The sequence below is a fragment of the Perissodus microlepis genome, chromosome 10 (assembly GCF_051167445.1).
Source record: "Perissodus microlepis isolate ML-2025 ecotype Zambia chromosome 10, ASM5116744v1, whole genome shotgun sequence".
Taxonomy (NCBI): domain Eukaryota; kingdom Metazoa; phylum Chordata; class Actinopteri; order Cichliformes; family Cichlidae; genus Perissodus; species Perissodus microlepis.
In genome coordinates this window covers 32,536,437-32,607,326 of record NC_140470.1, presented here as the reverse complement: position 1 = coordinate 32,607,326, position 70,890 = coordinate 32,536,437, and the positions used below count along the sequence as shown (strand labels likewise).

The following is a 70,890-nucleotide window of genomic DNA, read 5'->3' as shown; positions in this document are numbered from 1 at the left end:
CGAAGATTGCTGACTTTTGCCTGACCGGGTGAAGGGACACACTCGAAGCTTATGTCTTTATGTTGTGAGATGTGCTGATTCATGTGCAGAGGTGTTTTTTTCTGTTCTCAAACTGATCTCCCTGTTGGAGCTCAGTCTGGGAGGAGTTCTTTTGTTCTCCTCGTCTTTCCTCACGTTGTGCATTTTCCATGGTTTCGGTTCGGGTGGCTGCTCGTGGGGTCGACCGGCCAGTGCGACCTGTCTCCCCAATGTGATGTTTGTGCATTGCATGTACGGTCGGCAGGGTATCTATCTTAATTGCCCCTTGGGGATAAATAAAGTCTCTCTGACTCTGACTGACTTGGCTGAGCTGCCTGTTGAGCTTTCATTCAAACTTCTTTGGTGTCCAGAAGCCTCTGAAACCTCTGATTTTACCAACTGACTGAAACACGAAGGTTTCCCGGAGGTGTCTGAACACACCCCGAGGTACGCTTTGTGGGGATTCAGCACAAAATGAGAACAAACAATGCTGGTGTGTCTAACCAGCCGCACAAACATTCCTGAAGCTCACACCGATGCGGCTCAGTTTGAAGTGTCACGATCTGCTGTGAACTCGCAAAACTGTCCACACCTTCAGTGTGCAGCAGACAGAAAGGAGAGGACTGAGCTCTGCAACTTTCTGATGGTCAGGAAAGAGCAGCGCAGTCCTTCCGCTGATCCAATCTAGCACCAGCGAACCTCGATTTACTAAACTGACACAGATTAATGCTAATCATGACTGAGTGTTTACAGATGTTACTGAGGCTTAAACACAAGAATGAAACTGATGAAGTCATCAGCAGTTCACTGCATTCATTCAATCTCCTCAGAAAAACAAATTTCTATCATATCAGGAACTTTTCATTAAAATACTTGCTTGTTGTAAAAGCTTTGTTTTTTTTTATGAAGGCATAAATGTTTGTTTTACCTTTAAAGTTCTCGATGCCTGGTATGAGTGGGATGTGAGGGTCTGAGTAGTGCCTTTAAAACAGACAAAATAAGAGTCAAAATAATAAGAGCCGCTGAAGCAGGTGAACTCAGAGCTTTGGCACCATCAAGTGGCAGCAGGGGGCAGAGGCTTTTATTCTGAAGTAAAGCTGAGAAACATGCAGCTAGAGTTTGTTGCTTTATACAGCCTACAGAGTCATTTCAAAATAAAATGCTCACCTTCAAATTAAGAGCTTTAATACACATTTTGTAACTTTCTGCTTTTGAATAAAATCATTTTCTTTCTCTAAAACACAAAATCTTAGACTTCACAAGATTCACACTTTTATTTGTAAATGTCAACATTTAAAGACTTTTTAAAAAAGACATCGTATTAAAGTTCCTCTCTGGAATAATTAGTGAATGCAAATATGTTGAATCGCAGCCACACACTGACCAGGTGTTACGGATCATTAGCCAATGAGATGCTGTAGTTTAACCTTTGATTTAATAAAACTTTAAACTACGTCTGAGACCGTCAACTCATCGGCGAAGTGTTGGTCACAGAACCAGATTCATAGGTTTCTGCACTATTACTTTTATTTGCCATCGCCCCCTGCTGGTCATTAGACAGAACGCAGTGTGTGATCTCACCCCGAGCAGACGAAGACAGAGTCAAACGTCTCAGTTTTCTGATGACCTGAAGAATCAGATGATGTCACTTCCCACGCCGTCCTCTCCTCCACCTCGCCCTCTGTCGTCACATTGACGGGCTTCACGCTTTCCACAACAATGTTGAACTGACAAAAAGAGTCACAGTGAGGAGTGAAAGTGGCGCCGCGGGAGGTTTACTTTTGTATTGCATCATATTTGAGACAAATCAGATCTCTTAGAAAATTCAAGGCGAGCAGATTTTTATTGACGGGGCTGAAATCGTCTCCAAATCTCTGATGATCCTGGGGTCTACACCTGTGGCAGGTACTCAGGTATTGGCTTTATACAAGAGAGCAGTTTAGTCATATTAGAAACTCCATCAGTGACGAAGCATCAGGCTGTTCCTGGATGCAGCGATGTTTCCTTATGTTTAACACCCTGTTACAGCCAATCAGATCACTGTCACGGCTTCATAAACCAGAACTAAAAAAACTCAGGACAACAAACCACAATCACACTTATTTCTTTCAGGGATTCTGAAAAATAACCCAGCCATGTAACATTAACCAGGTCAGGACTAGTATTGGATGGATGGGCTTTGTGTTTAGTGCTGTGACGTAGTGTTTGTGTAACTGCTGTATCTTTATTTGGGTTTTATGGTTTATTTAATACAGCGTGTGCCTGCAGAGGGAAGATAAATGAGATGATGAATAAAGAAAAAGGAAATGAAAACTTTTCTTTGAGTTTCAGTTCGGTGTGTCACACCATGCTTTATGAACAGGTTTCATTAAGCCTGAGGAAGCAACACCGCTGGTACATTTTCATGTACAAAGCATGCTGGGTAATCGCCTTGATTATCTGTATTGCCTATGAACAGCTGTTAGGATTGTTGCTCGTGTTTCTGGTACCAGGAGTTAAAAAAGAAAGTTCAAACGAACGAAAGCTGCTTTTATCCAGCTGGGAAACTTGAAACCTCAGTTCTTCTACTGCAGAGTGCATCTGTGATCCTGATCAGGTCTCTGTTGAACCAGATTTTACCCTCTTGGTTAAATACAAGAAGCAGTCGAGCTGGTTGGAGCCTCGCTTCAGACTGTGGCTCGGAGTTAACATCTCGATGGTCACCGCTGTGGTCTTTCCCACAAACTCCACACTCTTACTTTTTACAGATGCAGACATTTTTCAATTTTCAATTCAATCAATGTTATTTAAAACAACAGCTGCCTCCAGGCGCTTTATACTGTAAAGACTCTACAATAAAACAAAGAAAGGAATAAAACATGTGGGCGACCGTGGCTCAGAGGGGTCTCTGTAACCGGAAGGTCACCGGTTCGATCCCCGGGCTCTGTCCTGGTCGTTGTGTCCTTGGGCAAGACACTTCACCTACCGCCTACTGGTGATGGCCAGAGGGGCCGATGGCGCGATATGGCAGCCTCGCTTCTGTCAGTCTGCCCCAGGCAGCTGTGGCTACAACTGTAGCTGCCTCCACCAGTGTGTGAATGCGAGAGTGAATGAATAGTGGCATTGTAAAGCGCTATATAAATCCAATCCATTATTATTATTATTATTAACATTACTGAGTCGATATTTTCCTTTCTGCACTCGAAGGGCATGAAATAAAAAATGTTGCCATCAATAAAGATTTTAACTGAATCGTAAAGTCTACATGTATCACAAAGCAGCCACCTGGACCCTTCACTACATGACATCACAGACTGTGTTATGAGAGCCAGCAGGTTAAATCTGACTCAGAAGAATCCCGGGCGACTCACCCGGATGTGAGGCCGGATGCCGTGGCTCTGGCAGTACCTCTCCAGGTACCTCTGGACCTCCTGATGGGGCAGGAAGCTGCTAAGCTGGGGTTCAAAGGGGAAGTCCGGGAACATCATCACCTCCTTGGGCAGGTTGGTCCTGTCGGAATATCAGAAAACATTAACTGTGAGGACAGAAAGGAAACTTCACTGCAGCTCAGCCTTTCTCTCATGTTCATGTCAATGTAGGAGACTGCAGAGAGAACGAGCCCACAGGAAAGGACCAGAAACAACTGTGACTTTAGGCTTTAGTTGAGTCAGGATTGAAGCGTTAAGGATGACTTTACAACATAAATTATGCAAAGCTGCTCTAGTGAAACGTGGAGCCGGCCCTCGCAGCGAGCCCATCGATGGTGTGCAGACAGGTGAGCCTACCTGAGGTCTCTGTACATGCTGCTGTGCACCGGCAGCCCGTTATCAAGCTTTCCAACACGTTCGTCGTAACACCAGGTGCCGCCTACGTTTTCAGAGAGCTCGAACACCACCGGAGGAGCGAAGCGGCCTGAACAGGACAGGATGTGCCTGGCCGCGCAGAGTCCGGCTGCTCCAGCACCGACCACCGCCACCCGCTGCAACATCAGGTCTGTGCTGGTGACTCCACCTGAACTGAGCACGGAGACACAAACGCTTGAGATGAGGTCTGGTTATCACAGTGAGTAAACGGCTAATAATGAGCATGCATGCTGTATGAATACAGTACGTGCTGATCTGCTCCACCTCATTTCCTGTTGTAAATCTATGTTCCAGTGCTACGTGCTCACATCAAACACAGCCACAGCACACAGATGGATAACTAGGTGATAACTGATTAATGTGAAATATTTCCGAGCATCAAAATTATCATTTTGCTGGTTTTGGCTTTGCTCACCAGAAGAAGCCCCACCCACCTGCTGATTAAATGTTCTGTTTATGAGGGGCAGCCAATCAGAAGAAAACTGGCATAAAGAGGCAGGAGTTAAAACTAGCGGAACTGAAGCTCTGTACAGTCTGATTATTTTGAACCCTGTTAGAGTCAAAGAATAAAAGGTATGTGAGTTTAAAGGTCACAGGTGACGCTGTGACTCTAACAGCGTTCAGTTTACAGTTTAACCCAGCCTGGACTCGGATCTGCAGGCTGCCACTTTACAGTCTGAGCCATTAGCTCCGCTCCTCCACACTTCACAGATGAGCAAATATGAACAACTCCCTTATCAGAATGCTAACAAGCTAACTCAGCCACAGTTTCATAAATCACGTTTATTCAACCCCATATTGCAAACTGCGCATGCCCACACCAGGCAGCCACAAACTTTTTAAGTCTACCTGTCAGTGCAGATCGCCCCGTTGCTACATTAAAGTCGGCACTTTTAAACAAAACACCCCGATTAATCAGTGATGATGAAGAAACAAGGAGTTACCGTCGTCCCGCTCAACCGTTTCCTGTCCCGGTGTCCGCGGAAATCAGCGAAAACATCGCTTAAACGTTAGCTAACTGAACCGCTGGGCGTCCATCCAGGTACCGAGGCACGACTCACGTCTCAACACCGCTCGGTTACCGCGCAATGGCCCTGGTGTTACGGAGAAAACGGTCCCGTGTCTTCCGCTAACGTAATCAAAAAAACTTCCGGAGTCCTTCACAATAAAAGCAGATAAGGACGTTTAGCGCCAGAAAACGGCAAAAATAATATTTTATTTGATTCTATTTTCAATACATTTTAGCTTCATTTAGTTTCCTGAGTGGATTTACTTTACTCAATGTATTATTATGATTTTGTTTCCTCTGTTACATTTTATTGCTGGTATTATTTTATTTATCTATCGAACTATTTGTGTATTTATTTTAGCTGTACAGTCCTCCGATCAACGCTTCCTGTTTTTAAATAAACGGACGGATTATTTTGAAAAAATAGTTCGATGATAGTTTAGGTTTTAGTGTATTAACCATCCTATTACGCTGCTTGTCGTGTCAGTATTTAACAAAAATGACTTAAACTACATGTCCGGGTTTCTTTTGAAGTTAATTTTATAATAAAATGTTTGTTAGCTGTATCAGTCAGCTGACCTCTGAGAATGGTGTTTGCACTCCTCACTGCACGTTCAGTCCTCGGTCCTTCATCTGTTTTGGTTCCCGCTGCTTTAGATGTCCTGTCATAAACGCAGTTCTTACACTCTTACAGGTGAGAGCAGCAGGTAACAACGCACCCTCAGTCAATAAACAGAGGGTCCAGGAGGGCTCTCTCTCGCTGTCTGTTGTGCCATTGTCTGTGTTTGTGCTCAAGGCTCTGCAGCCAGGGATGCTTTGTCTTGTTGCTCTGCTCTTTTCCACCGGATCTGTTTTCGATAGGATCTAAATCTAACGGGATCTAAAAATAGAAAAGAAATATTGAGTTTCCTCTTTAAATGCACATCATGAGCCACCCTCACTGAATCACTGTTTAATGCTCTGCTGTAGAAGTGACGATGGAGGGAAACTTTGCTCTGACAGAAAAGAGAAAAGCTCTTTGTGATGAAGTGAGATCTTGTTCATGTGTGACCTGCATCAGAGCACCTCCTCTACGAGTCTCCTCCCACCTTTCCCTCACGTCAGGATATTTCAGGTCAAGGAAAAGTGGTTAGGAAAAGGAGGTAAGTCATTGTTGTTATTGAGCCGACTAACACAAAGAAAGCCTGCATAACTTTATTGGTTTAATCAACACGCAAACAGAAACAAACTCTTCACATTTCAAACATTTTATTAGAACAAAGGATGAAAACAGGCCGAGCCACTTCCCTCTCCCTCACCCGGAACACTTCAGTCACACTCAGGTGATCGCCGCAGATAAAAGCACGCCCCCATCAGGCAGGAGCTCGCTCTGCAGCTGAGCAGCGGGACTTTAAATGAAAACCTCTGCTGCCTTTTCGTTTTCAGTCTGTTCCTGCTGAGACCATAGGACTGACAAGTTCCAGGAAATAGTCACATCCATAAATCCAGGAGAAATTTTAGCTTGAAAATCCCAACAGGAAGTTCAAAGCTGATGCTTCCCATCAGCTGATCAGCTCCCACCTCAGTTCCTCCCCCGCGGTCTTTAATGTTCACGTGAATGGAGAAATAACCTCGGTATCCCAGCAGCGCGCCAACTCCGTCGTCATTTTGCGGCGGCATTGCCGTGCGGCGGGGCCGTCTGTGGCTGCGCCTGCGTTTGCTCAGCGAGCGCCTGCTGCAGCCGCATGCGTTTTCGTGAGTAGTGCTGCCAGTGCAGCAGCTGCTGCTCGTCGATGAACTTGGCGCACTGAGCGTTCACCAGCTCCTTCCTGAAGTGCTCGTACTGCAGCAGCTCCAGCATGTGCAGGCAGTGGGGGTACCTGCAGGGGGCGGAGTCACAGAGCAGAGGTCAGCTGACAGAAGGGTTTACAAACATCACAACTTTATCCTCAAAGAGAAAATCATCTAAACCGAGAATCAAACATGTCGCCGTACTTGAGGAACTTGGCATACTCAGGCTCCTTCCAGTACAGCAGGTACTTCAGGTAGTTGATGAAGGATCTGTCCCTCAGGATGCCTCTCTGAGCCAGAACTGGAAACAAACACACAAAACCTACGTTAAACTCTGGCAAATGTGAAGCTGCGAGTTTCTGATCACAGAGTCACTCACAGTTCAGGTAGTTGGGATTCGCCAAACACTGGACGAACTCGAGCTCCAACTGGAAACGGTTCCTGGCCTGCTCGTCTGCACCGGGAAGCACACGAGTTAATCAGTAACACGACATTCAAACCCACAACACAGATTATCCTGAGATCATCAGGAGCACATGCTTTTAACTTCTATTATTTAATTACAGTAAATCTAAACCTCAATAATGTCTCGAAGGATTCAATCCACACTACACACACGCCAACGTAACACACCCACGAGAACGCATGTTTTTATACCAGACTCCATTAGAAAAAAAGCAATTTAGAGGCACATTGTTTTAATTCAACCTGAAAACTTTAAACAGGCAGCTCGGAAATTAAATTTAATATAAGGATGAATTATTGAGAGCCGAATTAAAGAGCGAGTCTCGGAGTACAGTCTTCAGAGTCCATGCCAGGTCATCTTCAAACACACTCACTTTAGCTGATAAATCAGGTTTGTTGTTAATCTGAATAATTTCTTGGGACGTTGTGATCAGGACAGAAAAGGCCGACACTCTGCAGCCTGACTTAAAGCTAATCATGAGTGTACCAACGTCTTTAACAACACATTCAATTACATTTAAAAACAACCAGAACCTTTACTTCCTTTAACTCCCTTAAATAAAACTCGTAATCCCAGCGCCGCCAGACTCCATTCAATTTAACGCCGCTTTGTCTGTTTGCGAAATGCTTCGTTGTCAAAGTAGAAAAACAAGACGGAGCACATGTAAATACCATCAGCTGCTCACAGACACGCTTCTAAAGCCAACAAAGTAAAACTTACGGATTTATTTATGGCGTTTTGTCTTACAGGAAATATTAGCCTAGCAGATTAGCATTGACCAAACAATCTGCTACAAACCTGTTTCCATGGCTACAGCCTGAAGGCAGCAGTATGTAGATGAAGGACTTAAATGTCAGATAAACTGTATAAAAACTTAAAAAGCACAAATAAGAACAGAAAGCCGGGTTTTGCCCTTTTCAGGTTTAATCGCCGCCATCAAACGTGTGCAGACTAAAACGTTAAACTTCCGCCGCCTTCGCGACATCCACGTCGCTTTACGCTGCCTGCTGTTCGTTGTTTGGCCTCAAGAGGGAGGCAACAGCAGGCAAAAGATAAGCGCCTTCAGACTCCCACAGATATGGAACGCCAGGACTGACATAATGAATTAATAAATACACCATTAAATAATTAATTAAATGTGGCAATAATTAAATAAATATTTACAACACATTTAATTAATTTATTATTGGCACATTTAATAATTATTGACATATTTAATTAATAACACATTTAAATAATTATTGATAATTTTAATTAATTATTTAATGATGTATTTATTTAATTCATTTTGGCACTATTGTCCCCTTCATGTCTCACCTTGAAATCATTTTATCTGTCAGCCTCACCCATCAAACTAAGTGGGCGGGGTTAACCCTGCCACTGCAGCTTCTCTAATGTTTGATTGATTGCCGTGCAGCTTAACTGTTGCATTCGCAGATTCTCGTTTTCACTGAACGATCGTCTCTTTCCGCCTGGTCTTGTGTCTCTGTGCTTCTGTAACATAAAGAACCAGCTGACATTTTTCTCACGACACCAGCGATCAGCTCAACAGGCCCTCAGTTTACCTGCATGCATCCTCCTACTCACCTGTCAGCTGTTTAACACCTGCTGCTAATTCAAGAAACACGCCCACGTGACCTGGTGACAGTCACAGTTTAACTGGGCAGCCGGTGCTCGATATAGCGCAATGTCTGCGCATTTTTCTGCACAAGATAAGTAAATATAGTTTGTTTCCTGAGCGCAGAGCTGCTGGAGCTCGTTTCCCTACAGAGCACTTTATAGGCGAACCAGCTTTATCACAGCTTTGAAACCTCACCTGAGTTTTAGCTCTCAGTGGTTAAACGCTGGACTTAATTCACTCAGGTTTTGTCTGTCGGGTCATGTTTACTTCGCTGTTTTATTTACAACTGAGAGAATCGGTTTGGCTGAGGTTAAAGTTATGTTTCAGAACTGCACAGTTTTACAGACGTTTAATGGTTCGCTGGCACATGGGGCGATCGTGGCTCAAGAGTTGGCAGTTCCTCTTGTAATCGGAAGGTTGCCGGTTCGAGCCCCGGCTCCGACAGTCTCGGTTGTTGTGTCCTTGGGCAAGACACTTCACCCGTTGCCTACTGGTGGTGGTCAGAGGGCCCGGTGGCGCCAGTGTCCGGCAGCCTCGCCTCTGTCAGTGCGGCTGTGGCTACAATGTAGCTGCCATCACCAGTGTGTGAATGGGTGGATGTGTAAAGCGCTTTGGGGTCCTTAGAGACTAGTAAAGCGCTATAGAAAAACAGACCATTTACATGTGTTAGACTGAACCGTTCGCTTTTCTTTATCTGGTGTGTTTTGGATTTTTTTTACAGTGAATTTTGAGATTAAGCTGACTTTTAAAATGTTTTTATACAAAGAGGAAAGAGAAGGCGCATTTCCACCGAGAGGAGCAGAGTTTGCATGTTCATCATGAAGACTGCAACCTGCACAGAAATATTATATCATCTGGTTTTTAATAGTTATTCAACTGTATTCTAAGCACCAGCTGTCTGTTAGAATTTTTAGAGTTTACTTAACTAAATAAATGAGGTTAACATATGATTTGTGTGATTTTTTTTTGTTTTTTTTTTTCTTTTGGGGGGGGGGGAATGTTTCGGTCATGTTATGTTTAACTGTCAAAGGCTTGTTAGAAACTATGAAACACATGGTGCAGACTTCTGGATGGCAAATGTGTGGTAAAGACACAGATAATGAAATTTAATTATTATTACAATATACATCATGAGAAACGAAAGCTGAAATTGATTCAGTTTAGTACTTTTCTCTGTTTGCTCTGTGATTATAAAGGCCTTAAATTCTGTGATATATACTGTAAATGATTTTCACAGAGGTCTTAAAGTACTTAAATCACTGCTGATGGTTGTTTATATTTTCACGTTTTTGTGTCTGTAGGGCTGTTTGATGACGGTTTGGACTCTGGGAGATGAGGACACACCCACATCTGTTCCATACTGCAGCCATTGATGGTGTTACAGCTCTGAGGCAGCTTTGGGGCATCAGACACACACACTGGAAAACCAGCACCTGGACTTCATGCAGGAGAGACGGCCTCAGTGATTTAGGTTCATAAGGGAGTTCAAACATTTCTGGCCTCTTATCACTTAGATTTTGAATGCATTTAAAGCAGGAACTGCACACCTAGCCGTCAGAAGTTTGGCAGCATGAGTACTGTAAAGTTTTGTAGGGTCCTTGTTAAAAATTCCACAAGCACCACGTTTGTCATATAAAGTTCAATTTTTTTACAGTACATTGAAATGATAAACTATATATTCTAGTTATCCACTTGTCAGTAATTTTTGAAAAAAATCAGTGGTGATTCACCTGCAAATGATTTTAACAAACTTTGTTTTTTGTGGAATTCATCAGCAGCTGTGGAGAGATGCATTTGAATATCTTCTGGTTCCACCTTTCCTTACCTGGAAGCTGAGGATGGCTGATTCCTGACAAAGACACACCTCAGCGCTTGTCATGGGTGTTACATCCTCCGTGCAGCAATTCCAAAGAAAATGAGAGCAACGGTCACTCATTAAGACCAGCCAGAAATCTGTCCCTTTCTGGCAGCTGTGGAAACTTCCAATAAGAAAGTTTGCATTCTTAGAACAATGCTGGTCATGTGTGATGTGTCATCATATGAGGATATTGCATTTTGACTTAATTCTGCTCAATTAAGTGTTTTGATCGTTGATCCAGTATTTCAGCTTTGTGTTGTGCTGCAAGTTTAAAACCCATTGTCCTCATGAGCACAGCATCTAACAACTCTGCTTAAAAAAGTCGATTGACTTTAACTGGACACAATGGTTTCCAGTGGGAGATACATTCATCACTCATCCGTGACACTGGAGAAGTCACCTGGATGAGTGATAAAACAATTTTCCATGGAAAATCCAGAGGAACTAAACTTTGTTGTTTCTTTGGGCTCAATTTCAGCTCTAGCAGCATCTCTCAGAAGAAAACGGTTTTCCCAATAATCAGATGAAAAGATTGTTGAACCAGGTGGTATTCTCTGGAGTTGAAATGCAGTTTATTAAATTGGAATTCAAAAATGAATTTACAAATGCAGATTTTATTCTACAATTCATTAATTAAGCACAATTTTTTATTTCGATGTGCGTGGCTCTTGTGGTCCTCTATACAGCCTGGCATCAGTTAAACTTCAGCTGATATCACTTCAATATAAAACATAGATGTTTTGGACATCAAGTCCAAGCTTCTGTTTGTTTCTGTTCTAACTTTAGTTCATTTTGGAAGATTTTTGTTTAAAAAAAACAGCAGAATTTGCAAAAGCTGCCTTTAAAGATCAATCTTTATTAATATGAAATAAAACTGTTAACAAGATGGTACAAAACTCTGAAACGTCATGTATGTACAGAACACACTCATCAGCTCGCATAAAAATGGTGTTATTATGTTTAAATATGAACCATAAAAATGCGAAACATATTTAGTAATTATGCTAAAATAATTCCAGTTCACAGGGAAAATAGTTTCTTCATTGGGAATTTTCCCAGTCAGTAAAGTTCTGCTGCAGCTGTTCTAGAGTCAGTCCTACAAATAAAAACCATAGAACAGTGAAATAATCACAAAGAAAATAAAAGGCCAGCAATCTGGAAGAAAGTTATAATACAGCATCATCTGCAGAAAAATCAATCTCATTAACATAAACTGCAGACCTGGAACAGAGCCTGGTGGCACGCCTGCTAACAAGCAGTTTCACACATTTATGATGAGCAAATAAATATCAGGACTTCAAACAAAAAAGAACAATTTTAAATGACATGGTTCTTACAGACAACACTTTAAGTGTTTTATAATCATCTTGTTTAGGTCCTGTTTTCACCCTCTGTTAAACTTTCTCCATGTTTCCGTGGTTTACTCGCATTCCTCACACTGTGCTTTCATCCTCTCATTCTTCACAGCTTCTTCTATTTCACTGCCTTTAAACAAAATAATATTACACCACTGACAGTCAGCTTTCTGAAGATGTTTCAAATTAAAAGCCTGTGATTTTTTTTTTTTGAAATTCAGGTTTCTTTCAGCTGTTAAATTTTCATCAATATGGTAAAATGGTAAAAATGGCCTGTATTTGTATAGCACTTTACTAGTCCCCATGGACCCCAAAGCGTTTTACACATCCAGTCATCCACCCATTCACACACTGGTGATGGCAGCTACATTGTAGCCACAGCCGCCCTGGGCGCACTGACAGATCACTGAAGAGTTCTTTTTTTTTAAATTAAAGGGTCAACAGGAATGTGAATGTTTGTAGTTAGAGTCCACAGTCCAGCTCAGAAAACATTTTGAGAATCTATTTAAAACTTGGGGACTTATTGTCACTGTTGTCTGGCCCTAAGATTGCTTTAAAGACACTAAGAACAAATACTGTAACCTCAGTTTGTGTGTATTTCTTTTACACCATCTGTACAAACATATAAAGGTAGATCTAGTTTTTCAATCCACCAAAGGTAACGTCGACTACATTGCTTGTGTGTGGAAGTCCATTAATTGCCATTATTACTACTCTGTAGACAGTTTACTAGAACGTGTACACGCACAATGACACAAACAACAAAATCGAGATGATGTTTCTTGTGGGTCAGAAAGCATTGTAACACGAATATAAAAAACAAACTCCTGGCTGGGAAATGCCAGATGCTGGAGCTGAAAGATCAAACCTGAAAAGGTTTTTATGTGCATAAATAAAGATGTGGGAGGATGTTGCTCCTATACGGGTGCAGTGACGTTGGCCCACGAGGGGAAAGTGTCCAGAGAAAACATGACCCGACCCCAGCTGTTGATGGCCAGACTAATGCAGCCGATGCCGATGATATTCATCACCACACCTGTTTTTGCCTGTAGGGGGCACAGTGGGGGGGAGGCTATGATGACATAATGAATCAGAATGATTATTTCTTTCCAACTGGAAGAAATGAAGAACTCACCATGTCGGACACTTTGAGGAAACCGGAGGAAAACACAATGGCATTGGGTGGAGTGGCCACTGGCAGCATGAAGGCAAAGGAGGCGCTGAGGGTGCAGGGGATCATCACGTACAGAGGGTTCAAGCTGATGGACTGGGACTGGGTTGGGAAAACAACAGAGTCATCAACTTTACCCATAAACTGGCTTCAATGGCTTTTTTTCCTGTTACATTTCAACACTTCCTGTTTAGATGTATCATAATAAAAGTCTGTCAGTGGTTCAAGGGTGAAGCTCCTTCTGTTCTCTGTCACCTTATGATATGAAACACCTGTAGGAACATCTGCAAATAAACAAATACAGTCTGTGCTGGCTGTGTTTTTGGTACCATGGAAGCCAGGATGGGCAGGAAGAGAGTTGCTGTTGCAACGTTGCTTGCACATTCAGTGAAGGTGGCAACGAGCAGGCAGAGGATGATGGCGATGGCCCATGGAGGGATTGAGTGGAGCGGCGTCATCTGATCACCGAGCCAACGCGACAAACCCGACTCCTGAAAAACCAACAAGAAAAAGCCGGACTTCAGTCTGAGTCTGAAAGCAAAGGTTTCTCTGTGGTCTTTACTTTTAATGAAAACTCGATGGTGTCTTCACTTTTCCAAAATATATATAAGATTTACTTAATCTCATCAAACCATCTGCACTGTGCCCATACAGAAGCGTCATTTCATTTTCATTTACTCACAAAGTCTTAGTTGTGTTATTCTCTTGGCTATTCAAAATGTATTTTTAGTTTATTCCTTCTAAAAATATAAAAACTAAGGCTGCATAAAAGAATTTAACAGAAGGCCGCCACAGATCGAATCTGTAAATGTCTTTGAACTGTCAGCAACTATAAATCAAGGCTGATGTAGTAAAAAAACCTTGTGGTGCACTTGGTATGGAGCGATTTGTCAGCTTGGTCCTTGTTTACTCTTCAAAGGTTTTACCTCACTGCCTTTGGCCAAAGCAAAGCCGCCTCCCAGCAGCAGGACAATATTCCAGGGCATCTTCTTCTGAGTCACCTGCCAGGTGAGCAGAGAAGGGGCGGGGCCTCGAGAGACCTGAGACTCTGATTGGATCAAACAAACAATTTAAATCACGAACATAAATTGCCTTTGTGTCCCATCCACGTGTTGTGTATTTGTGGTACCTGTGTCGGAGCGCCTCCAGAAGCAGAGGTATCGCGGCGGCTCGGAGGGAAGAACAAACAACAAAACAGCAACAAACAAAGCAACGGTTGCATCTGTGACGAACCTGCAGACACAGAGAGAGAGCTCAATGCAGGATCTACTTTCATCCACTCAGCATCAAACAACAAACTAGATACTGTCACTTCCAAAGACCACAGGTGGTTCGGGAAGATTAAAGCCTTAAAGAGTTATGTTGAGTCGAACATCTGGGACTCTAATGGCTGTGTTGTAATCTGGCAAGATCACCATGGTAGCTTTTGCAAAATGGTTATGCTTATTCACTGACTCATTACCCGATGTCACGGTCAAAGTGCAAATAAGATTCTCTGTAACAGGAATAACAAAACTCGGAGCCTCCGGGGAACCTGCTGCTTCCTGCGACTGAAGCAACAGGTTCTAGCACCTTCTAAACACTACAGTCGGTCACGGGGCTTTGAAAGATGAACACTGTTCAGCTCCTGTTTAAAATCTGCCGAGGTCGGAGAAGATGTGACAGCATGGCAGGTGAATGCCTGATCCCTCTGTTTAGTTTCACTCCTTAAAGACTTACCAGGGTTGTATTCATTAAACATCCCAGCTGTGTGTTCAGGGTCCAGGTCATTTAATGACTTATAAACAATAACCAATACTTTGAACTCAGGTCTGGGTCAGACACAGGAGCCAGATCACCTGACCTGGTGTTGAAGGGGGAGGGGTCTAGTTTTGGTTACCTTGGACCTTTGGTTTGTGCAAACAGACGATTTTGAAATGTTTCCTGATTACACAGGTTTACAGTTGACGTGCAGTCGCCCTCAGCTGATGTCACACCCTGACAATAACATGAGCAGCAACTATTTTCAGTAACTATAACTATAACTATAGGATTTCAGTCAGATTGATGCATCACTTCCAGCTGACTGGCCAGAGTTAAACACATCTGGAAAATATCTACAGTGAACTACAACAACAAGACATTCAGATCTCAGAGTCTGCCTGCAGCTGACTGCTTCCACACAGATGTTACCAGGCACAGGGCACGGCCTGCTTCCTGTCTCCAAATCAGTATTTCAAATAACTGAAACCCCTAAAAGGTCAAAAAGTACAAAGCTCACAGGAGGTGGATGTAGAAACATAAACCCAGTGGTTGCATGGTCACTGAGTGTGTGCAAATACCAAACCTCCGGCTGTGGTGAAATTCCTTCTCACGAACTCAGCGGTCGATATTAGACTGTGTGACGGGAGGTGAACAGAGTCAATGACAGCTGAAGGGGTTTCACTTAAGAAGGAAGAGGGAGTTAAAAAGTCCTCATTTCTAAGAAATAATGACAATAATAAAAATAATTATGAGCTTTTCCTGCAGCCTTCATCGGTGGACACAGACCTGCTGACTTGCAGGTTTTTTGGGGAGCATATTGATATTTTTCATCTTTGCTGAAAAGTTGAAGGCTAATGCTCCTTCGCTGCATCAACAACCTGCAAACTGATGCTCAGTAACATCCAGAACTGCGACCGCTCGGAGAAAAATCGGAAAAAGTCTGAAAAAGCTTTCCAACAAAACCCTAAAGATTCAGTCCACAGAGAGCAAACATCTGACATCCAGCTGTTTCTTCATTTTAACGTGTTTTATGATGAAAGCTCTGAACACAAGTTCACTGAATGTTTGATGCAGTTTTCACTGTTTCTGGAAGCTTCTTCAAGACTTTGTCTCCACCCATATGGAAAAGATATATATAAATCTTATAAAGTTTGTATCTGTCTTGTATGAAAAGCATACAAGAGTGAAAACACATATAAGATCCCTTGAAAAATTATATAAATGAAACGTGTATGTTTTGGATACTTACTAACAAAATATATGAAAGTAATGAGAAAGTGGCCACTTTCATGAGTAAATCATAGAAGTTTTTACTATTTCTTTTCCATATGGGCACATTCATGCTCCAAAGAGAAAAACGCACTGATGGGACTAAAATGTGAATTCAGTGACGAGAAAAAACCCCCAAACCTGTTGCATTTCTCAGTTAAACTGATTATTGATGTTTTTGAATATTCTAAATGTTTCTGTTTACGTGTTAAATCTCACATTTTTCTTCTTTTTCTCAGAAAATGAGTATTTTTTTATTTCCCGTTTCGGCCTTAACAACAACACGACAGGTACGAGTGCAGAAACAAACAGGTCGATGCGTGACGTCTGCGCTACTCCCGCTGGTCATGTGACCCCACCGGGAGTTTATGAATGAACAGGAAAGTCATGTCATGTGTTGCCAATTTCCCACACGGTTAAATACACGTGTGTTTAGCTGTGGTGGTGTTGGTCGGGGTTTAAAGTCAACTTTAACGTCTCAGAGTTACAAAACATAAATTTACAGATTAAAAATCTTCCTGTATGAGTCAGACAGACAGACTCTGCGTCTTTAGGCAGCATTTGCCTTTATTTATGAGCTTGTGCTATACTCACATACAGTCAGACATATATGATTTCTGATACTGCAGAAGCGAAGCAAATAAACGTGACAACCCTCAGGCTGCTGCTGAGTCTTTGTTTCTGTGATTTTGTTTTGGACGTTTGCTCAAACGCAGAAACTCTGCAAAGTGCAACAACACGAACGCTGTGCAGGTGTCAGAGAGTCGCAGCTGCAGGTGCAAAGAACCGACTACACGGAAAAGCTTCTAACTATTAATATAATCTAATGGATTAAATACATAGTTAACCTAATTTGGAAACCAGTGAGTCCAGTATCACCAGCTGATACACTAAAATTAAATTCACAAAAACTAATCATGCAAATGCTGCTGAAAGGGTTGAATAATAAAAGCTGAGATAATAACATTTAATTGAAAGAAAAATCAGACTCTAACTAGGCCCGATGTCCGGTGTGGAGGTGAGCTCAGTTCAAGCCTCCTGCATTTGTGTAACACGGGTCAAAGCTGCAGCTGTGACACTAAAGTCCAGCATTTGTACCCAGGACACGTCCAGTGTTTGTTCCTCGCCCCTGAGTCCTGTTTATTCTGGGAGTTTGGCCCGAGGCAGGCCCTTTTTTTCCATCTCACATTACTGCAGGAACAGAGACGAACACGTGAAAGTTGGATCTCAGAGTTTCTGCTCAAAAAAACTCAAAACACCCCTTTAAAGGATCATTCCAGTGCTTCACAAAAGATCTACTTTCAGTTTGAAAATGAGACTTAAATCCAAATTCTCATATTTTTCATTTAACACAATAAATAAATGAATAAACTACAAGCTTAGAAAGTTGTTACGATAACGTGGAGAGGCAGCTTCATCTAAAAACATGAACCAGAACAAGAAAAGTGCATTTTAAAAAAAACACACAAAGACACACCTTGGAAATAAAACAGGACGTAATTTAAAAGGAAGTAATCTGGTCTTTTTTTAATGACACTATCTGACCAATAGAGCGGCTCCTGTGTGAAACTCAGATGTTATTCTGTTGGGTGATGTTCGTCGCCTGGTTACAGCTTCCTGCTGCTAAAGTAACACTGGCAGAAAGCTAGCAGCAGAACCTCCGACCCTGAGCGATGTTAAAGCCGAGAGCTCGCCGACCCCGGCCGAGCGGGTAACACTGGATGAGCAGGTGTCAGTGACCTGTCGGTCACAGCTCGTTGGCCGAGGAGGTTGGGCCCTCAGAGTCTCAGTTAGTCTGCTTTTTTAAAAGGCCGAGATGGCGGTGGAGATCTGGGCGGAGCCACGCACGAGGACGTGACTGATTTGGGTTTGGTCTGCGCCGCTCTCTGAACCGCCCAAAATACTAAAACAGCTTCAACAGCGCGCACTCATGAAGGTTTCGCTGGTACTCACTCAGCTTTGGAGTTGAACATGTGCGTCGCCCAGCCGTCCATGAAGCGCGGGTCTCGTGTGAACCACAGCGCCACCATGAGGATGAAAAGTGCCAGAACGCTGAACTCTCCGTAGCTCATGGGTCCCAGACGGGAATGCTCGTCCCTGATGACCTCGTATGCCGCCCGCTCCTTCTGCGACTGGACCGCACCGCAACCCCACGTCTTCCTCAGGCTGTGATGCACAAAAGCAAAAAAACCCCAATCATGTTTGTAACTGTAAAGTTGAGTTGTGGGAGCTGTGGGAGATGTCACAGTAATGTTGGGGGTTGTGTTTTGGTGAATGACTTACTTGCAGCCCACGTAGAGGAACTGCAGCCAGAACCAGGCCAGGGTCAGCGTCAGCACCATGGTGGGGAACGCAAAGGCAAACCAGGAGGCAAAGTTGATCACGTCACCGTTCTGAGGGAAGAGCCTGCAAGGAAGAAACAGGAAGTTGAGAGTCAGGCCTTACAGGACACGTGGTCACATGATTTGGGTGCCGTTGCTGTGAGTTCGTACTGGCTCATCTGTCCGATGAGGACCAGGTTTGGCCCGGTTCCTGTCAGGGTAGCGATGCCTCCGATGCTGGCGGCGTAGCAGACCGACAGTAAGAGGCCTTTACTCATCCTCCTCGTCTCCTCCTCCACGTCACTCAGCTCCTCCAGCTCCATCTGACAGCAGTTGCTCTCCACGGTCACGACCACTGAAAACAGTTAACAGTGTTAACCAATGAACCTATTACCCACAACAGCTACACTTTTATCTGAATGTATTCTCCACGTTATGTTTGACTCTTTATTTCTGATTTGGACTCATTTAGACTGATTGATTAAATCTTTGTTTTGAACATGTTGAAAAAGTACAACAACATAGAAACAAAGCAAAACAAAAGGAAAACAAGCAACCACAACTACAAATAACTTTCATGTTCAAAAAGGAGCAGGAAGAAGCATAAGCTCATATAATCCCATACATATATACATATATACATACACATTTATATACACATTTTCAATAACCCCAGTAACACCTCAAAAGACACACAACCTACAGATATATATATACCCACACCAACATACCCGTGCACCCGCACACACATGAAAATATTGGACAAGAACACCTGATCAAATCTCCACCTCCTCCCTGTACGCTGCAAAAACCACATCCTTAAACCGCTGTTTAAACTGCGCCGTGCTCGGACTTTGCTTCATATCTTTACTTAGTCTGTTGCACAGCTTCACTCCACACACAGAGATGCAAAACCTTTTTAAAGTTGTACGGATACGAGGATGTTTTAAATTTAATTCCCCCCTCAAATTGTGTCCCCGTTCCCTTTTAGAAAACAGTTTTAGAATATTGTCAGGAAGCAGGTTATTTATTGCTTTATACATAATGTGTGCAGTGAGAAAATGAACCAGATCTGTGAATTTTAGAATTTTTGATTTTAAGAATAGTGGATTTGTATGATCTCTGTGACCAGTTTTATGGATTATCCTTATGGCCCTTTTTTGTAATATAAAGATTGATGATAGTGAACATGTGTAAGTATTGCCCCAAACCTCTGCACAGTAATTCAAATACGGTGCAATCAGGGAACAGTAGAGACTGTGGAGTTATTTGTGGTCCAGAATGTGTTTTACTCAAGATTGAAACACTTCTTAAAATTTTGTTATGTATATGATTTATATGAGACTTCCAGTTTAATTTATAATTTATAATCACACCAAGAAACTTATGTTCAAGAACTCTTTCAATTCCACACCATCTATATAACTTGTGCATTTCTAAGGGAATTCCCAAATAAGATTATTTTAGTTTTACTTAGATTTAGCGATAGTTTGTTCCTGTTAAACCATTTTTCAGGTTTGCACATTTCTGATGTAATTGTATCCAGCAGCTCCTTTAGATTCGCCCCAGAACAGGAAATATTTGTGTTGTCTGCAAATAATACTAATTTTAATATATCAGATGCCTTACAAATATCATTTATATAAATAATAAATAACTTTGGACCCAGTACAGAGCCTTGTGGAACACCACAAGCAATGTCCGAGCATGATGAGGAATGGACACCCAGCTTCACAAATAGTTTCCTGTTACGTAAATAATTTTTCACCAGTGCAGTACAACCCCCCTGATCCCGTACCGTTCCAGTTTATTAATTAATATGTCACGATTGATTGTGTCGAATGCTTTCTTGAGATCCACAAATAGTCCAGCTGCATACTGTTTCTGATCTATAGCATTTGTAATCTCATCAATTGATTTGATTAATGGCAGTGATGTTGATCTTTTTGATCTGAATCCATATCGACTGTCAGAGAGTAATTTATGTTTATCTAAGAATTTGTCTAATCGTTTATTAAACAGGTTTTCTAGGATTTTGGAGAATTGTGGCAGTAAAGAAACAGGCCTGTAATTTGTAAATTGGTGTCTATCCCCAGTTTTATACAGCGGCACAACTTTAGCATTTTGTTTGGAACATTCTGAAGTTGCAAATATATGTTAGAGGCCCTACGATTCCTTCTATGACCTTCTTTTCTTTAACAGTGACAGAACAAGCATTCCTCCCTCAGGCTACGTCAGCCATTTGGACAGTTGGTCCAAAGGTTGTGACTCACTTAACTCAGACACAAAAAAGTTTGATTACAGCTTTTTCTTCAAGGTGATTTCTGTATCTGCTCATCTATCTGTTTCCCATAGATGTCAGGTTTCCTTGCCTCTGTGGACTTACCGGGACTGCTGCTGCTGTCTGATGGAGGTTTGTCTTGTGGTGCTGGTTTGACAATCTCCTTTGTATCCATCTGACCCAGTGACACCACTTTATGCTCAGGCAACATGTTGTCTTGTAGGTTGCTGGTTTTCTCTGAGTTGCCTTGAGTTTGGGTTGATAGATTCAGACCTGAAAACAAACCTATAAGTTAATACCTCGGGGTCAGACTACAGAGGAATATTTGAGCTGTCTCATGCAGTGTTACTGACAGTTTTGGTCAAGTTACTTGAAAAAAGTAATCAGTAACTAATTACTGATTACTTCCCCAAAAAAGTAATCCCGTTACTTTACTGATTACTTATTTTCAAAAGTAATTAATTACTTAGTTACTTAGTTACTTTTTAAAAACACGATTTACAACCTGAATAGGTGATAAAGTGATAGATCTTTCAGCCCAATTCTACTTTTTCTGCATAATCCATCATACAAAATGTAATCAAATGGAAAAGTCTCTTTTTAAAACTTGTTTCTCTGACTGGAAGAAATTTGTTTAACATTTAAACCTATTTTCTGCACATTCCAGCACATAAAATAAAATATATATTTTTTGTGTTTACACTCAGTCTTTCAAATAGATGCAAGTAAAACACAGCAGAAAGTAAATAACATCAAAGACTAGCGGTCCTGTTGCTCTATTTTCACCTGTAAAGCAGGAGTGGGGTAGGCGGAGGTTTACCCTGGTGCAGGTGAGCCGCAGTGGTCAGTGGAAGAATCTGCGAGTTTCTCTGTGAGTTTCCCATTACGTCATAGCTACTCGGTGCTTGCTTGGAAGTTTAGGGGTTTTTTTCGCTGTAAAAAGAAGTTTTCTTCCCGCGCACAACGGACACTAATGTTTTTGTCACTTTTTGCAGAATCAAACTCAAAGTAAGGTCAGTACTTCCACGCTTTAAACGCTGCACGCTCATACTCTCTCCCGCATTCAATATATGATCCATTGTTGATCTGCACACAGCTGTTGTCACCAATGTCGCACTCGCTTACGTCACTGTCATGAGACATTCTCGCAAAAAAATCACGGTTTTAGTAACGCAGCGTTCCTACGGGAAAGTAACGGTAATCTAATTACCGTTTTTGCAATAGTAATCCCTTACTTTACTCGTTCCTTGAAAAAAGTAATTGGATTACAGTAACGCGTTACTGCCCATCTCTGGTTACTGACGACATGTTTAGGGTTTTCACATCAATACCAAAGTGACTTTTCTTCCTCTTTCCTTTCTTTAATGCTTTCATTCAAGCAAACTTTATCAGACTCAGCCTGACTGTTTCCCTGAAAGAGGACCTATTCTGTACTTTGTATTCAGGGTCGACCAGAGTTTCCTCGTGATTCACAGTTATTATTCTGACCACTCATGCACCCCCTCAGTTTATGGTAAGTCTGAAATAAGCTTCTCTTGAAGGCCACCCTCTCTAACAGCTCACTTTTTGGAAGCCTGCCGAGGGGCAGCACCCAACAGTGTTGAGCTGTACTACCTCAATATTCTGTTAAATGAGAGAAAATAAGGAAAGGCAGAATAAGGCCACTTTAAAACCTGTCTCACAAAACTGCTAGCATGTAGTCTGTGATAGACCAATCTGACAGGTGCTCCACTGTCTTTGTAATGCAGTACGTTTAGTACTTTATCAGTACCTTAGAGGAATGTTTTTTCTGGCATCGCTTCCATGTGGTTAGAAAGTAGCTATATGCCAGAAGCCTACATCGTACCTATCTCCATGATGTTTGGGTTAACAGCTTGAAGGATGCTGATGGTTTTCTCCTGACGCTCCTGAGGTAGTGCCTCACTCCTGTTCTTACTCTTGGCCGAATGCTCAGGGTCTACGTTACTGTGGAGCTGATCCAGGACGGCCTGGACGATGGGAACCATCATGGCGGTGGTTGCCGTGTTGCTGATCCACATTGACAGGAAGGCCGTCACTCCCATGAACCCCAGCATCAACCTGTGAGGGGAAGGGATTGGATTAAGCCTGAGAAACAGGGGAAGTGATCGGCTTCCGCTGCAGCCCTGTGGGGACAGATTAGGTTCAGGTGACTCACAGGGCAGGTCGGACTCCAACTATCAGCAGCACCCGGAGCGCGATGCGTTTGTGGAGGTTCCAGTGCTCGACGGCTACGGCGACCATCAGGCCCCCGACAAACAGCATGTTAGTGTCCTTCAGGTACTGCATACACACCTGGACAAAAACAAGGAGGAGACAAAATAATGGAAATACAAAGTTAGCATACAGCAGGACAAAAAAAAAAATCAGTTTGATAATTCGGTATCATTATTTGCATAAATGTACATGTAAAGTTGTAGTGCCAGATGTAGTATACGATGTGTATGTGCACAGGCTTACTTCCTTGGACTCCATGATGCCCAGGACGGGGAACAGGATGGTTGGCAGCAGCGCTGTCACCGCCAGCGGCAACACCTCCGTGCACCAATATACCGCCATGAGGGCTATGACATAAGCACAGGCTGCCTCCTATACACACATCAGAAAACACGTCCAGGTCAAAATGTAACCTGAAACCTGCAGCTTTAACACAACATCCACAAGATGTGAACAAATGGGTGTTTCAATGCACTAATGTAGTGTTCATATAATACAGCAGAGGGCGCTAATGCTCCAGTGGCTGTTATTAAGCTTCTGCAGAATAAATGATGGTTAAACAAACAAACAAACAAACAGACAAAACTTACAGACAGAAGCTTCAAACGGACACGTGTAACCGTGACTGATCTCACAGGTGTAACGTGTTACGCAGTAGCGTGCTAGCACTCAGACCACGTTTTTGCAATTAGCTTTCTTTTCTGTTTATTAGTAAAACATTACTCGCATTTTGTGAGTCTTTCATTGTGACAAAAGAAAATTCATCCAGCAGTTTGCTGCCAACAGAAAAACATCCAGTCCAGTTTCACTGCACATGTTGAGCTCAGCAAGGATGATATTTATGTAAGCTTACTTTACACCCCCCTCCCCCAAGGGAGGAGGTCTGGGTGGATGGCTGGCTCTCCAACACACAGACTTAAATGGTAAACGTGCTCTTCTACCCCACGTGACTTTACTATTCTTTACTGAGGTCCATTTAGCCACAAAAAATGGTAGGAATGGTTTGTAATACAGTAATTTTTTTTTTACACTGAAATATTTTGGAAAGTGTGTGCTGTGACATCACCTCACTTCCAGCCTCTGCTTGTTTTTGGAACAAACGCACAGGAAATGAGTATCTATGGTTTTGCTGTAGTCGTTTCTGACACTGCTGCACAGAGTCAGCAGATGAATCAAAGGCTTAATTATTAAGTAGAAATGTTTTGGCTCTCTTCTTGCTTTTGTGTCTGAATGACATTATTTAAATATTAAATATATTTGTATGTATTTCTCAGTTTTTGATTTATTCTTGCCTTTTTACTATTTATTGTTTAATCTGGCACAGTTGGTGTGGAGCACCCACAACTGTGTTACATGTGCAATGACAATAAAGGGCTATTCTATTCTATTCTATTCTATTCTATTCTATTCTATTCTATTCTATTCTATTCTATTCTATTAATCTAACCAAACTCTGTGTAACTGAGGCTTGGAACAGGATCACACACCTCTAAGCTGTCAGGTTTATGTAAACCGTGACGCTCTTTTCACTTTCCACCCTGTCGTTACCCAAAACTGTAAAAACACGTTGAAGTTGTTGTTGTAGAAGAGGAGACGTGTTGATCCAGACTCCTACTGGGAGGTCTTAAGGTGCTGAACCCAACACGTGTCAGGATTTACTAGTACTATACCCACCTCCGTACATCGAGCTGGTGGAAACTTGTAATTCTGAGGAGACGGGGGAAGATTGCGTGACGATGAGGGGAAAGATTGTATTTCTTTCTATGAGCAGAGCCCCAGAGGCTGCTGGGAGTCTGCTGACAGGACCCACTGAGTCCAAACAAAGTGAAAGACAATGAAACCTGCAATAACACTGTGTGCAAGTCTGGGAAACGTGACTAAAGTCTCAGACGTGGACCCTGCTGTCATTGGTTAAGGATTTCCTTCTTTCTTTTCATTGACTCGTTGTGTTTGTTTCCCCAATAGCAGCTTTACATCCCACACCTGATGTTATTTCTTTACATGCAGATGTTGTATTTCAGAGGACTGACTCATTCATTCACCCTCCAAACTTTCATAAAGGTTTTAGTCCTGTGATCAGGTGACTTTGTTATTTATTCTGTTATTAGCTGTTTGGGAACTTCCCATGATGCATTGAGCCTTTCTCCTTTAGCTTTTGTCTACTTTCTCCTCTTTTCTCTCCTTTCCAGCTGCAGACGGCCGCCCCTCCTGCCCCTTGGCTCTGCTGGACGTCTCTTCCTGTCAAAACTGGGTTCTTCTTCCTCACCTTTGCCACGTACTGCTGATAGAGGATGTCTCTCTGATATTGTAATTTCTTTATCTGATAATATCATGTTTGGTGACATCATTGTTGTACATTAGCAGTATATAAATACAATTTAATTCAATCTTTGGAGGGATTTTATAATCTCTAATAATCTGATTGCATCAGTCCTGATCACATCGGGCACTAAGCAGCCTTCGACCTGCCAACAGTCCAGCTGCCCTGTGCAAAGGCCGGACTGACTGCTGTGTGAGTGACGAAGAGCTGCTGCGAAAAACTACCAGAAATCCACGAAAACGCCTAAAAACTGCAAAGTGGACGAGATGTTTGGAGTGTGAAATACACGACAGTGTGAAATCATTTCAAATGAGTTTAAATAAACCCCCCAAAGTCTTCTCAGTTTTGTAGATATCCAGTGAAGTAAGAGTGAATAGTTAAAGTAATGATTGTGTTTTCAGAGAGCGTCTCCGTGACCTTTCAGACCGTCTGCAGTCTGTTTGTCAATCAGTGACAAGAAACTGTGAAAGAAGCTGCTGTGCAAACACGCAGCGGCTGCACATCAGCGCAGCGCTCAGGTTATTCATCACCGAAGCATCGAGCTCACAACGGCCAGTAACAGGAAAACAAAGACACTGTTTCTATTACACACACAGCTGCAGTTATTCCAAACTTTCATAAGCTCCTATCTGAGAGCAGATTATTAGGAACACCTCTGCTTCCAGAAAATCTGCTGTTTGTTGTTTTTCAGCTCACGCTGAGCGCAAATCAGAACAAAGGTTCAAAGGTTAACTAACTAAGGTTAACTAATACACCTGAGGAGAGCAAAACATTAGCTACCTCCCGTGTCTTCATTTTGACCTTGGTTTCTAAATCAAGCCCAGTAAAGAGTAAAAGACACTTTAGAGCAGGGGTGTCAAACTCAAATACACAGTGGGCCAAAATTCAAAACTGGAACAAAGTCGCGGGCTAACGTTAATATTTATTGAAAAGCAAAATCTTCCTCCAGATATAAGAATGAATCTTTTCTTATGGACTCAAACACGTTTTGCTGAAAAACTGAATATGGAACAAGCAAAGCTTAATACTAAACAATATATATATTAGCTGTATAATACCAGTAGGCCAGCTCTGATAGTAATTTGGTGTGGCTTCGCGGGCCAAATGTAATTAGGCTGCGGGCCAAATTTGGCCCGCGGGCCAGAGTTTGACACCTATGCTTGTGTAAAACTGAGATCAAAATAAAGTAGAAAATGATGATGAAACAGCGAACACAAGGCTGATTGTCCGATCGTAGAGATTCTTTCACACTCTGAGTTTATGTTGGTATTTATTCACGATTGCTCTGTTAAACGGCCCGTGTTCACTAAACTGCTAACTTTAACTAATCATACAGAAAACTGGTCATTTTAAACACACACAGGTATGACATCAGTTAGGCTGGTTCACTGCTGCATTACAGTCTCAGTAAACTGGCCATTCATACTGGTTAGTGCTCAAACGCTTGTAAACAGCACTTATTGATGTGTTAGTGATCAAAACCAGGTGAATGTAACCAGTTTTGTCTCTGTCCTGATAAACTGGTGACTTTCACTGGTCATTGTTCAGGAAACTTGATCTCTTTAGACTAAACTGGTTGCTCAAACACGCTCTGAAACTTTTAGGGTGTACTAGTTAATAAACTGCTCAGTAAACTCTTAACTGGAGTTGGTAATTTCTCAGAAAACTGGCTATTTAAACTGGTTGCTGCTCAGTTTAAACTGGCAGGTTCTCATTAACAGCTTCGTTAAACAGGTTTGTTCTCTGGAGTGTAAATCAATAACTTGAACTGGTCATTGTTTCAGAAAACTGATTATTTAAACAGATTACTTAGATGAGTACTGATTGGTTGAAAGTTTGTTCTTGGTAATATTTAGACCAATAAGTGCTCATTAAACCTGTAACTATGCTGCACTAGTTCACAAATAGAAAAGTCGTTAGAAGCTACAGCAGTAGTAAGAATGGAGGAGAACTGGTTAGTGTTCAGTTTAATAAAAAAACAGAGAAAATAATAATTTTGTAATTAATTAAATTATTTTAATCATCGTTCTTCAAATTTGATATTTAGATCACTTATATTACACTGGTAGGTTGGAGGTTATCTGTTTGGGACTTTTAGGCTGCATTGCTAAACTGACTCTTTGTTGTGCCATAAACTGGTTATTTACACCAGTTAGTACTAACCTGAGCACTTCTCTGTGAGATGGTTATTCAGGACAGCTAGTACTCAGTAAACTTGGAAGTATAACTGGTTACTTGTCAGTTAACAGGTTAAAATGAGTTTGTCCTGTACATTGGTTCACTGGTAACTTTAACCAGTCATTGTTCATGAAAACTAGTTAAAGTGCTCAGTGAACTGGTCACCTCTTAGTAAACTGGTGGGTTAAACTGGTCAGTGAAGCGTCTCACCGTGGTGCTGACGGCGAGCGGCAGCAGGAGGAACGGGCTGCAGACGAGAATCACGACGCCCTTCAGCCTCCAGACCTGCCGCAGCATTTTCACCCGCAGAGGAAGAACTGACATGGCTGATGGTGGTGATGAAGATGAAGATGAAAACAAAAAGTCAGTGCTGAATGAAGCCGAATCGGTGCCTCGCAGCTGCGTCCTGCTTGCAGTCTGGCTGCTCCCGGGTTTCTCTCTCTCACTCTCTCTCCGGCACATTTGTGATGCATTTCACGGTCAACACTAAATATTAACTTTATGTGTGTTACAGCACGCACGCACACGCACACACACACACACACACACACACACACACACACACACACACACACACACACACAGACTTTATCTAAACTCTCAGCAGAACAAACACTGAAGTGGAAATCAGATCCGTTTGCGTCAGTCTCACCTGTTATCTTCCTGCTCGGGGTCAACACATCCGATCACTTCTTCATCTTCACTGTGCCAGCACTCGGATGGATCACATGAAAAGCGGAGCTGGATAAAAGTCCAACATTGTTAAAATGTTTAAATGAGTGTTTAAATGAAACAAAGGACATTTTGAAGAATAAAAATATAGTTAAAGAAAAGTACTGTCCAGGATCAATTTTTTTTATCCATTAATGTTTCATAACCAATTCGATTTAAATGAGAAAAAAGAATTAGATTTAAGGGGGAAAGACATCAGACGGAGACATAAACACAGACAATCATCAGTCAAAACCAAGAAAGAACCCTTAAATGTCTAGATCCAAAGACAAGAGACACACAAACAAATAAGTTGACTCTCCACCTTTTCTTTTTTTAGAACCAAAGAAGCATCTTAGGCTAAAGATGAAACATCTTCACAAACTTAAAGACGTCCGTCTGCTTTCTTTTTTCAAGCTCTTGAGACTACCATGACCTGAATGAGTGAGAAACTACAGACATCCTGTGTGCTTAGATAGCCTTTGTCCCAGACTTGATGTTCTTACATCTGCTTGTTGGACTTTGGACTACTTTCTAACCACCACTGGATGTTGCTTTTTATGTTTAGCTCTGCCTGTCTGTAGTGTACGCTTTCTGTCCCGTTGACTGTTGATTATGTCACAAGGACATTAAAGTTGTACTTACAGTCAAACTCCGGCCCTATTGATGCTCCCATCCAATGACATTGAGAGAAATGGCACTGAGCCCCCAATAGGCAGTAGGGCGTAGTCCAAGCAAATATACACTGCTCAAAAAATCTCAATGGGAGAAAAATCAGGCAGGATATCTCTACTGAAATGGACTGGGTAACGTGTTCGGCACTAAAGGGCGTCACATCGTTTGATGGAAAATAAAATGATCAAGAGGGCTGAATTCAAAGACACCCGAAAAATCAACGGCAGGTTAGTTCGTTTTGCTGAAATTTCATTGAAGCAACTCCAAAAGGTACTAGTTTGTTTGCATGCCTGACAAAGTTGGGGCATGCTTCTAATGAGACAAGGGATGTTTAGGGAGAGCTCATCGTTGACCTCCTGGACAGATGAACCAAAAAGTCCCAGAGGTGTTCGACTGGATTAAGGTCTGGCGAGTGCAGGGGAAAGTCAGTGGTATTAATTCCTTCATCCTCCAGGAACTGCCTGCATACTCTTGTCACATGAGGCCGGACATTCTCATGCACCAGGAGGAAACCAGGAACTACTGCATCAGCGCAGGGTCTTACAGTGAGACCAAGGATTTCATCCCTGATACCTAATGCCATTCAGGATGTTGTTGCCTGAGGATGTCTGTGTCTCTCAACATGGATATGCCCCCCCAGACCATCACTGACCAGCACCAAGCTGATCATACTGAAGGATGTTACAGGCGCGGCTTCTCTGAACCCTTTCAAGTCTGTCACATGTGCTCAGGGTGAACCTGCTGTCACTATGAAAAGAACAGGGCACCAATTCTGGTATTCTATGGCAAATGCCATTTGGACTCCACAGTGCCAAAAAGGGAGCACAGGGGCCATAAGAGCACATTGGACCCTCAGGCCACCCTGATGAAGTTATCTGACTGTTTGGTCAGAGACATTCACACCAGCAGCCTGCTGGAGCTCCTTTTATAGCTCTGGGCATGCTCATCCTGTAGAGAGTATATACCAGTCCCACTGATGGGTTAAGGCCTTCTATGGCTCTGTCCAGCTCTCGTAGGGTAACCGCCTGTCAGCTGGAATCTCCTCCATGCTCCTACTGTGTTGGGAGACACAGCAAACCTTCTGGCAATGGCACGTATTCATGTGCCATCCTGGAGAATTGAAACTACCCCCCCCCCACACACACACACACACATTGACCAGATCAATATCCCAGCTTGATATTATGCTTAAATTAAACAGTGTTTCTAAAATCATGACCCCCCCCCCTTTATTCCTGTCACCATGCTTGAAATCAGAAGCCACAAGCACAGATGAAACTAAAGGACACTGCATGGTCATTGGACAGTTGTCAGCCTTTTTGACTCCAATCAGACCATAACTTACAAAGTGATCATTGCTGTACTCAATAAGACTTTAAACTAGTGACTGAGACCAAAAGTACAGACAAAGTGTTTACAAAGGTTATAAATTAAGGGAGCAGCAGAGTCATTTTCTCTAAGATTTTCAATCAACCAGAACTTTTTTGTTCTTGGCCAACAGAGGCGTCCCCTTTTGGTTATTAAAATATTTGCAGTTTTAAGGCACTTCAAATGAGTGAAACTAAACTAAAAATTAACATCATTATGTACAACTGAGTTTTTCTCTCAAACATTTCTTCTTCTTTTGTAATTCCTGCCCTAAAATGACCTTCCTTGTTCTTCCTCTTCACTCCAGCCTTTGCTCCCCTCTCTCCAACTCTGATTATTTGTTCTGTCGTCCTCCTGCTGTGTTTTAGACTCAGTGAGACCAGCTGAGTCAGACAAAGGCTATCTGTCTTTGTAATTGGGGCAACACTGCATTACACAAATAAATATTGTCTAACCCTGGCCTAATAATCAGCAGTTAAGGCCATGTCAGTAGACATGGAAACACACCTTTTAAACAGTCTGGATAAACAAGTTAGTCACAAGTAGAAAAATCGGGTTCTGGCACATACATGGATTAAAATACAAGACACTGGTACCAACATAATGAAGTCAGCTGAATAAAAAAAAAAAAAAAAACCCTATCTGTTACTGATAAAAAGGTTGAACTAAACTATAAAAGACGAACAACACTTGTGACCACAAGGGGGTTAAACGCTGCAGGGTCAGTAGATACAGGCTCTGTATGTTTTTCTTGGGTTTTCTCATTCTGTGCATTTCTTACTTTAAATCCAGCACACATTAATTTGTTTAGTATGTAAAAGATGGATGTGTCACGGCGATTGAGAAGAGCCGTGTGGAAAAGGAAAAGGAGGATCCAAACGCAGGCAGTCGTGAAGGTGTGAAGGTGATTTATTGAACACGAAAATAAAGAGAGGCAAACGGAGAACTAAACTACACTGGGACAACTAAACTACTGAGCACGAACACGAACCTGAACATAAAGGAAGGAAGACGATGGTACATGATGATGACGGCAGGGAACACACAGATGAAACATGGTGGATACACAGACAGACCAGCAACTACAATGACAGAGGACACGACTAAAATACACACAGAGAAACACAGGGAGATTACACACAGGTGGTGGACACAGCTGGGAATAATCAACGAGACGAGACGTGAGGTAAAACTGAACACATTCACATGAGACAGACCTTCACAATAAAACAGGAAACAAGAGATCACTACACGAGGACGCAGACAGGACACAGAACTAAACTCACACAAAACATGAGGACACAAATCCTTAACCACGAGTAAACAGAAACATGGACCTTAAATAGTAACCAACAAATCACAAAGGTAACACAACGATCATTCAAGAGATAAACTAAAACATAATAAACTCAAAATGCTGGAACTGTGACAGGATGAAACCACAGTGATGTCATCCAGTGGTCTTTGGACTGTTTGTTTTATGGAGATAAATGTTTAATCTCAGTTTGCTGCTCCGTTTGGTCCCATTTCATTAACAGCTAGAATCTAAAGCTAAACTAAATGTAGCATAGAGCAGCTCCAACACCAAAGTACAACATGCACATATATAGTGCACATGTTCAGATAATCTGTGTGCTGTGCTGCACACCTGCACTGTTTTGCTACTGTCGTTAACTAAATGTTTTAATAATATTTCACCACTTTTTAATGTTATTTTATCCTTTTTTTTAGACTTTACTCTTTTTGCCAGAATTAAATTGAGAAATACAAGTTTTAGTTTATTTGGAGAGAAAAGTCACAGGCATGTTACAGATGCACGTCGATTCAAATCAGTTTGTAGTGTGTTTGGAAAAATGACAGCTGGATAAAATCTTTGGCTTCTGTTGCTTTTACAGTCTGCAGTTGGTCCTCTGCTGCCGCTCAGTGGACACAGGTTGAACTGCACCAAGCCTCCTTCAGCTTTTCAACATTTATCTGTTTTCAGTTATTAAAGTCACAGAGCAGATATCTGGTGTCTCACTTGGCAAACTCTTGAAGGCCAAAATCACTTGTCCAAAGAAAGAGTTTAAAAAGTAAACCAGTGCCGGCTGGTGAACAACGTGTCTAACTCACAGTAGAAATCCTGTTTGATTGGAATTATCAAAACAGACGAAAGCATGAGATCGTCTGTCCACAGCTCTGATCATTTATTTTAATCTGGATTTCAGAGTCTGTTTGACGAGTGTGCTGGTTTATAGTTTAAGATATTAAACAGCAACACAGACTCATAGCAGCATGAAATGAATTTAATCCACTGGTTCATGTTCCTGAACATGAAATTCAGTGTTCATGTACCGAACTGCAGTATGTGAAAAACTGATGTACTGCTGTAACTCAGAACAATCATGAAAGTGGACCTTTATGTCCTTTAAGCATGGAGGATTTATACATATGGACCCACATAAAATATGCAGTATGAGGCTTTGATGACTGCTTTGGAATTTAATTAGAAAAAAAGAAAACTTTAAATTTTGAGACATTAAATTATACTCAGTTTATGTTTCATAGTAAATGTGGATTGTTGTGCCAAACTGATGTGAGTTCACACTGGTTCATTTTAAGTTTGTTGCATTCATTTTTTCTCGCCTTTATTCCAACTAAAAAAGTGTGTCCTGTCAGTGTTGTATGTAATATAATAATTTGATATGTTGATAAATTAAAACTGTTCACTGCCAACTCATTTGTAGTATTTCTTGATTGAGTGTGAATTTAATTTTGTTGTATCATATTTAGCAGATAAAACATTTGAAGCTAATAATATTATTTATTGTTATTCATTTTACAGCCATAATGCTTTGATGTCACACTTAGTCACGGTCTGCTGTGCTTCACTGTGTTTGTGTGATGGCAGTGAGTGTTGTAGGTAGTTGAGATCACGCTGAGACTCTTCAGAGGTCCATACACGCAGGTGTCGTGTCCCCAGGATATGGGTGGTGTGTAGGGTGGATGATGGCTTTTTCTGCTTCTGTTTGGGAAGTGACTTTGTTCTAGCAGCTGCTTGTGGGGTCTCAACACCTTATAGGGCTTTGGAGTTGACGTCACGCCGCAATGTATAGTGTATCAAAACAAACACACTGTGTTGGAACGACGACGACAAGAAACATGCTTAAAAGCAGCTCAAAAGAAAACGGATGGTATAGAGACCGACTGCGTCCAGAGGCGAAGCGGCGGTACTTGAAAAAAATAGAGTGCATCGCAAATGTGGACCCGTATGAAATACGGCCGTGGAGTAAAGACCCCGACGACTTACCGCCACTGTCCTACCCCGATATCTTCACATATCTTGTTTGTGGAGTACGCGCTTACACTGCGAACCAGTTTCGTAATTACAAGTCGCTGGAGGCGCACATCCAATTTACTAACGGCTGGGTGCAGATTTGGCTATTTTCAAGCCGCCAAACTGTGAGTACGTCGTCATTCAAACCAAGGTAAGTCAGCTGGAGCGCATCGAGTGTAATAGCCATGGTTCACCCCCCACCACAGTTGATGTTATACATTTATCAATGAACTGCTAAAATCTCGTTGCCATATTATGTGTCCATAATTGTAAAGTTGATGCAAACTACCACATTGATAATCGGGCAAGTTATTACATCCATTTCATAGGCAGGCTTTCCTACAGCTGTGCGAAAGAATTAGCGAATCGTTACATAACACGTATGTCTGCAAAGTCACTCCATTCGATGTTTGTTCGCAATTTCTATAACCTCCGAAACCACCAACGATAATATTATTCAGCTATAAAGAGTGATATGAACATATATAGAACTTACTGGAATGAAAATGTCCGGTAAGTTAAGTGATATCTGAAGCGAACTGGATATCAGCTCGTCTCACGGCGGCTCCTCATGTTGCGAAAGAATAAAAACACAAACCCTTTTTAAGCGTATTCCTGTGCCGGTTGTGCGATCGAACATTGCAGCCGACCACACAGCAAGTACGAACCACGGCTGTTGTGTGTGCTTTCGCTCCTTTGTCGCTTGCGCTTTGTTTGGACCCGGAAAATGGCGCATCAGGCCAAAATCCTTTCCACGCCCACCCCTGTGACATCACGCTCCAAAGCCCTATAAGTGTTGCTGTCCCTGAGGAGTGTGCTGATTAGGAGTGACACAGTGCATCCACACTTTATCAGCCTCATAGCCTTCACACACTGTGAATACTGTGAAAAAACAACACGAAATTATACATTTTTTCAGAAGCTAACTTGTCTTGGAACATATACACACCCAAAGTGGCGCGCTTTTACAGAAAACTTCCTCCCAAACACACCCCTCCAGGTCTCTTTGCCAATGTGAGCGTTGAAGTCTCCCAGAAGAACAACGCAGTCACCAGATGAAGCAGCGCCACTGCCCCACTCACTGACAAAACTGTAAGCAACCTTCTCATCCCTCAGTGAAAACCTCCAGCATACCCTGCTCACTGCCTTTCACCAACTCCAGACTAGAACAGAGTCCAACCCCAGAGCTGGGCGTTGAGGTGAGCACGGGTATGTCTAGTGAAAATACTGAATATTAACTACAATACTAACACCACGTGTGTTTTAGTGTGTTTGACTCACATGGTGTGGGGCACCTACTGTAAACTGAAGCCTGCTGAACTGAACATTTTGTCAAATTAATGCCAAAAATTATGAAAAGAAGTTAACAAAATGTCATACTTAGATTCACATTTAGATACTTTATAGGAAAGAGTGTAACCTCGCTGACTGGTTGCTTTCTTTTTCAGAGAAGCCACAGCACCCTGCGTCATACGCACTGAGGATGTAATAAGATTAACAACATGATCGACTTCTGTGAGAGCAGGATTTAGGTAGCTGCTCTGCATTGCGGCAGCACACAGAGGAAATGACAGAGGAAGGATCGCTTCCTTAGAGTTGCACACAGAAACCAGCCCTCGTGTTTGTTTTTCCTTGGGAAATACAGGTCTTGCATCATTTAGTGCTTCGCACCCAGGGCTCATGATAGCAGCTGAAGGCTGACCTGAAAAGTGTGATGAAGAGTGACATTCATGTGGTGTTGCATCATTCTGAAAAATTTCCAGTTTTGAGCAACATAAGAAACCAAAAAATAAAAAGGGACATGATAAGTGTTTTCACATAAATGATTCAACTTGTTGTAGATTATTTCCTGTGGTTCACCAACGTCTACACCAGCTTCTACTTGTCATCACAGGAGCTATAGACCCTGTGCACGAGAAAATGCTAACCTCCTGTATTAAGACCTGATGTAGAGTTGACCATTTCCGGTAGCTTTATTTTGCGGTCAATCGCTAGTGCGAAGATGGACCCAAAAAACACAAAAACGGAAAGATCGCGTTAAGTGACAAAGAGCAGGAGGTGGGAACACCCACCACTGCTGCGTCATAAAAAAATCACATGCTCATTTTGACGTTTGAAGAGTGCAGATCGATTGGTTGTTTACATCACTCAACACAAGCAGAGCTGCATTACAAAATCAGAAGCACGTCTCTGTACAGGGACACTTCTTATGATTAAAACAGACAAATGTTCAGCATTCAAACTACAGGTGAACAATAGTCAAAGGTTCCCCGTTATGTTGATATCAGCTGGTCAAGTGCACACCTACACAGCATGTCAACAACAAAAAGCCACAGAAATAAATAAATGAATGATTGCTGGTAGGGGTCTCTATACATTAATATTTACGAAGGGTATGTTGTGACGTACCTTCAAAATGATCTTCTTATGGCCTCTGACAGTGGACTCATGTCCGTGCTTGTTCTGCTAGACCTCAGTGCAGATTTCAGCACTGCAGTGGTTTGTATCATATCAATCTAATAGACTCCAATTTGTTCACATAAATGGAGAGTCCTCTTTAAACACCAAGGTTATGGAGTTCCACAGGGTTCAGTGCTAGGACCAATTCTGTTTACATTATACATGCTTCCCTTAGGCAGCATCATCAGAAGCCATAGCATACATTTTCATTGCTCCATCACTCCGCATTTAATCATTACTTATTTTTCATCTCTGGCTCTCAGTGTCTTTTGTCCTGTCTTCCTCCCCTCACCACCGACTGATCGTGGAGATTGCTGGCCATCCCTGAGCCTGGTTCTGCTGGAGGTTTCTTCCTGTTAAAAGGTTTTTCCTTCCCACTGTTGCCTAGTGCTAGCTCACACGGGGTTTTCTCTCTATTGTTGTAGGGGGTATACCGTATAATATAAAGAAGCTTGAGGTGACTGATGTTGTGATTTGGCGCTATAATTGAATTGTGTTTTGCAAATGTTTGCAGATTGTCTCCATGTGTGAACAAGGCCATAGTGTACTGTGCTGCTGTTTCTCCAAACACCTTCTGAAGGATTTTCACTGTTTCTTGTTCTTCTTTTGTGAATCTGCCAGCCTGGAGCACAACCAGGAACACATGAGGACCAGGAGCAACAAATGAGATTGATCTAACGATCTCTCTTTTCACCTCCTTTTCAGTTTTGCTGGTGTCGAACAGACCCGGAGTATCAATGACAGCCAGCGCGTGACCACCAAATTCTCCCGTTTCCTTTCGGCACTCTAACGTTACTGTGGAAGGAGATGTTGTGGATATAAAAGTTCTTGTTCCTAAGATGGTGTTTCCTGTTGCGCTCTTCCCAACTCCAGTTTTCCCAACAAGGACTATCCGGAACTTGGGTTCTTCCTCTTCTTCATCATCTGCCAAACAATGTTAAAAACATGACGCTGATGTTAATGTTGATCAGACGTGTACATCTGACATTTTCGTTCCATTTTCCTTTGGAAGGAAATGGTTTTTTTTAAAACATCAGCACTCTAAAAAGTATGCTTTAGTTATCTGGAGCCTAAACATTGAGCTGACAGTACCAGGCTGCTGAGATGGATGAAGGAGAAGCAAAACCTTGCAATTGTGATGAATTTTGCAAGAAAGAACTGCAAGAAAGTTATATTAATACGAACTTTTAAAACAGAAGTTACATAGAATTTACAGGAAGCAGAGGGTCTGTTGTACGTGTGGACCAATCCATCTAAAATCAACCTGTTTTTACAACATTAACATTATCATGTTAAAATGTTTAATAACTGGATATTTACAATATGAAAAAGTTCAGCAATCCCATATTTCAGCACACACTAATAGAGATTGACAGACCACGTGACTTTCGTGCATTGCATGCCGGGTACTCGTGGCAAAACAATCAAAGCAATGCATCAAACGCAAGCATTTGCAGCACTGTAAAACGTTCATTCTCCCGTTCTAAAACCTTCTTGCGTTTTCTTTCCCCCCCAAAAAAGTTACGTACAAAACGAAGGAGAACAATGCCGGTCCGTACAAAGACAGACTTGATGAAAAGTCAAAGAAAAGATACGAGGAAAAAATCAAAGGAGTGAAAGGGTTAGACCCTCACGAGCACAAAGAGTGGACAAAAGACGTTAGCGTGCTGCCCAACTTTCACCATGCTCATATTTATAATTATACGGTTCTTGGAGTGAGTGCATACACTCATGAAGTTTAGTAACTTCAGGTCACTGCAACAAGCCCAGGTACAGTTTACCGACGGATGGGAACAGGACCTTGAAATGCACCGTGTAGAACGACAGACCATCGTACGAACAAAGGTAAGTTTACCAGTCTCACAAATCGTCTTCATAAATACACATTCGTTAACCGTTTATTAATATAACCTTTGAGCTCAACGGTAATTAATTAGTAGTGGAAATAATTTCTGGTTCGCGTTACAGAAACGTAGCAGTGACAATTCACTATTTATGCACAATAAACAAAGGAGCATAGCGCGACAATTTCTGTTCGGCGCCAGACTTGCTTGTAACCAATTATGTAATGAAAAATGACGTATTAACTACAACAGAAGACTGACCTTTGTGTAAATGCTTGGAGCAGACTAACATGTGAGCTGGAGTGTTCTGGGACGTTATATTTGCTCTTTGAATGGCTGCAATCCAGGCCATCCGTGGCTCTTTGTTACTTCGGAAACATGGCTCGAACAATTTCTCTTCAACGACGTAATCCGATAAAAACCGATCTCTTTACCCGTCGGCTTCCCGTGGCTGTCATGCGACCGGCTATTGCAGTTAATAATACAACAGCTTCTTGCCGTTTTTTGTGTTTCTTTTTATCGCTGTGTAATGTAATTTCAATTGAAAGCCTGCGTGCGCTGGTACCTCTTGCCACGAGTTCCCAGAATCCTTTGCGGTTTTACCCCTGAATGACGTCATATTTTCAATCTCTATTTAAAAAAAAAAAACATCAAAAAAAACCCCAAAACAATTACTGACTGAATATGTTAGATCAGATTCTACAAATAATAATAAAAACATAAAAACAGCAAAAACAAAACAACCAAAGAAATAGAGAAGAGAACATAAATGCTAAAAACAGACGTGTAGTGAGCTCTATTAGTTTCCATGTACTTACCTAGCAGAGCATATGTGCTGTCCATGTTTGTCCCTCTGTAAGCGGCTTGTTTGTAATTGTGTTGCATGTCTGACTGCTTTCTTTTTATAGTATCTCAGTATGAGAGTCTGCTTCTAGTCCTGCCCTCAAACATGTGACATCGTTATACGCGCTCACAGATAGAAGAGATGAGGAAAAATGGGTAACCCAGGTTACAAATGTTACCACGATGCAGCTATAACAAAAGAAAAACCTGAACAACGAATGACATCAAATACAACGTTTGATTACAACAGCTGATTGAGCTGAAAATTAATTGCAATTTTCCTCTGTAGGTCTCCGTGGACCTTGCTTACATCCACAACACTAATGGTTGCATTTAACACGTCATAATCTACGCTCATATACTCATAAAGTAAAAAAATCGTTTGTGGCAATGGTCCTAACATGATGTGGTGGTGTGACCATGAGTTTGGGAACTGTGGGGGAGACCCAAGCCAAACCCATGTGCTGTTACTGTGGCCAAGAGTGAAAGAGAAAGTTTCATGTGCCCCGATGACTGGACAGAAAACCGCTGCAAGTGTTACGCAAGAAAAGAAGGAGAGTATTCATAGTAGGAATTATGACTATGACCGCTGGCCCCAGTCTTCTCTAACATTTGGAATAAAAATGGCTGCGTGGAAATGAACCCTCCAGAGAGGGCTTCTTTAACAGAGTTTAGACTGTTAGACTGTGTTTTAGTGTTTCCACTGAGATCTCAGTGAAGTGGTTTAGAGGATGTGGGGGTAGGGAGGGGGGATCTGGGTTTAGCTCTGCGAAGATCAGTCATTTTATTGGTTCTATATTCAAAACATTGTTCATTCTTTTCCAATGAAGATGATGAAGATTCAGTATGATAAGATAAGGTAACCTTTATTAGTCCCACGCGTGGGAAATTTGGTTTGTTACAGCAGTGGACAGTGCAAAGTTGCACAGAAAAATTAGAAGAAGAAAAAAAACACTGGAATAATATATCCATAAGATATTGTACACAATAGAATAGAATAAAATGAAATGCTATATACAATCGAATAAAATAGAATACAAATGCTATATACAATATGAGTACAATACAACGATGCCAGAAAGAGTACTGCAATAGATGGGTAGACCGAGAACCAATCACAGTTAGTTTTAAAAGGATTCTGGACGTGTGACCATGGTTAGTGATGGATTGTGAAAGACAGTAGTTCCCTGAATTTCATCTGGTTGTCACAATCAACGGAAGCAGGACCCAAAGACAGACACGTGAAAATGAAACTTCTAACGAGCCGTTTATTATGGCTGATTAAGCAGTACAAAAAGAAAAAGGCCAAGTCAAAACACAAGTGGACAAAACCTAAACTGGGGAGATTAGAAACATGAAAAATCCCTAAACATGGAAACCTGACAAAAAAATATCTGAATATCCGAAAGTGTGAAATCCTGGAAACATGGCAGGAACATAACAAACGACCTGACCAAGAATGAATGACAGCAGAACATAAAGGGAAGTGGAAGTACACGGGGAACACCGTTGACACACATGAACATGACGCCTCATGGGAAGCAAAACTAAACACAATGACCACGGAACACGAGGCTGTCAAAATAAAACAGGAAACAGAGACACAAACCTAAGTGGGATAGTTAAGGAGACGATGGGAGACAAAGACATCACCAAAACACACAAAGGGCGAGGAGGACATGACAGACTCGCACACTGAGGATGTGACACTATAGGGCTTTGGAGTTGACGTCACGCCGCAATGCATTGTGGGAGCGCTGCGCCATTTTCGGGGTCTACGAATCAAAACAAACACACTGTGTTGGAACGACGATTACAAGATGCTTAAAAGCAGCTGAAAAGAGAATGGACTGTATAGAGACCGATTTCGTTCAGAGGCGAAGCGGCGGTACTTGCAGAAAATAGCGTGCATTGGAAATGTGGACCCGTATGAACTACGGCCGTGGAGTAGAAACCCTGAAGACCAACTGACGTAGCCTGACATATTTCGTACCTTATCTGTGGAGTCAGCGCGTACAAGTCGTCATTCAAACAAAGGTAAGTCAGCTCGAGCACTGCGAGTGAAATGCGTTTGATTTCCCTGCAAACATTCACATTAGTGCAGCATAAATTCATTCATGAGGGGAAACTACAGTGAGAACATGTGGAGGCTGTTAGGTGGATAACATAGTGAGTTCAGTGCATTGATGTGACATTGTCCTGAAGGATTTAGTTATTCTTTATGGTTAAAGAAATTGCAATGATTTATTAATATTTATTATAAATAATCCTAATTATACATCTTGCTTCCATGTTTGTATCCTGTGTCACTAAAAATACATTTTATTTTAATTTTATACATTGATTAATGACCTGCAGAATCTCCTTATCATATTAAGTGATTCATAATTGTCACTTTATGCTTTCTCCATCTCTAAAGTGATGACATCCTTGCATTACATACTTTAGGTTCATTTTCTGCAGGCAGGTTTCTGACAGAGAACAGGCAGATTTAGAATATATCATGCAGCGTTCTATAAATGGACGCATAAAGAAATGAAAAATTACATGTATGTGCTAACTTTCTAAACACTTTGTTACATTTATGATAAAGTAGATTAAACACATTTATGTCGGCCTTGGCTCATAGTTCTTGTCTTTAAATGAACTTTGTGTGTGTTTCAGGTGCTGCACTCTCAAAGACTGAATGAACCAGCATTGCAGCCACGGGTCACTGTGAGCATCACAGGGAAGGTTGAAGCCGCCCACTGCACCTGTAAGGCCGGAGTCCCGGAGACCTGCAGCCACGTCGCTGCTCTTCTGTTTAATGTAGAAGCAACAGTGTTGATCTGTGGCACAAGGACTGTTACAGATGAACCTGCATACTGGGTTTTGCTGGGTAATGTGACCAAGATACAGCCAGAGGTTGGCCATAAGATAGACTTCTCCTCTTCAGCTGCCCAAAAAAAGGCTCTTGATCAAAACATAAACAGACCATCTGTAGTGACAGGTAAAAGAAGCCGTCCTCAAAAAAGAAAAATCCCACCTGCTACTGTGGAGGAGTTGTCACTGCTATAATGCCATAATGTTTTATCTAGGGGTCTAGATTTATGCCTGTAGTGCACTGCCGTGTAAATAATTAGCATTTACTGAATATGTACTGACTGAGTCCCACTGTTCAAAAGTTGAATAAAGAAACAAACTAATTTTTGCCTCTTTTTTTTTATTTATTAAAACCACTTTATAGAACATCATATCAGGTACAATGATGATGTCATTTATAGTTTACAAATGACAAAATGTTTACACAAAATCATGACAGTGTTTACATGATATCACCCACTACTAACATTACTTTATTTACTGTATCTTTTGAAAAAATACCGCTATTTATACAGCAAAAGACTTAAGAATATTTAACAGGAGCAGGTTTCATTTTTCCCTGGTTTTGTTACCACACTGTTCACCAAACGCAGCAAACCTTCACCATCTTATCCTGAAGGGTCACCTCTTCACCCTCACATGGAAGAAGTAATCTGATTGGCATGGTGGTATGTTTGAAGCAGGTCCCTTGTGTAGCGCTGGAACCCAGTCACGATGTTTCATCCATTTCATAGGCTGGTTTGCTGCAATAATGCCAAATAATTAGCAACTCTATAAATAGAAGGTAGTTCTGCAAAATCACTCAGTAGGATGTTTGTTCTAATTTGCTATGAGCTCAGAGCGCATCGAAAATAAAACTAATAGGCTATAAAGAGTGACATGAACATATTTAGAACTTACCGGAATGAAAATGTCTGGAGCACCAACAGATATTTGGAGATGGAAGAGAACTGGAGCTCGTCTCACAGCTGCTATCCAGGCTAGACGCCTTCTTTTTGTAAGGTCCGCCATATGAGCTGCCTCATGTTGCTTCCAGGTTGGGAAACAATGAAAAGACAAACCCTTTTCAAGCTTATTCTCTTGCCGGTCGTGCGATCGAACATTGCAGCCGACCACACAGCAAGAACAAACCATGGCTGTTGTGTGTGCCTTCGCTCCTTTTTCGCTTGCGCTTTGTTTAGACCCCCGAAAATGGCGGATCGGGCCAAAATCCTTTCCACGCCCACCCCCGTGAGTCAGTCAGTAATAAGCCATAAATATTACTGAATCACTTTAAACCAATAATATAATAATTCCCAGGTCTTGTCCACACATATGTGGGTATTTTGTAAAATGCTGCTTTTTCTCAGTGTTTTGGCCAAAGAGGTGAAACTTTTTAGATGCACAAGGAGAATGCAGATCACCCGACCCTCTCCCCGGCCAGCGGTCTCAATAGACCACAATATCTGAGGAAGATCACCCCCCGCAAGGCAGCAGGACCAGACAACATCCCTGGACAGGCCCTTAAAGCATGTGCAACGAGCTGGCTGATGTTCTCATCTCCATCTTCAACCTTTCCTTCAGCGAGAGCGTCGTTCCTACATGCTTCAAAACCACAACTATGATCCCTCACCCCAAGAAAAGCCCAGCCACCTGCCTAAACGACTACAGACCAGTTGCACTCGCTCCAATTATTGCAAAGTGTTTTGAGAGAATGGTGCTGGCCTACATCCAGAGCAACATCCCAGACACTCTGGATCCCCTGCAGTATGCCTACTGGCCCAACAGGTCCACGTCAGACGCCATCGCTGCTGCCCTTTACTACTCACTCTCCAACCTAGAAACAATGACTCCTGCATCAGGGCACAATTGGTTGATTACAGCTCCGCCTTCAATACTCTCATCCCACACAAACTCATCCACAAGCTGGCAAAACTCGGCCTGCACCCCACCCTATGTGACTGGCTACAGGACTCTTTGACTGGCAGGCCACCATCCATCAGGATCGGCAACAGGATTTCAGCCAGCATTATTACAAACACTGGCGTTCCACAGGGTTGCGTCCTCAGTCCCATCCTCTACACCCTGTACACCCACGACTGTGTCGCCTCCAACAAAGAGAACATCATACGAGGCGGCTTATAGGAGAGAGGTGGCCGGTCTGGTGTCATGGTGTGAGGACAACAACCTCACCCTCAACACTGATAAAACAAAGGAGATGAAAGTGGACATGAGGAAGAAGAGGAGGCCTCACCAGCCGCTGTTTATCCGGGAGCGTGAAGTGGAAAGAGTGAGCAGCTCATCTCAGAGGACCTCACGTGGACACTGAACACCACACAGCTGGTCAAGAAGGCTCAGGAGCGGCTGTATTTCCTGAGGAGGCCGAGGAAATTTGGTTTGTCTGCCAAGATCCTCAGAGGCGTCTAGCAGAGCAGCACTACTGCTACGGACCGCAAACGCCTGCAGAGAGTGATAACAACTGCAGAGAAGATCACCAGGACTCCGCTGCCCTGTCTGCAGAGCATCCAGAGAGGGCAGACTCCAGAGGAGACCCCACACACCCCCAACACGGACTGTTCACACTTCTGTCCTCGGGGCGAAGGTGAAAGTGATGAAGTGTGAAATCTAGAACATCTCGACTCAACAACTCCTTCTTCCTCACTGCCATCAGACTCTTGAACAGCGGAACTACCTCAAATGCAATTTTGCACATCAGGACACTTTGCACATGTTTTTTTGCACATTAAGCTCCTTTGTACATCCATCTACATTGACATCTGCATACACTTGTCTTCACTTACTTATATTTTGTACTTATTTATCTTCCATTATTTTTCTATCCTTATTTTTATCTTATTTATCGCATTCTTTTTAAACTTTACCTAACTTGACATTTGTGTTTGGACAGCAAATGGAGGAATTTCATTGCACAGAGAAATGCTATTTCTTCTGTACATATGACAATAAACACTTTGAAACTTGAAGGTGAGTCCTTCGTCTGTGTGGTTAGGGTCACATCTCCACCCGTTGCACCGACATTCTCTTCACAGCACTTGGGTTTGGCTTTTGCATCGTCATGTGGAGATAATTCCCCAAACTAAAGCTGAAACCTTCATTTAAACACACGCCTGTATGTTTGATCGTAGCCTCGGTGAACCGCTCTATCTACACCAACAGACGGGGTCGAGAGGGCACGTGTAGGCTTGTCTGTATGCACAGTCAGCAAAACCAAAAAGGAAAGCCACGCAGCTAAACGTGCGCTAAACTGCTAAAATCTCAAATGTTGCTGTCTTCATTTGAACAGTAACAGGAGCGACTCTTGAATTAGGCTGTGTGTTTACTTATAATGGAAGCTGTGGTGAAACTCGAGGGTGAAAGTGGTTGTAGGCGGAGGGAGGACGGTGTTTGTTTCTGAGCTGCTCTGTGGGGGCGTCAGGCTGGAACCCGGCGGTCAGAACAAGACAAACACTCGCCCACTCTCTGCTGAACGTATGTGCACGGCAACACGAAGGCTCCAAAGTGGAGGATCATTGCACAAGAAACTGTGTTTGAGTCCAGGGAAACGTGGTGGCTCCAGCTTTGATTACCAGCTGTGCAGCTATGTTTAACTTAGCTTTCATTGTGAAGTTTAATTGATGTTTATTTGCTTTGCTGCCGCTTTGTTGTTTACTGCGGCCCAACGTTGGTATTAAATTAATTAAGCTTTTATCATTTTACCTTGAAGTCTAACTGGGCACAGCTTCGTTACACTTATTTGAGCTTAGCTGTTTTAGTAACCTAACCTGTGCTGACTTGTGCAGAAAGAGGCTTCTTTGTTTATGGTTCTACACATTTTCTCAGCACACAATCATTTTCAAACTGCACTTAATGATTATAAAATACCAGCCTGCACCTACGAGTTATACTCGTTTTTTTGGCTCCGAAATCAAACAGCAGTAAGCTGCTGTTCCAGCTCTCTATGACGCGTTTTCCCAGCTCTTTGGTGTTTTTGTGCCAGATGGCGTGATTGTTTAATTTTCCAGAAGATGTTTCCAGGGGGCCAAATGATTGGTGGAGTTTGAAACCCTTTTAGCTTCGCTGTCAGGTTTAACTTGTTATTGAAAGAAAGTTTTATTATTTGTAATGTGCTCTGTAGATTCAGAGTTACTTTATTTGTCATTTTAGAATATATAACAAAGTTTCTTGCACTGTTGCTAAAAAAAAGTCTCTCCTTGTAAAGTAAAAAACAACAAATGTAATAATAAATATGGCTGTAAATAAAATTTATAGTTAATTTTAGATTCACTAAAGTAAACATTTACCCAGAGGCTTCATGACTTATTTACATCATGTGTACGCTGTCAGTGTTAAACGATATCATGTTTTTTACCATAACTGTTGTTCTGTGTGAGCTGTGACTTTCAAAGTAAAACCTGTGTTGGTGAAGGGGACTCACTTTATGCAGAAAGTATTTTGGACTATAAAGTTAACATTAAGAGAAAGTACTGCATCGTAGTATTACTTCGAGAGGAACTTTGGTTCCTTCCTGTTCATTGAAGCTAAATAACTTCCCAGCAGTGTTTTCAGTCTGGCAGCTTGTGCAGGGAAACATCCTACAGTTTGAAAAGCAGCTTGTCTGTCAGACTGTAGGATGTTTTTTACATTGCGTGGCGGCAGCAGGCACCGAGTTGATCATTAACTAGCCAGCAGAGGGGTGGTAGTAGTCGGGTCCAGGCGCTACGCTGTCCAGCCTGGAGAAGGTTGGTTTGTCTTTCTTTACTTTTATTTTATCTCACCTTTTAAACCCTTTTGATCCCCATCATCTGTCTCCACATCGGACAAAAACCAGGTGAGTTCAAGGATGTCTTCATCTACCGAAACCTTTGTGCATCTGATCTCTAGAGAAAAATTTGCAGTCAGCGACTTTTAACTACAATATCTGTACGTAAGTTCTTACATGTTGAAGTGCACTCTGCAGAGCAGTATGTATATAATGGTGAGCCTGATCCTTTTATGTAGTGATGGTGTATTTATGCGGTTCTGTTCATTCCCTGTTCTGTGTATGCTGCGTACTGCAGCCAAAAGAGGTTCTGAAACAGTAACCTTTAGTCTCCTGGTAAACACAGCAGCCATATCTGAAACGTCAACTGAGTCTGAACCTAGCGAGGGAATATTTACATATCAATAACCCTGAAAGCTTTCATACGGAGGAGCATAGGTGTGCAGATGTTGGTCTTATGTTCCATCTTAAACTGGTCCAGGCTATACCCCGAGTAATGCTGGATGTACCACATGTAGATATACTGTTATCTTTGGTTCCTAGAGGATGAGACACAACTGTCACCACAGGGATGTTCTGGGTTTCCTTTAGCATTCAGAACAGGACGTAAACGCTACTTGTTCAGCGTTTAGGTCCAGTACAGAATATTTCTGAACCAGTTTCCCTGAGCCTCAGGCATAGCTGGACTGGCCATCCGGTGGGCCGATGGTAATTTTTCGTTTTAAATGGGCCGATGTTTTGTTGTTGTTGTTGTCTTTTTTTCGTAACCGTGTAAACAGTGAAAGGTGGCGGATTGGACAGATGCTGACAGACGTGTAAAAATAACTCAGTTGTTTGGTAGTGGCTACAGTGGAGCTTTCACAGATTCAGTAAAATTAGCAAGTGGTGGAGGCCAGCAGGTGGATGGGGGAAAGGGGAGGAGCAGAGACCCGAGGCGGCCGCCGGTCAGACTGTCAGGTGAACTGAACTTCAGGTAAGAAGTTATGACCTGCAGTCTGTCTGGGTCAGATATGAACCAAGTTTAGTTGGAGTTTATTTTCGTTATGCTGACTTTTTACAGTCAGTTACAATAACTCGTACTGCGTGCTAGCTAGCATGACGGAGTTTCTATACAGCTGGGTGGTGCTATGATGTTACTGATAGTGAACTTTATTTTATTCATAAGGTTAGTTAGGAGCTGCCAACCGTCCTGTAAAAAACGGAATCCTCTGGTATTCAGAGTTAATATTACGCATTTCGTATTGAGCTGAAAATAAATGCGATTTGTCCGGTACTTCAGCTACAATAAAAAAAAAGACAAAAAGCTGGAGTTATTCTGTCTTTACGCTGTCAGCTGCCTCTTCTTCTCTCATTCTCCCCCCTCCCTCTCCTGTTTCTACTTCAATCATGAAACTGATCAATGATCAGCTGATTGGCTTTTCTCTCTTGTTTGTTTATCTCCCGCTTTGCGCCAGAAAGAGGAAACTAGCGGAGGTCGCGTTAAACAGCAGAAGCGCCTTTAAACTTGATCAGCTGTTGTTAGAATTTATTTAATATTACTTTCTAGTATCAGCTGATGTTTGTTGGAGCCACAGCTGTAAAAGCTGCTGGTCATGATGTCGGTTTGGTTATCTGGTGAGAGGGAAACATGAAGATGAAACCAGGAGATGTCCTTACTGGATCATCAGAGCTGAACAGGTGATGGAGAAACAGGTTTACCTTTTAGGTGACATGAATGAGGTGAAGGGAAGTTATGAACTGTTTCTGAGAGAGTCTGTGAAGGTTCTCAGTCATCCAGGTCATCGTAGTCAAAGGCGCTTGCAAAGAAAAGCGTCTGGACTTCTTTAAGTTGCTTGAAGATACTCCCACTAGGTTTATATCTGGGACTCTCCACCATTTGACCTTAGAACTGAAGAAGCTTCTCGGATGAGAGGTGAAACGTCTTCAAGCAACTTAAAGAAGTCCAGACGCTTTTCTTTGCAAGCTCCTTTGACTGTTTCTGAGAGACAACTTACACCAGGATCCTTTTCTAAGTAGCTGACAGCAGGTAACTGTGCAGGGGCGGGTCTAGCAAAGTGTTGCCAGGGGGGCAGGTAGGGCATTAACAGGGAGAGGGGGGCACAAAGAAATACTTTTCTTTCTTATTCTCATTTAAAATTTCTAGCTTTTAACAAATAATTATCCGAATCTTACAACCAAAGTTTTCATCTGATGTCAAATTTATAGAAATCCATTACTGTACATAGTAAGTTTTTTTCAGGGTCCCATCATAATTTCTTAGTAAGTACTGTACATGATGCCAGTAGTTTCCCACATTTTCTAGATACTGTGCCAGTACTTTGTGTAAAATGGCATCAAAAAGTCAGTTAAGTTTTATTCTTTCTCACCTGTCTTTCTGTCTCCTTTCACTTTTAAAAGGTTGACATGTTAGAAAAAATATTTTGCCCTGCCATGCTGTTTATTGATGTGGTAAATAAATAGTTTATGAAAATATCACTAAATCTGTCATTTATTATTTTTAATATTCAGTAATGGTCATGTCTCACCTCTAGTCTTCTCTGTCTTAATTTCAGGTTTCCACCACGTGTTGTAGATAGTTCAGGAAGTTAACTCGACCAACTCTTTGGGTTTCGGCTAAGTACTGTTTAGAATTCCAGAACAGGGAGGATGGTGTAGGTTTAAGTTTGTTAGACTGATACATATGTACCAACAAGACAGTATACATCACTGTCACAACGACGTTTGTTTTCATTCAAAGGCTTTATGGCTTTTCCTATAATACCTGGTGGGCCGGTCTCTAGTCAAAATGCCCGGGCCGATTTTTTGTCCCAGCCCAGCCCTGAGCCTCAGGTGTACTCGGGTGTACTCTGAGGTGTAACTCATATACTGTGTTAACATGGTAACATGATTTTTATTCCTAAAACGTTGTTGTTGTCTTGCTCATCACATCAAAACAAGATTGGGATGGCAAAACCAGCGAGTGACATCACTGTAGCTACGTTCTTATTGGTCCAAATGGAAAAAACTACTGTTGGATAATATTTTTTCAGCATTTCTGTAGCTGTGTTCTTTCTGGTTAAAAGACTTAAATTAGTAATAAGGAAAATAACATTTTTTTAAAATAAGAAAGTAACATTTTATAAAGTAAATAAATAAAAATCAATGAATTGCACGCAGTGGGACTTTCTCTCAGGGAAACTGGGTGCCTGAATTCTTTTAATCAGTTCAAAACTCTTTGAAGATCTTAAAAAAGAGTAACTCTGTACACGTATCTGGGATGTCTCCAGTGTCGGACTTTGATGGCTCTTTTCATTTTCATTTTGCTGTTGATGAATAATAATTCTCATTAAAATGAAATATGTTCTTCTTCCTTACATTTTCAGGTTGACTGTTCAAAGATGAAGCTATATCCTCTTCTTCTCTTGCTTTGTCTCTGCCATCTGGGACTCACTGTAAGAAGAACCTCAGTCTAAATAACTAAGGGGAAATACTTTCTGTGTAACTGTACACTAGAAAATAACCCAGTCTATTCTCATGTCTTCAGGAAGAGCCCAGTCCAGCACCTACAAGTGTCAGTATAACAGAAGAAGATGAGGCGTCAGAGGGTGACAGCTGTGGAGGAGCGTTCAGCCCTGAGGCACACAGGGCAATAGGAAAGGCCACCGAGCAACTGGGTTTGCAGCTCCTGGAAAATCTTCCTGTTAGTCCACAGCAGCCCAATGTCATCCTCTCACCGCTCAGTCTTGCTTTTGCCCTCGGTCAACTCACCTTAGGTCAGTTGTGGGTTAGAGGTTCATCTCTTTATCTGACAAACGTTGTGAAATATGATTTGCGAGCACCGTCACAAGACGAAACCTGTGAAATTCTTGATCACTTCCTGAAAATATGAAGATGAGGCACTGAATTTGATGGGGGTCTGGGCTTTACTGTCAACAATGTTAAAAATGGTCATTTCCACCTTCTAATGAAGTTTGATATTTGACTTCGTTGTATCCAGTGCCAGCTGGCTGAAAGTTTGGTTTGAACTTAAAGTGAAGAAGAGAGACAGAATTAATATGAAAATAGGAGAAGCACAACTCCTGAACCCAAAACAACAGAAAGTCTGCCAGTAATTCTGATCTGGTTTTAAATGTGGTTTCATTCAACTACAAAGAAGCTGTTTGTCTAATGTGAGTTTTCTTTTTTCTGTGGCAGTCCACATGCAAAAGGAACAAACATCATAAACACCAACAGCCTACATTTAGTACTTTTCTACACAAGACAGAAGCAGACATGTTGTGATGAAGTTCAGGAGCTGGTATGAAATGTGTTTCTTTGATTTTATTATGTGATCTGATTTTTCTCGAAGGTGCTCGCACTGAGACAGAGAAGCTGCTACTAAAGACCCTTCATGCCCACGGTCTGGCATGCTACCATCATGCACTGGGAAGCCTTGTACCTCATTTTAGCCACACATCATTGGAGGTAGCGGCACGCATGTACCTGAAGCCAGGTATGAGATGATGAATATTGTACTTGTGGTGATTTATCGTAAGATTGGTATAAATCTGGACTTCTATTTGTATTTTTCCTATCCTCTCTCTCAGGATTTAAAGTGAAGGCGTCCTTTGTTGAAGAGTCTCTGCGCAGGTATAATTTACATTTGGGAAAGTATTGCACAAAGTTCCAGAGAAGCAGCCAAGTTTTAATTTTGAGACAAAAGACACTTTTTTGGTGGAATAAAAGGATAAATCTAATTTGTTTCATACGGTCTTGTTTGTTTATGGTTTTACAGTCTTCCAGTTTGCTAGGTGGTGCAACAATGCTCAAAATCAATTAAGATATTAAGAAGAAAGCTAAAGAGGGCCTGAGAGCATGACCAGAAATGTTCACTGCATAATACAAAACGTCATGTTAAAATATATCATTTTAGTTTTGATGCAGGTAAAAAAAATAGGTAGAAATGAGAATAGATACCTCTCTTAAATGTCTGTTCATTACTCTTGTCTTGTATGTGCCATGTTGATATGAATTTTCCAGGTACAAATCACAGCCTGTTCCTTTAGTCTCTATGGACGAGGTCAACCAATGGGTTGAGAATGTTACCAATGGACACATCCCCAACTTCCTAGAAAGTATTCCACATGATGTGGTGCTTATGCTCATGAATGCTGTATACTTCAAAGGTGACCCACTCCACAAAACAAAACTCTTCATTATTGTGTTTTACAGTCAGAGAAAAGATGGAAAAAAGCTAAATCCTTGCTCATTAACAGGACAAATAAATCAAAGTTTTCTAAAGGGAGAAAAAAGCTCTCAGAATTGTGAAAATTGCAAAAAAAAAAAATCTGTCCTGGCCAGGGAGGACATCATTATCAAGAAACAGTACCACTGTCATATAACCAGACAGCACATTGTGCAAACCAGGGAAGCATCTTATGCTATTAATGAGCACTGTAAAGAAAAGCCGTGATACAGTGTGATTATCTGCAGCCGCTTTAACAACTGAGAAATAAACTGAATTTAAGTTGCTAATGATTCTGACTTTTTCCACTTTTCATCAGGTCAGTGGCAAACACAGTTTGACCCACAAGCAACATCAAAGGGAGAGTTTTACTTGGACAGCCAGAACTCTGTGTCAGTGGACATGATGAAATCTGTCCAGTACCCTTTACGCCTGATGTATGATTCCAAACTGGAAGCACAGGTAACACCAACGTCTGGGGTAGCACAACATTTAACAAAGACAGAAACCATGTGACTTGAAAAGCATATTTGTTGTTTGTGATAAGATCTCAAGATTAGTTTTTTTTTTTTAATTCTATAAAAATCGTAAATTTGTTTGTCTCATAGCAGCTGTGGAAGCTCACCTATGCCATGCCTTAATCCTGAGAACCAAAGAAAAATGAATCTTCCTATTAAACTTTTTTTGTGATTTCCTTCCTCTTTGGAGTTAAACACACGAGATATCAATGTAAAGCCCCGGATGTCATCTATTTAATACACCAGGACTTATTAGTCCCAAAAGTTGATTCTGTTCATCTGGACGTAACGTTTTCAGTGGGAGAAACGTTTCGTCACTCATCCAAGTGACTTCTTCAGTCTCAGCTGACTGCAGCTTTGCCCAACCTTATAAACAGTACATTTGCATAATGAGGTCAGTTCCTTGATCATTAATATACAACTTGTCATGCTCACTGATCAGTGGCCATGAGTCCCATTCACAGAGAGTTGGGGAATGGCTGCAATCACAGCATTGTAAGATGGTGACAGATGTACCCTTAGGCCCCCTCCTCGATTCAGAGATGGTCTTTCCCTTTTCACGTAAATGGCCTCCTTGACTCCGCCCTCAAACCAGCGTTCCTCCCTGTCCAGGATGTTACATCCTCATCATTGAAAGAGTGTCCACTGGCCTGTAGGTGTAAATAGACTGCAGAGTCCTGGCCTGACGAGGTCGCTCTTCTGTGTTGTGCCATCGGCTTCGCCAGAGGTTGTTTGGTTTCCCCGATGTATAAATCCTGGCAATCCTCCTGCACTTAACAGCGTACACTATGTTACTCTGTTTGTGTCGGGAGACCCGATCCTTGGGGTGGACCAAGTTTTGGCACAGCGTGTTTTGCGGTTTAAAAGCCACAGAGACTCTTTGTTTAAAAAGGACGTATTAGGATAGGTCTAAGAAATCAAAAGATATAGACCAAAAACAAAAGTACATTACAGAGGACATAAATGAATAGGCTGGTTCTCAGGAGGTTAATCCATGGTCTCATACCAAAGGCAACAACAAAGGTTACAAATGATTTCTCAGTTTCCCATCCAAAGTTGCAAGGCTCATCTTCCAGCCTGTTCCCTTCAACTTTTAGTTTATATGTTGAGATGAAGTTGGGGAAAAGACACAGACAAAATATCATTTTCTCTTGTCCAGGTTGCCAGTTTTCCCTTCAAAGGAAACACCAGCTTCTTAATCATCCTTCCCAGAGGAAACCTGTTGTCAGTGCTTTCCAAACTAAACATCTCCGACCTCTACAGATCTCTACCTCAGGAGAAACTGATGCAGGTGAACTTGCCTAAATTGAAGCTGGAGTACCAAAAGGAGCTCCAGGCGGCTCTGACCAACATGGGTAAGAAACTGAACGAGTCACTGAAGACATCTTGAATTTCGAGGATTTCCTTGGTCTTTGGACTTACAGTTGAGGACAAAATTGTTAGTCCTGTTATGAATTTTGGATGAACACCGAAACAAAATTATTAAACAAACAAACAAACAAAAAACATAGTAGGGCTAAAGTTTTTAGATCTCCTGATACTGACAGCCCGCAGTCACTTGTTGTAGTTTTCAACAAGTCTCATGTACTTCTCCTGAGCAATCCCAGCCCATTCTTCTATGGCAAGTCTCTCAAGCTCCTCCAGATTTCACGGTCTTCTGACATTGACCTTCAGTTCATCACACACACTGGAAGATTTTATATTTCAAATTAAGTTTTTCTGTCAAAAGTGTTTCCATATGGGTGTTAAAGGGGGTGGATGTAACCTATTCAACCCTAGATGGCTCCCTACAATCGTACTGTGGGTGCTCTACAGAGAAACGTTTAGGTGACCTTTGACTAATCAGACAGTTGAAATTCAGTATTTGCAACCACAATAAATGTTGGTTGAGTGCCACTTAAAGTTGTATTTAAACAAAATGGAACAACAGATAGCAGTTGTCCAACAGTAAAGTTCAGAATTTATTGACTCTTTATGAAACCGTGTAGCTTTGAGGTCAACGTTATGGAAGTTGCGATAACCACAGATTGTACTGGCACCCTAACATAAACTAGTTTGTCAGCACCACTCAGAGTCAGGATGGGTTTTATTTTAAAGATACTGCACAAACTTCAGAATGCTGATATGCTCACTTCTCTTGTCTGTGAAGGTTCTCACTTCTCTTCATTGCATCCACCACATTGTCTTTTAAAGGCTTACATGAACTCAATTATTCACTTGCACACTTTAACACACAGAAACACATGTACAAAAACTTAAAAGCCTTCGAGCAAGACAGGGTAAAGGTACATTTTTTATGCCTTAGTTTAGATTTCAAATTTACCTTATGTGATTTGGCTTTGACCGTTGATTGTACTTGAGTGTACATATATATATATATATTAGTGCTGTCAATAGATTTAAAAAAAATAACTAATTAATCTTACAATTTTCTGTTATTAATTGCAATTACTTGATCAATAGCCTGGCTCCAATTACATTTTTTCAACTTTATATTTTAAGATTGTAGCAGACATTTACGCAATTCAATGAAGTAAATGCAGAATAAAGACAAAGAATTTATGCTGGAATTCAAAGAGAGTTTTAATAGTTTTCATCAATCTTTAACACAGTGAAAACTTACAAAAAAACCTTTAACCCTTTAAAACCGGTCAGAGTGGCACGCTCTGTTTTGCGTAACTATTTTTAAATCCCGGTAGCACTGCAACCACGTAAGCTAGCGCAATAATTTTTTTTGCATATGAAACGGGAGGAGTTGTATTTACATCTTATGCCATCAGCTTGTCCTAGGTCACAGTTTTCTTCCACATATAGCTTTGCAAAAACTGCATAAAAAGCGCTTGCAGCAACAAAAACATAATATTCCAGAAACACGCTTTGCCGATCCGATCAGCTGTTCGTAACACTTCCTACGTTGGAATAGACGTCAGCACAAACTATCATAGGTCTGCCATTACCTGCCCCAAGTGACGTCATTTTTGCGGAAATGTAGTTTTTTACCTTCAGGGCTTTATGAGCCTATACTAGTGTTTTTAAAAGCCATGTTTAACTTTATGACTTTCTGTGTCATTTCTGGGATGCTTAGGACTCATATTACGCTGCTGGAAATAGTTTATTTTGATGCATATGCTGGTTTTTTTGCAAATTTGCATTATAATATTTATTTTAGTTTTTCCTGCAGTATATAAAAATTGGTGTATTTAAAAAATAAAACTATGAAGACACTCAAAATAAATTTCCTGTGGTGGGAAACTATTTTGTGCAACTTTTTTGTATTTACAGTTTTGAGGGATAAACCTAAATTAGTTTTTTGCAATTTATGTAGTTACTATGCACTTAATGCAGACATGTTATTAAAATTTGGGTTATAATGGTTGTATTAATGTATAGCAACTTGAAATGCTCCCAAAAATTACACTACAGCATGTAAAAATATAATATAAGCTCTGGTGGACTTGGTACTATGGTAGGTCTTAAAGGGTTAAGGCCACCAACAGTGACCGAACCCAGGCCTAAAGGTTAAAGTGAATACCATAACAATAAAGGGTGCACAAAACTCAGTATTTAAAACACAAAAAGACCCAGAATGTTGAACATTTTTCACTTCAAAGGAGCGATCTGGCTTAGTCCTTCTTTGCACTCAGCCAGTTACTGAGGCAGACTATTCTGTTTACATTGTCTGATGACAAAGAACCACGCTTCTTCTGAATGATGTGATCTGAGAGTGAGAGTAATCTCTCACAAGGCACTGTGGTAGCAGGGGTTGACAGGTATTTGCGTGCAATAGGTGCCAGCCTGGCATGTGCTCCTTCTCTCTTTAACCACCACTGTAGTGGACACTCTCCTATGTCAGTTTTGGGCTCTGCTTTGTACTGATTCAGACAGCGGTCTATAGCATCTTCCTCTTCCTCCGTATCTGAATCAGAAGAACCCAGCAAACAGATGGACATCTTGCTCTTCTTTGGTGATGGTTCCTCTGTTGTCTGAGCAGATGGTTGGTGTGCATCTCTGCCATCAGAAGGTCATGTACTGAAGCCCACACCCTCTCTTCTTTCATCTTTGGAAAGGCACGATCTTCAGCCATGTGAGATTGCTGCTGTCCCTCTGCTGAGCTAGGTCTGTGGTAAAAACCTTCTTAAACCTCAAAACATAGACTGGGTCATCATCTGAGGGCTCCATAATCCTGAACAAATGACACAAGGCTGGAAGAACCATGGAACAGGAGACATACCGCTCCCCCCAGCAGTTCGGTCACATATCTGCAATAGAAAGATCAAGTCTGTATTTTTCTATTAACCACACAGAGACAAACATAAATACCACATATGAAAATACACAGAGAGGTGGAGGTGGGGAACATACTTGAAGACAAAGCTAGAACACAAAGATAGACACACAATCATGAGAAACAAAATGATTTACCTGCAAGGTTCAAGTAGGTCCTCCAGCTTTTGCAGTCTGTCAAGCTCCTGGTCAGTCAACACCTTGCTGTTTTGCTGAGTCAGGATGGCGGTCAGCCCAGATTTGTTTCTCTGGATCCGCTTCATCATCTCTAGGGTGGAGTTCCATCTTGTTGGAACGTCCTGAACAAGCGGTTCTGTTTGATGTCCATGTGCAGCTTGCTGTGCCGTTAATTCCTGAGCGTTTGCGGGACTATGCTTAAAATGTCTAACAATCTTGCGACATTTGGCCAGAGCCCTTTCAAATGCGCTGTCATTAAGAGAAACTGTGACCGTTCTTTGCAGAATGTGGGCCATGCAGGGCATGTGTTCAAATGGAAGTAGTCTGGCAGCTGCAACCATGTTACGAGCACTGTCGGTGCCAAGCGTGGTTAGCTTGTCCTTGAATTTCCATTCGTTTGCAACACTCAGAAAATGGTCAGCACACGCCTCAGCATAGTGTCTCTCTTCAGTTTTACTTACTGTTAGTGCAAACGATTGCACAGTCCAGTCGTTATCAATAAAATGCGCCGTGACCCGCAAGTAATTATCACTGTTCACCGAAGTCCAGTGGTCTCCGGTGAGAGCGACGTTCCTTACTTGCACAAGCTTGCTGGACTGCTGAGCTCTCATACAAAGTGTGCAGTCTCGACGCAATGGTTCCTCTCGAGGGCAGATTGTAACACACATCTCCTGATGCAGCGCGAATGACTTCTCTCAGTCCATCATCTTCTACTATGCTAACTGGTCGGCAGTTTTAGCTATCCAAACAACCAAGGAATTGGTTAATTTTTCTCTCACATTTTTTGTTATTCGTCCACGAGCACCATACTCCTGAAGCATTGACTGGCGAGGTCCCGTAGAGGCGGATTCAGTCGGGTGTTTTGCTCTCAGGTGATACGCCACTGATGAACTGCTTCTGTGGTGCCTGAATTCAGCTTTGCAAATTGTGCACCTTACTCTTGTTTTGTCCAACAAGCCATCAGGCAACTTCTTAAAGAGAAACTTTCCACCCAGAAGTCCGCCCTCGTCCATGCTTGCGTGTGTTTGCTATTGTTAGCTAGATAGTAGCATGGTGTCACTTCGCCTTCTAATCATTTCTGTCAGGCCAAACGCCAGCATAGCACATTGCCCCTCTTCCAGAGGTGCTCATGGATTTTTTTTAACGCGTTAAACATTTCGCATTGATCTCAACAATTAACGCGTTAATTTTGACAGCACTAATACACACACACACACACACACACACACATATATATATACACATATATACACACACACACACACACACACACACATATATATATATATATATATATATATATATATATATATATATATATATATATATATATATATATATAAAATGGTGGTGGCTAACCAACCGGACATAGTGGTGGTAGACAAACAGAAGAAGACAGCCGTAGTGATCGATGTAGCGGTTCCCAATGACAGCGACATCAGAAAGAAGGAACACGAGAAGCTCAAGAAATACCAAGGGCTCAGAGAAGAGCTCGAAAAAATGTGGAGGGTGAAGGTAACAGTGGCCCCAGTGGTAATCGGAGCACTCGGTGCGGTGACTCCCAAACTAGGCAAGTGGCTCCAGGGGATCCCGGGAACAACATCAGAGATCTCTGTCCAGAAGAGGGCAGTCCTAGGAACAGCTAAGATACTGCAGGACCCTCAAGCTCCCAGGCCTCTGGTAGAGGACCCGAGCTTGGGGATTGACTGCTTGTAGGGATCTCATAATTAATTATAATTATGAGAAATTATTGTCCTTAAAAATGTAAAAGGTTGTACTTTTTTTGTGCAGATAAAACAAAAAAACTAGTGCTGTCAGCAATAATCTCGTTAAAATGACCTTAACGCCATAACTGCATTAACGCGGCAAATCTCCGTTAACGAGTTACCGCGGATCACCCCGTGCATGGGGCTGGACAGCGTCAACGCGTTAGTGTGGTAAGCTTGTTAACGCGTTGATGCCGTGCAGCCCCACACACGGGATGATCATTTTAATGAGATTAACAGTGACAGCACTACAAAAACATATCAATTTCTAAAATGGAAACCAAGAAGGAGTGCATTCTGAAAAACCTTTTAGTTTTTCTCTTTTTAATATTTACTATTGCTCATTAACAAGTATAAAGTATTTCTTCTCTGATTATGGTTGTTATAATCTATATGTCTGACTTAAAATTATTGGTTGGTCTTTTACTTTTTCCATTCTTGCTTTTCTTTACACTTGCAGTCACTGCTGGATGGCTGAGAAAATAAGCTGGCCACAGCAAAGTTTTATAGGAGATTGGGGGTGTTCCATTTTGGGATGTGAAATGTTTCATTCTTTGCTTGTCAATTACACTGAATAGACAAAGCTAACCACTTTTTCAAATGTTATAACCAGTCAATAGTTTTCATTTATCATTATGTTAGAGGGAGTTGTTGTGCTGTCCAAGGTTTACTATTGGCAAGGTTATTACCTCTGTCTCTCCCTCCTCCCAGTAAATTATAATCTGGTCTTTAAGTGATGACGTGATGAATCCTGCTTCCGGGCCCAAACTACCCTGCGTTTAATAAGGCTTTTGTGTTTTTAACATGTTTATATCTTGTTCTATTTAATCTCAAAAAGCCCCTAAAAACAGTCAGTAATCACAGTCGGCTTCTCTCGGTTTTTATTACTGCTAATCATTTTACAGCTCAGTTTTTAAAACCTTACGCTGTAACTACAGCCCAGCCCATGCAGCAGTATATTAATGACTAACCTCATATTGTGGATGGATTATCTCAGTTGTTCTCCTGGCTGAAGTTTGGTCCGTTTACAGCATCCTGCCATGCGATTGCATTTGTCCCTAACCATCAGGAACCCTCATGTGAACTTTTACCGAGTGGAAAAAAAGTTAGCGTTCATCCTCCACCTTCACTGTGTTTATGCTAACATAGCTGTGTTGCTAGCGATCATGTAGCACATCATTATATACCAGCTAGCCAAACTTCAGTAACCCTACAAACGTCACTGCTGTTTAGTTTTCTGTCTTCATTTATGTTGGAAGTGATAGCAGAGCTGTACGTTTGAATTTTTCAGAAATCTCTCAGTCAGAACATGTTATATTATATTTAGATGGGAGCTAGTGAGCTAACTTCCTGCTAACTTCTATCTTCGTTAAATTTAATAAATTCTGTTCTCATGGATGCCTGGATCCCCCATCCCCCATCCCATTCGCATTCGCTTGTCCTTTTCAGGGTCGCGGGGCGAGAGGCGGGGGTACACCCTGGACAGGTTGCCAGTCTGTCGCAAGGCTAACACACAGGGACGCACTCACATTCACACCTATGTGTAATTTAGATATTTCAATTAACCTATCCCCACAAAGTGCATGTCTTTGGACTGTGGGAGGAAGCTGGAGTACCCGGGGAGAACCCACGCAAACACAGGGAAAACATGCAAACTCCACCCCAGCCTGATGGTGGAATTGAACTCAGGACCTTCTTGCTGGCAACAGTGCTAACCACCGTGTTAAACTTAATTTTTACACCTGGTAGAGCAGCGACAGTGATCATTTTATTACAGATGAAAGAATTTAGACAGTTTTTCAACTCTCAGTGATCCAGCAGTGTTCGTTTGATTTTGGGACCTGCAGCGGAGGTCAGACGTCAGACTTAAAGACCTTGATTTTACCGCCAACCGCCAACTGACTATTACTCCAGTTCAGCGTTCATGTTGGTCCTGAGAATGAAAAAAAGAGCCAAACTTATGAAATTGTGTGGTTCCACAAGTTGTTGTTACCTGCAGGGACTGACCAAAACTTGTTAGTCTGAAAGCGTTTGACATTTTTCTCTCTCTCTCATTGTATCTATCAGGCCTTGGCTCTCTGTTCTCTGGTCCTGACCTCTCTGGGATATCGGACCAGCCCCTCACGGTGACCGGCATCCGGCACGCCAGCACAATAGAACTCAGTGAAGAAGGTGTCGAGGCCTCGGCCACCACCGTTGTAACCTCCATGCGCTCAGTCTCCATGTTCTCTGTAAACTCCCCTTTTCTTTTTGCTCTCGTCGATGACACCTCCCTGACCCCCCTCTTCATGGGCATCGTCACAAACCCTGCCCCCGACAACCCCATGCTGAATGATGAGTCCCACAACAAGCAGTCATACAAACCCATCTCTGGTAATGGGAATGATACTATAGACTTCCCTGAGTTTTGAACTGTGTAAAGTTAAAGAAAAGATTTTATTTTGGGAAAACAAACAATTTAGATTTGCTTACAGTAAGGGACTGGAAATCAATATACATGTAAAAGCACTTCTAAAGTTCATTAATTATACTTGATGTCTTATTTGTTTTATCCTAACTCCTTCTCTGTAAAGCAAAATTAGCTTATTTTCAAAAGTGTCAGTCATTTTCCCTTTAAAGCAGATTTAAGGCCCTTTCACACTGGAAGCAGCACATGCAGCGCTGTGCTCTGAAACACATTCAGTTCTATTGTTTGCACTGCACAATAACGGTTTCCTGCTGTGCCAAGGAAAGCGCCAGCGCGGCAGCGTGAGTACACGTACATGCCGCGGTCAAAGTTCAAAGTTGAACTTTTCTAGCTAGCGGTGAGTGCAGTGCATACCGCATCTGATATGAAAGTGCATTTAGAATTACAGCAGAGGAAGCGCCTGGTGTTCACAAGATATTGTAGATTAACAAAAAATACAGATGCAGGAATCGGTTGTTCCAAAAAGTTCATGCAAAAACTTTTAACAATGACATTTTAAAACATTTTAGGTTTCTGATGAAGTGATCAGTGACTGCTGGTGCATTTCAGAGCTTTACACACAAATTCATAAAAGTTGTTTGATACAAAAAAACCGTTTTCCACAAAAATTGTGCATCATGAATGTTGTTTTCTTACAGAAGTTTCATTTTTAGTGTGTTGATTTTATTTTAAGAGATGAAGTGGAATAAACAAAAAAGCTAACACACCTGTTACAGAGTAAAAATTACCCACACACACCCAGAATGTATAATTCACATTTTATCATGAAATAACCTACAGATGATTTTTTGTACAATGCCTGTATGCTGCAGGTTTCAAAGGTTTAATGTACTTCGTACTTTAACAGCCACTTTCTGTGTATGCAGCTTTGAACTGACCTGAAAGAATGAATGTTGGCATAGTTTCAAAATCTGGCTTATGTCTCTTGTGCATCTTAATGATTTTTCCTGTAGTTTACAGGTTACTTTAAAGTAATCCGTCAGTCGTTCTGTTGTCTCAAAACACAGAAACAGATTTTTTCAGAAATTTAACTTAATCAAAATCCAGTGTGAGTGACAGAACAAAAGAGAAGGAATGTGGCAGGCTCACAGTTTAGCGGAGGCAGTTAGTCACACACGGTGCAGTTTTTATAGATCATTAGTTTCCCTATCAATGCTAGCGAGAGCATTCTCATTCTCAATGCGTAACATACCGATGATTTGTCACAGAGGTACCCTTCTGCATCCTTATGAGACGCTCCGGATTCTCTTTTGAATCCAACAGAATGCCGCTCACGGCTCTAACACACGCTTGAGCAGAGTTTCCAGTCCTCCAATCCAGCCCTAACCATAACCATAACTTTAACTGTATCAGTATTTTCCAAAGGGATTCGGGATCAGAATGTAAAACACTTTTACATGTATGGATTCATTGGCTCTCATGCCTTTGAACATGTAACATACCTACGATTTGTCACATAGCATCAGTATGTTATATGTTGTGGTGCTAGCAGCCACATTAGCCACGCTAGCAGGGTTTTCTTATTGCTGTCATTGACTCGCTGCATTGTCAGGTCACAGAAGTGCAAAGTCAAGACTCTGTATAACAAACAGGCCGCAATGATTTGATATCAGATGTTGAAAGAGAGACATTGCATGAAAAATATTATCGACACTAAAAGTTGGGATGGTGCCAAAAAATAAATAAATAAATGAAAGATGCTGGAAAAGAAACAAAAGTAACAAGTAAAGAAATGGATGGATGGGCAGCCAATCAGGTTCATTTTCAGTAGGTCAGTAGACGGTTCATTAATCTACAAAAAACTGCATCTAAACATCTACAAATACAGCTACAGAGTAGTGCTCATCAACGTTAACAGTGAAAACTGAATATCTGATCAGAGTATATTATATCATCAAAAGATTTGAACAATCTGCAGAAATCTCTTTACGCACAGGATGAGGCTGAAAATCACTGGCTGCCCATGACCTTCAGGCGCTCAGCAGCACTGTGCAGAAACAATGAATTTAATAAACCAAAATAAAACAACAGTGGGACATGTAGTAGAGAATAAAGACAGCCAGATCAGTCACAGGTGAAGAAGGTGCTTTAACCAAAGTTTGAAGGTTTGATCAGGAACAGATGACAGATTTTTATCTGCCAGCAGGACCTCACATCTCCAAACAAATTTCCCACGTGTGGGATTAATAAAGGTTATCTTATCTTATCTTAAAAACAGTGGAGGAGATATGTCACATCCTGGACGACAGCAGTGTTCTGATAATATAACTGACAGTTTTCATTCTTTTGATTCAAATGCACTCTGGGTAAAAGGGGCGGAGCATGAACACCTCCAGGTTTTTTTATGTAGATGCAAACTTTGTGTTTGAACAGCACTTGGACCACAAACAGGCACAAGAATGTGCACAGAGACGTGTGGTGGCCAGAAACCATCGGTGGTGTCACATGATCACATACGTCTTTCATCTACAGTCTTTGCTTCGCGTCAGCTGATTTCTCTGAAACACTCCTGAGCTGTTGTTTCTTTGTGTTCTCTCAAAACTTCAATTATTTTTAAGGTGCTTACACTTTTTATTAAATACCAGAATTTTTTAAGCTTCGTTTTTTTCTGGATCTATGCGCGCTCCCGCTGCCTCTGCTGGCAGCAGCTGGATGCGCGCCGCCGAGGGTGCCGAGACAAGAGGCGTCAGCGGGGTGGAAGACTCACTTTCTGAGCTGGCAGAGAGACGCTGATCGACGTGGAGCAGAGAGCAGAGAGGTGAGTGACTCTCGCTGCACTAGATACATTTCTGCGCTTTTTACGCACAAATTTGAACTTTTTTTTTGCATCGTTTTATTTGCGCCAGCTGGAATAAAAAGTGTAAAACTTTGACATATTCGTAGCAGCGCAGCTCAGCTCAGACATGAAGCACAGGAAGGTTTTCTGCAGAATTCAAAGCGCTTTGATTCAGACTTTGTGAAAAACTTGCTGTTTCTCAGACACGCTGCGTTTTTCCTCCTGTTCAGCAGCCAATCTGGGCTTTTCCACTCAGCAGGTTATATAAGAGCAGCAGGTCAGAGTCACTAAAACCAGGTAGACGATCATCAGCTTCGGTCTGTAAGGACATTTTTAATTTTTCTAAATTCTCATTGTTCGGATAAAACGGATGATTTTTAATAAGTTTGCAGGTTTGAGGTTATTTGGGGTTGTAAAGAATTTAGTGCCAAGAAAAACATTTCACTGTGGAATATGTTCAGGTTAGTGACCTGGACTTTAAAAATCCCTGATGTGATATCAAAGAGTTCACAAACAGCCAATGAAAAAACTTTCCAGTGAGGACCGGAGACAAGTCAGTGCAGGAACAGGAGCGCGCTGAGTCAGCTGGTCTGCAGGGGCGGGGGGATTAGCGCGCGAGCACACACACACACACACACAGTAGTCCAGGATGAGACGTCAACTACGTCACCTCTCTGCACTCGTTTACACTGACGTGTATCGTTCAGCAGAAACACTGTTGTGTATCTCGGGGCGCGTGCGCAGGTATTCTTATCCACGCACTAAAGGGACAAATCATTAGGTACAGCTCACCCAGCCCTCAGTTTGTCTCTGCTGCATCTTGATGCATCTCAATCATCCAGGAAAGTAAATCTCCAAAAGTTGATTCTGTTCATCTGGACGTAGCGCTTTGTGGGAGAAACGTTTCGTCACTCATCCAGGTGACGTCTTCAGTCTCAACTGAAATCTTATAAACAGTACATTTGCATGATGACTGAAACCAGCCCTGACCTCACAGCCCATTGTTCCTTCAGTGGGCTGGTTTCAGTCATCATGCAAATGTACTGTTTATAAGTTTGGGGGAAACTGCAGTCAGCTGAGACTGAAGAAGTCACTTGGATGATGACGAAACGTTTCTCCCACAAAGCGCTACGTCCAGATGAACAGAATCAACTTTTGGAGATCTCTGCTGCAGTTTTCATTAACCCTGACCTCGGACTCACGGGCTCGAGCTTCCTGTCACTCCCTGTCTCACATCTCCAAGAAACCAGTTTGAGATGATCTGAAAGCACAGATTCTTTTATTTCTCTCATAAACGTTTAAAAGATCTAACTGACGACATGTTATCTCTGAGTTTATGAAGCTGTAGGAAAGAAAAGATGAGACACACTGCGACGATCAGGAGGTTAAAGAAGAAGAAAGCATCTGGGTTTTCCATCAGGCCTGTGGTTTGTGGTGTGTGTGTGTGTGTGTGTGTGTGTGGTTTTAGGTTCAAATGACAGACCTCTGTTTATGTAAAAGCACGAGCAGCAGGTCCAGATGTGTGTGGAACAAAGCAGGCCGTGTGTGTGTGTGTTCCTGTCTAGCTATCTTTGTGAGGACCGAAATCTGCATCCTACTATACTTGTGAGAACCAACAGTCACTTGTGAGGACACACACACACACTGGTCCTCACAAGTCTGAAGACCTTTTTGAGGCTCAAAATGTGGTTTTAGTGTCAGGGTCACAATTAGGTTATGGTTAGGTTTAGGGTCAGGGGCTAGGGAAAGCATTATGTCAATGAAGGTCCTCACTAAGACAGCTGAACGGGGTTGTGTGTGTGTGTGTGTCAGACTTACTCTTTCATGAACACTGAGCTCAGACCTGAGATCATGATTTGTGTCCCGATGAGCAGCTCAGAGTTTGTTACATAACCTGCTATAAAGTTCACAGAGTTTCCACAGCTCGGAGGTTTTCTGGCTCTGACTCTAATCTTTGTCTTTGAATTGTGTCTTTGTTTTGGATAATTTCGTCTCTGTAGCCTCTGTGGCGGCTGAACTTGTTTTCTGTACTCGTCCTCTGGACTCGGTTTGGCTCAGCCTTTCTTTGCACTTATGGCATTTGGTTTGACGCAGAGGGTATCCCTGCCTGAGGAACAGCAGCTGTGTGATGAAATATGGTTCATTTCCTTCTCTGTTTGAGGAAATGTGTGAAAACTTGTTTCCTTTTGTTTGGATTTCAGGATGAAGGGAACGACTTTCCTGCTGCTTTTTGGAGTCGTGCTGAGCTTCTGTGACGCTCAGGTATCAACATCTGCCATCTGCACATATTTTCTAGGCTTCTGTTTCCTCAGTTATGTAATTTACATCCCCAGAGCCAAAACGCTGGAGCCACAGACAGTAAAAAAGATGGATGTATCCAATGTCACTCCACCCACTGGTTTGATTTATGAAGCCTTGAGGTGAGCGTCTTCGCTCTCTCCTATTCTCACTGTAAAGCCGCACACTGATTGGCTAACTAATCTAAACCACGAGACAGACTTAAAATGAGCGAACGCGCCCATAAAGTGTCAGACGTCTCTGCAGCGCAGTCCCTCTGCAGACAGTCGCCCCCTGGTGGCCTTTAGAAAGAGCGCAGGTTTCAGATGCCTTCACTGGAAGCTACATCCATCTTTAATCAGTCTGTGGCTCGGACTTTGAATTTTAAAACATGTTTGAATTTGATTGCAGCAACATGCCTTAAAAAGCTGCGACATCAACAACACGAAGATGAAACATTGGTGGAAAATCTCAGAGCTGATGAGGTAATTTAGTGATGTGACTGTGTGTAAAAATACCACCTCACCATGCCCTCAAGGACGAGCTTTGACGCTTCAGGGTAGATCAATGAAGACGTGGTTTGACAAACATTAGAATGGTTTCTGGGTTTTTCCAAAGGTGGCTGCACAGGCTGAGACCACCCTCAGTTTAAAAAGAGCTTCACGGGTTTATGAGCAACATTTGCTGCCATCCACATGATGTTTGCTTCAGAGGAGCCCTGTCTGTCTGAGAGTTATCGGTGGCACGAAGTTTTAAAAGTTCAGTTAATCATGAAATCTTTCCATCATTGGTCCGTTGCAGTCTGAGACCGGCGGCGAGGAGGCAGCCGGAGAGGAGGAACACATGGAGCTCTTCACGACTCCGACTACAAAGATGGGTGCTGCCACCTCCGACTTCGGTTACAACCTTTTCCGCGTCCTGGCGAGCCGCGACGCTTCCACCAACGTCTTCCTGTCCCCGCTCAGCGTGTCCGAGGCGCTGACTCAGCTGTCCATGGGTGAAGACACAAACACACAAACTCAGTCCAAACCCGAGCTTCGGCCAGACTGGCTCAAGGTCATTCTGTTTGCTGCTCCCAAAAACACCGTCACTGTCATGGGACCAGTTTTGTTTTTTCTCCATTGTGAATTATTCAGTCTGTTTTTGTACTTCCACAATTAGTTTTCCTCTGTTCACTTTCAACTAAGCTAAGATTGTACAACAGCGCCACCGTGTGGAGGAGGTGGACACAAGGGCCTTAGTGGAGAATATTAATTTAAAAACAGAGACATTCTTACAGTAAAAGTGATGCCCACGTCTGTTTCTCTAATGAATAAAACAGTTGTGTCAGAGGTTTGTGACCTTAACACAAGCCCTCCTGTCCCTCTAGGAGGATCTGAGCATGCTCAGAGGCAGCTGTACAGGGCCCTGAGGTACCACACCCTGCAGGACCCTCAGCTCCACAACACCCTGAAGGACATGCTGGCCTCAGTCAGGACGGCGGGGAAAGGCCTGAGTACCGCTGCACGCCTGTACCTGGCGAGACGTGAGTTCACGTTGGGGTTGGGATGGAGTCTAAACATCAGCTGTGACTTTGCAGCTAAACCAAAACAACAGAACACAAATTCAGCTCATTTCTTTTCTATGTCCTGCTTCAAGTTTTCATTCCTACTCCTCCGAAGGAGCTTAGCATGATTTATAAAAACAAAAGGTCTTATTTATTTGATGTGTTACACAGAAACTTCAAAAAGGCCAATGAAAGGTGCAGTTGTAGTCCTGTACTGCCTCTTTAGGGACCTTATCCATTAAACCCAACATTTCTGGTTGGCTTTCTTCTGGAAGCCCGCTGAGGGGCAGCGTCTGGTGCGTGAGCTGAACCCGATAACCATAGGAAAAAAATGTGTTTGGCTCAGTTGTGTTTCAACCTTCTGGGAAGAGTTCTGGTAGAAATGTGAGGAGAAAAAGTCAACGTGAGCAATAAAACCGTCAGAAGCCTAAAAAGGATTTTGGTGTTTAGTTGTTAAGAAAACATTGCAGTTTCATCAGATGCAGCTAAGTGAGCTAAGCACCTTCACCTTATCTTCCACCGTAATTTAATGTTTGAAATGTTTGGACTGAAATTTGTGACTGAGACAATAAACTCTTCATGAACTTGTTTACAGAGGAGAGTGGGAGTAAAGGAGCCAGGTGGAACTGGTGGTTGCTCGCTGTCTCTGTGTTTGAGTCTTTACTGTGAGATCCTAATGTTCTCTCATGTTGTCAGGACTTCGTTTGAAGCAGGAGTTCTTTGGTCTTGTGGAGCAGCAGTATGGAGTTCGCCCCAAGGCGCTGCTGGGAGGATCCAAAGATGTGAAAGAAATCAACGATTGGGTGTCTCAGCAGACGGGCGGGAAGGTACAGCGCTTTCTGACCAAGCCCCTCCCTCGTGCCGCCGGCATGAGCATTGTGAGCGCCGCCTACTTTAAAGGTACGTCTTCAGCTCTGCAGACACAGATATCTACGAATTAGTTAGAATTATCATATAAATAAAATCCATACGGTGAGTCAGTGATCAATATTACTTATCAGATAACTGTAATAGTTTTTTCCAAAATGCTCGTGTATGGGTTTATGTGTAGGTGAAGTGATCGGCTCACATGTTAAATGCACCTGAACTTTGGGGCACCTGACTAAAGTTTTTAGGAATGGGCCTAACTCAGAGAGTTGACTATAGACCGATCGCTGCTACAAAGTGACCTTTATCTGTTTAGCGAATCTTGGAAAAGATGAAACAAATTCAAAGTGTATGGTTGTGTATCCATGTCCTCTGCCACTGAAACCATGAACAGGTTCTGACAAGTGACTGATCCTCAAAGTGAGTTTCAGCCATGATGAATAATGGGTTAGTTTCCTGTCCTAACAGGGAAGTGGACGACTCGGTTCGCTCGGAGTGGAGGGCTGGAAAACTTCCAGGTGGATGGCGCAGCACCTGTGCGCGTTCCCATGATGCAACAGGATAACTACCCAGTGAAGATGGGGGTTGACTCGGACTTAGGCTGCACGGTGAGCGTGATGAATAGCTTTAAACGGAAGCAGGTTATTATCCAGTTTCATTTATACAAATTTAAATGGACTTTACTGATAATGCAAAAGAATCACATTTTTTATGAAGGAAAAAATAATACAGGGTTGATATTTATTAATAAAAACAAAGGCAGAGAGGAAAACGCTGCTGAGCTCCTGATGATGGCAGAGCAGATCTAACAGAGCCATTCTACTTCCTTTCATTCATCCCATTGTACAAAAATAGTTCTGCAGTTCAGCCGTAGATGCAGTAGGGGGCACTAATGAGCTTATACTTAATGAATAGAAGTGGATAGAGCTAAATGACTAAAATAGTTTTATCAGGTCTTTGACAGACATTTCTTATTAAGTTTTAAAAAAAAAATCAAACAAGAATTCACGGCAGCTGTCTCTGAACGATGGCTACAGTAGCGTAACTGCAGCACATTTCTTCATGTTTTTCTCCTCGTTCAGATCGCTCAGATCCAGATGCAGGACGATGTCAGCATGTTCATCTTCTTGCCCGAGGATGTGACCTCCAACATGACCCTTGTGGAGGAGAGTCTGACCTCTGAGTTTGTCCAGGACCTCTCCATGACTCTACTTCCTGCCAAAGTGTCCATTACTCTGCCCGTCCTGAAGCTCAGCTACTCCACAGACCTGCTGCCGCTGCTCGGCGACCTTGGTCAGTTTGATCCACCACGTTTTTTACTCGAGGGTTCTAATATAGGACCATACTAGTATTTATATATCAATGCTGAACTGTCCATTCAGGAAAAAAAACACTCATGAAGCCGTAGTAGTGTAGGCTTTTTCTGCTGATTGATTAACATGGTCGTCCTCCTCCTCTCCCTCTCGGCAGGTCTCTCTGAATGGCTAGACAACCCAGAGCTGGAGAAAATCTCCACTCAGGCTGCCAAACTTATTTCTGTCAATCACAAGGTCACGATGGAGACGGCGCCAGAGGGGAATCAGTACCCGAGCGACACAATGCCAAGCCACCTGACATACCGAGTGGACCGCCCCTTCCTCTACCTGATCCGGGATGAAACCTCAGGGGCGCTGCTCTTTATCGGCCGGGTGGTCAACCCCAAAAGCCTGTCGATATAAAGCGCACACACACTTTTGCACACCTGTCTTCACGGGGACCGCCATTGGCAGACTGTTTCAGAACTTATGTCTAAAACCTAAACTTAACTCTGAAACAGCCCTTTAAAAGTTTGAAAACGCCCTCACTCTAAAGACCTAAAACTCACATTGGTCCCCACAGAGGCAGCTGTGCGCGCGCACACACACACACACACACACACACACACACACTCTTAGCAGGTCCTAGGAGGGATTTCAGGTGTTTGGCAGATGTCTGATTCTGATTATTTTTCATGTTGAAACGTGATCACGTTGATCTCGGCGGATACACAAACACACCCAAGATACTCAAAAGATTCTTTTTTATAAAATCAAATGTTGTCATTTCTGTTAAAAAGAAGTAAACAAGACAATGAACCTGAGCATGTGTGTTTTGTTTCAGTTTCTCATTTACAACATCTCATTTTGGCTCCAAATGAGATCACGATTCACTAAATAAACTTACCTGAGATCATGTTTACTGCTATACTAATAAAAGTCTCAAAGGTCGAGCAAGCAGCAGGCTCATTTACTCGCAGACACCAGGACAACAAGAGGAGACGCCCTCTACTGGCCACATTTTTCAGCACCGACCTCACTTTGCAGACCATGAAGCTCTGGTCTGGTGTTCATAGCACAAGAAAAGTGCTGCAAATAGACAAGACTTTGTTCTGTTTTGTGTCTGTCACCATTCAATATTAGTTTGCTGATTTTTGCGCTTTTGCATTCAGTCATCAATATAAAGACAGAGACGATGATTTTATCACAGATTTATCATCAGAATCAAAGCTGTAGTCTCTGTAACTCAGAGTCTGTGGGCAGTGATGCTGTCAGACTGTCGGTCAGTCTATGAACATTCACTGCACAATCAGTTTAAATCAGCCTGATCAGTGTAAAGCTTTAAACAGAGCATGCCGATCAATGATCATTCATCAGTCACAGTAATGAAAATTGAGTTTCACAGTTGGATCTTGGAGATGATGTAAATATCTGAGTGAA

The 70,890-nt window shown here is 42.1% G+C and overlaps 5 protein-coding genes across 8 annotated transcripts in view; 2 read left to right on the top strand and 3 right to left on the bottom strand.

Moving 5' to 3' along the window:
* The window catches only part of LOC146379730 (uncharacterized), a 10,771-nt gene extending 5,030 nt beyond the window's left edge, over positions 1-5,741 (bottom strand). Inside the window, exons 1-5 of one of the 4 annotated variants that reach the window (XM_084941195.1) lie at positions 5,449-5,741; positions 3,783-4,013; positions 3,369-3,507; positions 1,600-1,745; positions 947-999 (exon numbers count right to left, since the gene is read on the bottom strand). In XM_084941195.1, coding sequence (XP_084797321.1) covers positions 947-999; positions 1,600-1,745; positions 3,369-3,507; positions 3,783-3,985 — 541 coding nt within the window. In that variant the 5' untranslated portion in view covers positions 3,986-4,013; positions 5,449-5,741. The other 3 variants (XM_084941192.1, XM_084941194.1, XM_084941193.1) reach the window with 3 other exon arrangements.
* Positions 5,742-6,043: 302 nt separating this feature from the next.
* Positions 6,044-8,126, bottom strand: med31 (mediator complex subunit 31). The gene is made up of 4 exons (XM_084941245.1): positions 7,904-8,126; positions 7,019-7,093; positions 6,844-6,940; positions 6,044-6,728 (listed from the first exon to the last, which is right to left on the bottom strand). The coding sequence occupies exons 1-4, from the start codon at positions 7,911-7,913 to the stop codon at positions 6,512-6,514; spliced, it is 399 nt and encodes a 132-aa protein (XP_084797371.1). The 5' UTR covers positions 7,914-8,126; the 3' UTR covers positions 6,044-6,511.
* A 3,274-nt stretch (positions 8,127-11,400) lies between these two features.
* LOC146379728 (Na(+)/citrate cotransporter-like) lies at positions 11,401-28,004 on the bottom strand. Its single transcript, XM_084941145.1, has 13 exons — positions 27,668-28,004; positions 23,203-23,331; positions 22,901-23,037; positions 22,571-22,803; positions 20,830-20,997; positions 18,615-18,798; positions 18,406-18,528; positions 18,076-18,288; positions 14,240-14,343; positions 14,037-14,158; positions 13,440-13,601; positions 13,075-13,212; positions 11,401-12,985 (listed from the first exon to the last, which is right to left on the bottom strand). The coding sequence occupies exons 1-13, from the start codon at positions 27,917-27,919 to the stop codon at positions 12,857-12,859; spliced, it is 2,094 nt and encodes a 697-aa protein (XP_084797271.1). The 5' UTR covers positions 27,920-28,004; the 3' UTR covers positions 11,401-12,856.
* Positions 28,005-46,192: 18,188 nt separating this feature from the next.
* Positions 46,193-62,068, top strand: serpinf2a (serpin peptidase inhibitor, clade F (alpha-2 antiplasmin, pigment epithelium derived factor), member 2a). Its single transcript, XM_084941046.1, has 9 exons — positions 46,193-46,343; positions 49,637-49,705; positions 49,798-50,026; positions 50,602-50,745; positions 50,840-50,882; positions 51,273-51,418; positions 51,797-51,939; positions 53,155-53,350; positions 60,290-62,068. The coding sequence occupies exons 2-9, from the start codon at positions 49,652-49,654 to the stop codon at positions 60,631-60,633; spliced, it is 1,299 nt and encodes a 432-aa protein (XP_084797172.1). The 5' UTR covers positions 46,193-46,343; positions 49,637-49,651; the 3' UTR covers positions 60,634-62,068.
* Positions 62,069-63,227: 1,159 nt separating this feature from the next.
* serpinf1 (serpin peptidase inhibitor, clade F (alpha-2 antiplasmin, pigment epithelium derived factor), member 1) lies at positions 63,228-70,274 on the top strand. Its single transcript, XM_084941045.1, has 8 exons — positions 63,228-63,447; positions 65,667-65,727; positions 66,544-66,739; positions 67,112-67,267; positions 67,985-68,188; positions 68,624-68,763; positions 69,238-69,448; positions 69,626-70,274. The coding sequence occupies exons 2-8, from the start codon at positions 65,668-65,670 to the stop codon at positions 69,871-69,873; spliced, it is 1,215 nt and encodes a 404-aa protein (XP_084797171.1). The 5' UTR covers positions 63,228-63,447; position 65,667; the 3' UTR covers positions 69,874-70,274.
* Positions 70,275-70,890: the final 616 nt, after the last annotated feature.

Coding starts and splice junctions, on each gene's coding strand:
- med31 (XM_084941245.1), bottom strand. Junction 6,941..7,018: donor GAATCCCAACTACCTGAACT/GTGAGTGACTCT, acceptor GTTTGTTTCCAG/TTCTGGCTCAGAGAGGCATC. Junction 6,729..6,843: donor GAGTATGCCAAGTTCCTCAA/GTACGGCGACAT, acceptor CGCCCCCTGCAG/GTACCCCCACTGCCTGCACA.
- LOC146379728 (XM_084941145.1), bottom strand. CDS start 27,919: ATGTGCCGGAGAGAGAGTGAGAGAGAGAAACCCGGGAGCAGCCAGACT. Junction 18,799..20,829: donor AGACAGCAGCAGCAGTCCCG/GTAAGTCCACAG, acceptor AACTGTTTTCAG/TGGTCGTGACCGTGGAGAGC. Junction 12,986..13,074: donor TCCTCAAAGTGTCCGACATG/GTGAGTTCTTCA, acceptor TGCCCCCTACAG/GCAAAAACAGGTGTGGTGAT.
- serpinf2a (XM_084941046.1), top strand. CDS start 49,652: ATGAAGCTATATCCTCTTCTTCTCTTGCTTTGTCTCTGCCATCTGGGA. Junction 51,940..53,154: donor ATTCCAAACTGGAAGCACAG/GTAACACCAACG, acceptor TCTCTTGTCCAG/GTTGCCAGTTTTCCCTTCAA. Junction 53,351..60,289: donor GGCGGCTCTGACCAACATGG/GTAAGAAACTGA, acceptor TGTATCTATCAG/GCCTTGGCTCTCTGTTCTCT.
- serpinf1 (XM_084941045.1), top strand. CDS start 65,668: ATGAAGGGAACGACTTTCCTGCTGCTTTTTGGAGTCGTGCTGAGCTTC. Junction 66,740..67,111: donor GCTGACTCAGCTGTCCATGG/GTGAAGACACAA, acceptor CTGTCCCTCTAG/GAGGATCTGAGCATGCTCAG. Junction 67,268..67,984: donor ACGCCTGTACCTGGCGAGAC/GTGAGTTCACGT, acceptor TCATGTTGTCAG/GACTTCGTTTGAAGCAGGAG.